The 72,089-nt window shown below is 44.0% G+C and overlaps 1 protein-coding gene across 1 annotated transcript; it reads right to left on the minus strand.

The window, feature by feature from the left end:
* Positions 1-8,721: 8,721 nt before the first annotated feature.
* Positions 8,722-58,808, minus strand: LOC117775788 (contactin-associated protein-like 4). The gene is made up of 24 exons (XM_034609225.1): positions 58,476-58,808; positions 46,361-46,471; positions 40,196-40,389; positions 37,193-37,340; positions 34,365-34,568; positions 29,129-29,304; positions 28,406-28,552; positions 27,469-27,736; positions 26,834-26,980; positions 26,563-26,734; positions 22,389-22,495; positions 21,122-21,241; positions 20,800-21,000; positions 20,245-20,407; positions 19,457-19,584; positions 18,911-19,081; positions 17,288-17,506; positions 15,995-16,234; positions 15,146-15,373; positions 13,919-14,052; positions 13,217-13,304; positions 11,886-12,101; positions 10,416-10,487; positions 8,722-8,927 (listed from the first exon to the last, which is right to left on the minus strand). The coding sequence occupies exons 1-24, from the start codon at positions 58,558-58,560 to the stop codon at positions 8,728-8,730; spliced, it is 3,939 nt and encodes a 1,312-aa protein (XP_034465116.1). The 5' UTR covers positions 58,561-58,808; the 3' UTR covers positions 8,722-8,727.
* Between the last annotated feature and the right edge of the window lie 13,281 nt (positions 58,809-72,089).

Below are 72,089 nucleotides of genomic sequence, written 5' to 3' on the forward strand. Positions count from 1 at the left end.
CACCCACCTGAGGAACATGGCCGAGCTGGAGAGGATGTACATCAGTCAGGGCCGAGAGTGGAGAGGAGAGGAGGAGGAGGGAGGAGGAGGAGGTCCGGCGACTGGGAGGAGAGACGACAGACAGTCCTTCAGGTTAGATAAGATGATACATGAAGACAAAAACTAATTAGTTTGAGAAGATATCTTACATTGAAATGTGGTCCTTGGATTGCTGTGAAATCAAAAAGTCAAGTCATTTAAAAGCAGCGTGACAGTTTTAATATATATATTTAGATGGTTAAAAGTTGTCCCTGGTATCTCACCTGTGAACGTGCAGCAGCTGCCCGGCCAGGACCCTGCAGAGGATCAACTCTCAGGAGGAGCTGGACTTCCATGAGACGTCGAGTGGCTCTGACCAATCAGAGGACAGCACCGGGGAGCTGGACACTCAGAGACGAATGTCCCCCGGCCAGGAGCGAACCTTCAGGAGGTCGGTGAAGAACATCAGCAGACGAGTTCATGAGTTAAAGTTCAATCTGGTTAAAGTTAAGGTCATAGAAAGAGAATCTGTTAGTCCTTTGTTAAAATAGTAAAATAAAAGTCAAACCGTTGAGGAGACAAATGATTTTTAATATCTATTAGATTTGTCCTTCCTGAGGAAAGTGCTCCTCCTTCCTGACGGCAGGATGTTGAGGGTCTGCCAGGACGACCTTTGCCCTCTGAATGGCTCTAACTTGATAAATTCAAGTTACTGCCGACAGTCCTTCGACAAAGACTATTGGCTCTAACTGTTGTTGTGGAAGCACAGAGGAGGAGGCAGAGAGGAAATGCTTCTGTGCCGTCTCATTTAATTCTCCTCTGTTTCCTCCCAGAGACGTCCTGCTGATCCCACAGGAAATGATGAACCAGAAGCACTTTCGGTTCCAGCCCAAGGCCTCGTGTCCTCAGCCGAGGGGACGACTGACCCATCGATCTGGGGTCAGAGCTCGGTCCAACTCGAAGGTCACCGTGCCCAAACCCTTCCAGATGATGCTGAGGGAGGAGGACCGCAAGAGGCACAAGGTGCGGACGCGCTCAGAGGTCGATCTGGAGAACACGCTGCTGAGACGGGAGCTGGAGGAGCTCAGAGAATGCCAGAAACAGTTCCGGGCATCACCTGCTCCAGCGCACATACACCTGCCTCGCTTTGAAATGACCGGCCGTCGCCTCACTCAGCGATCCATCCCACGCAGCAGCAGCAGTGATGACGTTCACCGTGACTCCAAAATCAACCAGGCCTCTGCTGCAGTCTCGCCACAGCCCTTCAATTTCCTGGAGAGGGAGCGGAGGAAGAGGGAGGCGAAGATTGTGGCAGAGCTGGGGAACGTTGGTCAGAGAGAGGAGCGGCAGGGCTTCAAGGCCAGGCCCATGCCCACCTCAGTGTACGGAACCAGACACAGAACCAGCTCCAGGACCTCAACCAGCCAGCCCCCGTCTCCTCGCTCACTGGAGGCCACCGAGGCCCAGAGGGATCCAAACTCCCACCTGGAGCAGGAGGTGCTTCGGTCCAAGTCAGACTCCTGCACTGACTCCTCCGAGCCTCAGAGATGTCCGACCTCCAGACCGGTGAAGAAGCAGATCCAGGTGTCCATCGAGATGGTGAGGGAGGGGGGGGAGTGACCCCCTCAAAGCTGCCGCCTGAAACATCTGCTCACATCTGCAGCCGGCCGAGAGCCGACGCTGCCTGACCAGAGTGACGGCATCAGACAGAAAGGGAGAGAAGCTGTTTAGTGGTAGTTTTATTATTTCATCTCTATCTCTGTCGTTGTAAACTAAACAGTTTTGCTTCATGCTAGAGTCTGACTGTAAAAAACTGCCATTGATCACATTACATTCTCAGACCCCCCCCCCCCCCCCTGTGTATATCAGTACATCATTAAACATCTGTATACGACAGAAAACTGGGTTTTAATGATTTCTTCATCCAAACATTTTATCCTTTGTGGGTCACAGGGATCAGGGGAGAGGCCTGTGTGTGTGTGTGTGTGTGTGTGTGTGTGTGTGTGTGTGTGTGTGTGTGTGTGTGTGTGTGTGTGTGTCGCCAGCGTATCCCAGGGCCACCACACAGACACACAACCATTCACACTCACAGTCACATCTACTGGCAATTTAAAGTCTCCCATTAACACAAGCTGTTTGTGTTTCCAGCCGAAGAAAAACCACGCAGGCTCAGAAAGGCCGGCGTGCACCAAGCCACAGAAATCACCTCCTGCAACTTCACAAGGCGCTGAACACACACACACACACACACACACACACACACACACACACACACACACACACACACACACACACACACAGATAGATTGCACCTGCACAGTAAAGTTGATTCTACTGTTAAGAGCGATTTACCATCTTAATTGAAGTCAATTAAAAAGGGGATCAGCCCAATCAGCCATGTCACATCAACAGGGAATCCAGGATTTATATCAGCTTCTCGTAATTACAAGGCATCGATGTGAATCAGCGTGACTTCCTACATTCACGTGAAGAGGCTCAGCGGGCGAGAGGAGACGAAAGGAGGGAAACTGTGTTCAGCTGTGGGTTCAGATGAGAGGAAACGAGATCATGTGATCTTCATCCAACCTGAGGGACAACTGGTCAAACCCAGGAGACAATAAACCCAGGAGGCAACGATCTGCATCTCGCACAGACACACACAAATGAAACGTGAAAACTGCGGTGTAACAAATGTGTTCGTGTGTGGACGTGAACCATTTAATATGTGTATCACTCGTGTGTGAATCTGAGCTCGTGTTTCCGTGCGAGCTTTACGATGTGTTTGATCGTGGTTCTCTCCGAGCGTAGAGAAGCGCGTGAACAGGATAAATGTGGCGTTTGATGGGCGGCTGCCACATCTATTGATCTGCTGATTGGTTCTGAGGGTGGGATGTGATCCAAACAGGCTTTAACAGCAGCCTGCAGAGGATCCCGCTCAAGCTGCTGCTGCCGTCTTCTTGTAAAACCCGACTAATTGGATTTCACTGGGAAACTTCAAACATATCAAAGCCTCTCCCATGTTTTCTGTGTGTTTTTATATTCAGTGTTGTGAAGTTAATTGCCATTGACTCAGAGAAATGCTCATTTCAGCTTTAATTAGCTGCTAATTGTAACATTCTGTACTGACGACACTCCGCCCAGCGGGCCAGGCTGCTTCGAGCGTCCCGGCTTCTGCAGCGGGCGAAGACGTGCTGGGGAAAATGTAAAGTGGTGATTTGATCCTCACGCTAATTGTGAGAACAGGTTTTCTAATATCTTGCAGAGATTGTTTGGTCAAAAACGACAGAGAGATCCTTACAGCACCATATGCTTTGTGCTTTACCGTCCCAGCCTCTTCTCGGTCGTTTAACTGGGACCATGTGCTTCTTTCCAGCAAAGCACCGATTCACTGGGATTCACTTCCCACATCAACGAAACAGTCTCAAAGAGTTTGGGACGTGGCACCAGTTTATCTGTGTGAAAGTAAAAAGAGCCAGAATGTGTCCCCACAAATAAAATGTTTTTCTCAGAGAAAGGAGAAAAGCACTGTGGAGTGATTAGTGCTGAGTGCAGGCAGATGTGTTTCCTGCAAAAGGAGGAGGAGGCGGACGAGGACCAGGTTTTCCTGATGTCTCCTCTGAGGGGGACACTTCATCTAAAGCTTCACACGCAGGAAAACTGAGGCTGTTTTACCTCCAGGCGTTCTGACGTGTCAATATAGTGCCAGAAACAGACAGAAAAAAAGTTGTTTTCTGGATTTGCTGAAATCCGTCACTGTCCTGCAGAGTTCAAGGCTCTGGAAAACAATCATCCATCACTGCCTCGGCTCGCTGGACGCCTGCCTCTGACCTTGAGCCAAAAACAGCATTACTGATGTATTACAGCAAGTGAGACTGAATAATTACACCGGAGAGGAGAGGACCTTTAGCTCGGGGTCCTGCTCGCTCATCCACGCACATAAATATGGATGGAGAGGTGTGAACTGACCACGGCCGCCACCGCAAAACAGATTAACTGTCAACAACACCGTGCAGGTGCTGATTATGTTTTTCTACGGAGCCATTTATAAAACAACATGAAAAACTGCTAATTGGAGCGTAGATACTTTCATTTGTTTTTATGGATTTAACTATTTATCACGATAATAAAATGTGAAAAGTGGAGAAAGTCATGTGATTGACAGGTTTACAAGATCAATGAAAGAAACACACAATCCCTCAGGAGACGCTGCAGCGCTTTCTTTCAAGCAGCCAATACTCAATTACATGATATAATATGAAACTTAGCTTTAATGCCATCACCCGGGTTCTGTTGTGTCTCAGTCTGTTGGCCTCGTCATGTTGTCTGTCGCCCAACGTCAGCTGGTGTTGGCCTCAGCTTTGATATAAAACAAATATCACATGATAATATAAAAGATGCAACACTTCTGTCCTTCTTTCGTCTTGTGGACAAAATGGACGAGAGCCTAAAGTTGTAAAATAGAAAATGTGGCCCAGATATGAACGTGGGACAGTTTGGACCAAATCTGTGCCAAACAAACGACGCTCTGTGGTCGAGGTGTTTAATTCATGATACAGAAACAGGAATCAAGCATCTTTGATTTAGTTGAATGAGATTTATCTGGTGTGATGTAGAACATAGAGAATCCACGTGCACAGGTCGTCACTACATCTTTTATAAATCTGTGGGGAAACTTTCACACGTCTCTGCTGAGCTGCGACAGGCAGTCGTACATGGAGAAGCTCATCTGGGTTTTATATAGATCCATTTAAAAATGCATTAATCATATTCCCCAGGTAACACCATCTCTTGAAAACGTGGCTCCATCTTTAATTCATAAGTTTTGCTCCCTGGTTTCTAACTTTGTGCTCACGTTGTCCTTTTGCAGAGCAGCAGTAACAAAAGTAATAGTTTTAATGCTTTAATTCACTCTTCAATGTGTTTGAGAGAACGAACAACAGCAAACAACAGATAAAAAGACGTCTTTTAAAATATTGCTGTGACCTCAGACTTATTATTCCAGTTCTGTAATATAGAAAGATAATGTTTGTTTGTAAGAAATTAATATTTTAATGCATCCAAATCCACTTAATGGATGAAAACAGGCTTTTTAAGTGATGGACTCTCCAGAGAGGTTGTGTTTAAAAACCGTCCTCAAGAATTGTTATTATGGCTTTTACAGATTATCTCCGCCTCCTCTGGGTGTGTTCACTCATCCGTTCTCCATCAGGCTGCTCAGTGTGATCTCAGTTAGTAACAGCTCCGTCCAACACTGTCAGTGAAACGGCTCTGACCTCGTGAATATTCCCTGTTGGGGATCATTCAAAAGCACAGGACTTTAAGAAGGGCCAGTTACATTAACCCTGAATAAGAAGACTGTGTAAAAAGGAAGGAAAGTGTGAGGAAGCAAAGTGAAAGAGGACAAACAGAGTCCCAGCAGATATTAATTATGTATTAACGCAGGAGCTGCAGTTTCATTTCACTCTGAAAACAAACAAATGCAGCAGATGTAGAAGTTCAGAAATTCATCAGCAAATCCTGCAGGTTTGCTTCACGTTGATATCTGCATGTGTTCTCTGGAACTATCACAGTGTCGCTCTCCTGCTTTGAATGAAGTCGTATGAAAGGTATAAAACCGTTTCTGTCTTTCCCCCCCGAGCGATATGCGACTGTGTGGGAGTTTGACCGGAGCAGTTGACCCTGTGGCCTGTCGGCGGCTGACCCCTGACCCCTGCTCGCTCGCTGTCAGCCGGGCTGTTTAGCGGCCCCGGGAGCTCCGGGCGAGGCTGCTCAGACTGTGACACGGCAGCAGCACTCGGCTCAGACGTCTCTTAACATCAATAAATATCACATTCATATTCCGGACGCATTTGGCTGCGTGATTATGATGGATGCTCGGGCGATGCAGAGCCAGAGGTCTGAGCTGTTGTTTATGATCCTCCGGTGACTCGTGGAGCTGTTTGTGTTCGTGCCGCTGCGCTCTCATGAGATCTTTAATCAAATAGCAGGCGGCTTGTAATTGTCAGGACCACATAGTGTTTGTAAAGAAAACGCAGCGTCGCAGCAGCACAAAGCACAAAGCTCCACTTGTTCTGAACAGGGTGTGAAACGCAGTCCTGATGTGCTAGAAAGCTGCGAGATGCATACGTCCATGAACGTTAGGAGCAATGCATCTTTCAGGTTTGTGTGGTCAGGAGAAAATCTTTATTCAAACAGAAGTATGTCTGTGCAATAACAACATGGACGAGCGGGACATTACCTGAAGATCACGAGCGGGTTGAGGTGCACAACTGAAGACATGTCCCTCACATCTGCTGGTGGTGGCTAACATCTGCTAACATCTGCTAACATCTGCTCACATGTACTGGTGGTTGGCAACTTGACCAGAAGACCTTCAAACGTACAAGGGATAATCACCATCTTGTTCTATTTCAACCTCAAATCTTCAGTCCTGCAATGTTCTCACATTTCTCTGAGACCAGAGTCTGAAGCTTTTCAAGCCAAACCTGGTCCAGAGTCTTTTATTATGATTCAATCTTTCTTTCGTACCCTGAGAGAGACAGTTCTTGTTTGATAGATACTTTATTCTGTAAAACTGAAAAGGACGAAAATGTACTTTAAACTGGTGATTCCAATTAAAAGTAAATAACCCGACTGGTGCCTGCCCCCCCCCCCCCCCCCCCACAGATCCTGTTTCACAGCCTCATAACGAGTCTCTCATCCCAAATGAAGCCCACGGTTCTGGTGTCTCTTCTCCCATTATGATCTCATTTTAATAAAATCATTTACGATGGCACACTGTCTCGGTCCAGGTTTTGTTAGACCAACATAATACTCATTTAATTGTCTGTGCTTCAGATGAGGGATGAGTGAAAACCACCTCGACTCGTGATCTGAGTCGTTCTCCTCTGTCGCGGCTGCAGCTCGTGTCCTTACAACAAGTCGTCTTGTCGTTTTCCCTGATGAGCTGTGATTTGATGCACGGCTGCGTCTCCCTCTCTGTAAATAACACCTGCAGACAAGCACCCAGCGGCTGTCACCAGGATCATCACGGTCCTGTAGTGTGTGTGTGTGTGTGTGTGTGTGTGTGTGTCTGTTTGAGCCTGGAGAGGCTGTAGCTCGGCCTCCAGCACCCGAACGCATCACGAAGCAGCAGCGGGAGAAGTTATCTCCTCTCTGCAGACAGATGCATATTAATATCCATCAGACATGACACACGGAGAACAAAGGACCGATCCACTGCCAACTTTTCACAGAAGGAACTTTACGCTGATTAGATTTGTTGTTTCAGCCTCATTTAGCAGAGAAATAATTCAATCAGACATCAAGTTCCTCAAATGACGACGTGGGAGTTTTTCTCCAATTAATCAGGATTTCCTCAGGCTGTCAAACAATAACATGAACTCTCTTTATTTTAAATTTATTATAAGTCTATTTAATTTATTGAATACTTGCTGTATCTTAAAGAGCTCCTGGTTATTACTGACGGCTCCCCTAATGTGAAGCCAAATCGTCTGGATCGCCATCTGGTGGCTGGCTGCAGCATTGCTCATAAACCCGGCCTCCTCCATGTTAGCGGATGGAACACGGACCAAACAAAAAAGTCAGAGCACACGTCAGATACATTTTTCTCGAAGATCACACGGATGTTTTGTGTTGGTCTTTCCAGTAAGTTTGGAAAAGCACAATTATAATTCAGGTCCAAGGAAATAAAACCACTCCAGAGAAAAAAAGATTGATCATTTTATTTTTTCACTGAAAAGAAAAGTGTTTGTTACTAAAATATCTGTACAAAATTAAACTGGAACTCATTGACACAACAGAAACGCTGCAGATGGTTGTGATGAAGAAGAGAAACCTCGACGGTGGGAACAACGAAGATGGACGACAGCTAAAGCATCTCAATCGCCCCCTGGTGGCTGGCTTCTGTATAGGTCATAAAACCCGCCTCAGCCATGTTAGTGGATGGGACATGGACAGAAGTAAAAAGTCATTAAAGTCGCATTAAATTATTAAATGGCAACATTCGTGTCCGGGTTATTTTAACTTCATTTCTTGTTAGTGAGAGGAAGTAGAGATGTGTCGTCCATCTTTTTAAATGTTTATTTTGGGAATGACAAGACTGGAATTTTTCATACCTGTCTCACAACCAAAAAAGAAACCAAGAAAAAGATATAAAGGGAAAGAAATATAAGTTTGGCTTCAAGTTGAGAGAAAACTTTCTGAGAAAATGAGAAATGTTCAATGTGAACGGATACATTTGGATTTTTGCCCCAATTCATCCAACAAGTGCAAAGAGTAAAAATAAAAAGACAAACTAAAGATGATAAACTATAAATGAAATCCTGCTTTCAGCTTCCGAACATCTGACAAACACTGAAAATATCAAACATTCATTATCTGTGTCAGAAAATGCTTTTAAAAGATCCCGGACCCACCAGAGCTGTTTCACACCAACGTCATTTAACAGTTTCAACATCTCAGTTACACAGAAAATTGATATAAAGTCATAATTTGTACACGTTTGTATATTTACAATTGTTCAACTCATGATATTCAACACTTTGACTTTTTGTGCGTCTATTTACAGTCTTTACAAAAATACAACCACAGACGCCTCCTGTTTGCTTCCTCACGTCTCGGGCTCAGTTTTTTAGTGCAAAGGACCAAAGCTCGACGAGGCGTCCCCGTCTCCGTCTCCGTCCGTCTCCTCGTCCTCCGACTCCGCAGCTAAATGAAATACTCCCTCTGGTTCTCACTGGGGATGTTGTGCGAGCTGGTCTGGCTGCTGAACGGCAGCTCGGGGCCGTCTTCAGGTTTGACTGTTTTTATTTCCTGGCTCTGACAGGTCCCCCCCTGCCGCCCGTAGAGGAGTCTGGCCGTTACGGCTAACGCAGACACCGCGACAAAGATCACCACCGCTATCACACCTGCACAGAAGAGGAGGGAGACGTTACCGGAGCTCAGCAACGAGGACGTTGGACATCCTTCACAATTTAGATCAGTGTTCGTTTACAAAGCAAGAGAATCAAAACCATGACGGGACTTATTAAAGCCCAACCAACAGAAAGGAATCTCTCCTCAACCCCTCAGTAAACTCTCAGTCAACTACCAACACGGCACAGTTGGTTGCAGTAGAAGTTAAAACGTAGCCGAGGTGGCATTGACAGTAATTAGAGCCTGAAGCAACACAACACAACTTCCTTTTAACCTTAAACCAGCAGCTTCACAGTGAGACACTGAGTTCACTGACTTGGGACGAGGAGAATGTTTCCTCTCTCGTTCCCACTCCTCATCCTGAACGTCTGTTCCATGTAACTGTGAGTGGGTTCGATCTCCGGTGAGAGGAACTGACGGAGAGTCACAGCTTCGAGAGTCAGAATCAGGTCCAAGAGTGAAGCTGAACTGTGGATCAAGTGTGTTATAATCTGTGGAAAGTGTGTAAGTGTGTGTGTGTGTGTGTGTGTGTGTGTGTGTGTGTGTGTGTGTGTGTGTGTGTGTGTGTGTGTGTGTGTTCGTCTCTGTCTCAGACTGACAATCACATTTATTTAGTTATGAATCGATGGTGTTGGGTCATGAGTCCTGATCGTTCCGTTCACTTTAACCCTGACGTCCTGGCTGTGTGCGTCACGTCTCGTGTTGTGTTGTGTGTGTGTGTGGCATTTGAACTGCGTGTGCACAAAATGTTTTCAATGAGTTTAAACACGCGTCTCATGAACTCGAGACCGAATCAAACAAACACAAAGCAAACTACAGCCCTGCTCAGTACAATTGAACGGGTTCTTCCCTGGCGTCTTTCTACCAAACAAACCAAACCCACCGACAAACGGACGGAGGTGAAAACATCGTGTGTCTGTAGCTGTTCCCACTGAAGAAGATTACATCACCGTGGGACTTTGTAAAATGCTTGTTTTCAAACGGTGTAAATCAGAAGCCGAGAAGCCCGATAGGAGGCCGAGCACCTGCTCCACACAACAAACTGGGAAGTGGCCAAACAGGTACAGAAAACAAATTGCTTCTGCTCCATCATTAGTGCTGCGGTCTGTTCACTCTCTGCAGGCTCCCAGGGCAATTCCAGCTATTAGAGGGTCTCTGCACCGACGTTAGCTAATAAAATAAATGGACGGTCTTTGTGCCTGGAGAATAACGTCATTTTTATTCCAATTAGTTGTGTTTGCTTTTGTGCGCTCAGACGCGGTCGTGCTGCGTGAGGGACGGCTCAGGGGCTTTTAAGGCTTTTCATTTACACAGCGTGCGGTTCAGCGTTTAGACGTTACTTCAGTGTGAGAAGTTCTCCTGCTCTCAGACGTAGGGAAAGAAAGAAAAGAAACGTAAGTTCAACTGGGTCTCAAACTTAAACTGAAACGTCCTCACTGCTTTCTCTGCGTGACTGATGATACCGGCGGTGCTGCAGTTACCTCCAATTAAAGCTGAGTCCGTCCTCATGGCGTTGACTAACGGCTGACCTGTCTCCACGGGTCCAGACTGACCTGCAGCACAGAGAGAGACAGACAGAAGACAAGGGAAACGAGGAGGTGAGAAAGGAAAAGACAAGAGGACGGAAACAATCCTGTGAGCTGCTTCTTCAGCTTCCTGAACAGAACCACGGGTCAGTTTGATCTGGACCAAAACCACCTTGAGGAACGTTTCACACCTGATATTTGGTTCAGTCCTTTTGGATCTAAAGAATCTGAGGTTTCTGACAAAATATGACGTTTACTATTCCCTGTCCACTTACTTCTTTATATTCTTTCTGCTACATCAACATCAAAACACCCAAATTTGATAAAACGTAAGATTCAAGCGGCGTTGAGAGAGAAATCTATTGGTTTTCCTGTTGTTTCCCGACTTCCTTGTGTTTCCTGTTTGGCTCCAGTCTCTGTTTCCATGTTGTGTGTGAATGTTCTGGTTCTGCTCTTCCGCCTGAGCCCCTGCAGCTGATCATCTGAATCATTGCTGCGAGCCACTGCAGCGGAAAACCCCGGCTCTGGAACCTCGTTGATTCTCAGCCTCAGGTCCACAACCTGCCACGTCCACGTGTCTGTCTGCTGCTGCCTGTTCAGATTGATGATTCCCAGTCTGCTCTGCGCTGCCAGCTGCAGCCCGGCGTCCCGCTCTGATGCCTGCAACACACTGACGTTCCCATCTCCCTATAAACCAGGTCCTCAACCCTTTCCTGCCAAACCACGACCAACTGGGACTCAGGCTGCAACCAACTGGCCTTTCTGGTCCTGGAGCTTTTGTTCTCCATGTTTGTCTGTCAGTCATTTATTGTGAAAATTAATGTCTGGAAACTTGCTTGAGGAAATTCATCAGTGTTTTTAAATCAAAGTTTTGATTTGAACATGCAGAAGAAAACTGCAGCATTTAGAAAACCAATTAAGTCAATGTGCTAAACACAGAAAACTTCCATCATGGTCCATTTAACAGCAGAGAGTTTTCTATGAGACACACGCTTGGCATTGTAAAAGCCGACGAAAGACAAAAACTAAAAACCTGCCTGAAGGTTCTGACATTGCAGAGCTGAGCCTGAGCGTCGGAGACGTCCTGAACCTTTTACTGTGCAGACAAAACATCCACAAATATCTGTCCTACTGGTTTTAAAGTTGAAGTGAAATTTAAATCCTCTTCACTTGACTGATTATGAAGCTTCACACAACACAGTTCTTAAACCGAGCCTCTGGGAGATCTCTTCCCCTGACGCCAGTGGAGTGACGTTTGAGAGGCACCGTGAATGTGGAGTTTTTTAACAACTTCTTGTTCAATTTACTGTTAGCGTGCAGAATTTACTTTTCTTCTCGTGTTGGCGGCTAAAACCAAACATCTTCGGGTTCATCCTGAACTTTGGGCCGACTGCAGTCAGCAGGAAGAGCTAATTTCCCTCTGACCTGATTGGTGATGTGTGGTTTCTGCTGGATGGGGATTTGTTGAAGTGGAGCCGCAGATGGACGGGACCAGCGGGCCGGTGACCATGACGGGGCTGGTGTCCGGGTGGAGCAGGGCGGCCTTCAGAGGGCTGATGGAGTTGAAGAGGACGGCGGAGAGGCAGCCGGTGAAACCCAGCGAGCCGAGCCGAGCCAGCTCCGGATCCATCTCCCCGGGGTCTGCACAGAAAGACACAGCACATTGTGGATATAATATGCATGAAACATTTTGTACTTGTCTAATTTGACCTAAAAAAAGCCTCGTATCATTGGTTGAATCAAGAAACGCTGATGAGGACAGACTCGACGTTTTGCAGTGGCCGTGCTACACCCGGGTCAGGAAGTCCCAGCGCCTCTCGTCTCATTAACAACCTTTTTCTTAGTCTGTCTCCGAGGACACAATCCATAAAGAAAACACAACTAGGTCATGACAAAATGAATTACGCTGCTGTCATGACTCCGCTACACGTCAGATCTGTGTCACAGGCGCAGCAGACGGTCAGGAAACAGGAGCACAGGTATAGAACTGTCTCACGTGGTTTTAAAAACGATTTCCAGGTTTAATACAGTAAATAATCAGTTTGTAGTTTTTGAATCCTTCACTCAGTCTTTAAATTTTGTATCAGAGCAACCTGAGGTATGTTCTTTACCATATCTGGCCAAACTTTAGAGTTCAAACCCACATGGAAGTACGTGTATTTGTTCTGTAGCTATATCTAGAACAAATATACTTAATGTCACCGGAGCAAACACAACCTCAGCAGCCTCAGAGGTGTTATGACTTTTATATGTATATGAGTAGCTGGTCTGGTAAGTTTGGCAAAGTTGTTGTATACACATTATCTTTAAAGAAAGAGCCTTTTACCAGAGTTACCAGCAATAAACAGGTAAGTAATGGCACTTTAGTCTGATAAAAGCAACAGTACGAGCTGTGTATAATGAGCCGTGTCCTTAACGTCGCCTCAGTGTTTAAACCAAGTGGTGCACGTGTTGCATAGACCTGGATATCAAGACGCGTTGTGGTCATATGCCAGGAACGTCCAGTAAAACACCTTCTGTAAGAAATCCTGTGTTTTCTGTCAAATAGAAGCTTTGTATCTGTATTTGTGAAATATTGTTTCAAGGTCACGCAGAGCCCTGACAACATGGCCCCAGTGAAAAGCTGTGTCTCGTAATCTCATCCCGTTGTTTCCGTCAAAACAAATGTGTCGTGATTTGATGAATGAAAATCCAGATGGGTTCAGATCCCACTGCAGCTTGCAAAGTCCCCGGGCGTTCGATACCCTCTCACTCACGGTGCACTCTGCCAAGAGTCAGCAACCTGATGCCGTTGAATTCCACGTCAGACGTCAGGTTGAAGTCGTCTTCGGTGTCCTGGTCAATCTGAAGGACAAAGAACCCACATCACAGTTAGAAGCTCAGAACATAAAACTACACGATTGAAAACGATAATAATTTGATTTTACAAAGTCCCACAGTGATATTTTAAGAGGTAAAATATACTTTAGTGTTTGTAATTTTTCTCCCCATGATTTTTAAACCACTGATTTAACCACAAGTAAACATAAACAAAGATGGATAGAATCTCATGGTCTGGTGAGTGGACCTCAGATGAGAATAATCTGGATTAACAGTGTCCTGCTCCCTGATATTAGATGTTCAGAGGTCTTGAATGAGCTGCTGAGATCAGTTGTGTATCATCAGCGTACAACTGGAGCTTAAATGCAGATCATCTGTGAATCAGGTGCCTCGAGGTTACACTCTTACTCAGCCCAGCAGGGGAAGGAGCATGTGGAAAGTTTGGAGGAAAAATCTCCCTGAGAGTTGTGACTGCAGCTCAGGCTTCATCATGTCTGAATGTTTCCTGCAGCTCGTCGCTGCCGTCTCCTCGTTGCTTCTCCTTCTGGTCGCTGGAGTTGACAGAAGCTGCTGAGAACATCAGGCTGACTCATCTGAGCAGAACAGTGCAGCCTCTCGTGTGTACGTGTGTTTGTTACCTGCACAGAAACAGCATCTGCCCGTCTGCTGATAGTAACCGTGTGGAGATGCCCGTTGGCGAGGTTCCTCGCTTTGCTCCTCAGGATTTCTGCGTCTCTGCTGCTGTCGAGTCTGTAACGAACCTCCAGCTTCTCTGAACACACAACAATCAACAAAACATCACACTGGCTTTCTGATTAACAAATTAACCAAACATTTGTGTTGTTCACTGATTAAATGCTGCAATTATCCACAATTTTAACTTTTAGAATAAACTTTTTAGTTTTCTGTAAAAAAAACCACACCTGATTACATTTAGTAAAAGCAGAACTATTGAAATTGTCTTTCTTTGCTAAATTTGTCATCTATTGCCATCTATGTCAATAGAAATGTATATTAGTAAGTATTAATATGTATTAGGCGAAGTCTGGATGTTCCAGGTCAACAGCGGCTGAATAATAAACTGAAAAGAATTCAATATTTAGAAAATTAGGGCCAAATGCTGCCAATAACTCCGCAGAGAATCAAGTTAATTCATTCGATTTTCACGGGTGGGTTTCTGATGACTAATTCAAACGAGCAGATCTTGAATAACAGCCGTGAATGTGTGTGTTCTTCATGAGGCCACAGAGTAATCTGAACAGTACGGAGGAGATTGTTTGTATTGTTTGCATAATTCATCGTTTTTCATCCGTGCTAATTCTTTTTTTTTTTACCACTTAGCATTTGCAAGAGGAGGAGAGACAAAGCAGAGTGACACAGAACCGACAGATTCCACCGAGTGTCAGCGAACATGAAAGATGGAGAAAGACGGTGACGGCTGAAATTTCCACTTCTAAAAACACGTCTCTGTTTTCTAACTGAAGTCTTTATAGTTTCTAGAACAAGATTTGAACGGAGGACAACTTGTTTATAGCTGATTCGATCACAGCAGTCCTCCAGCTCTGAGATGAATTCATATTCATGTGAACCATAACCTTAAAAACTCACCACGGCAATAAAACTCCCTTAAGTCAAACTGAATATTTGTTCAACTTAAATGAACGAGGAAACAGTATAGTGGGCGTTTAACAGATGGAAAAAAGATTTGCACAGTTACACGTCAATGGAATTCATAGATTGTGATTCTGTTTTGATTTGCTTTTGAATTTGCACTGGTTAAGAATATGCAGCTGTCATAATACTGACCTCTGCACAGAGACAAATAAGTGATTATTAAAATCACGACAGAGGTAAGTGGAGCTCACCGTGCTTGTCGAGCAGCAGAGCCAGGTACTCGCTGTGGGAGGAGCTGACGTAGAGCAGCAGCGACGGACTCTGGCTGGTCCTGAAGCTCAGGGAGATGTTCTCTGCTCTCAGGGTCACGTCGGAGTAGATGGAGGACGGCACGCCGCTGCTCCTGCTCGGCCCGGTCGCCGCCTGCTCCTTGAACGTGTAGCTGATGGAGGTGCCCGCCTTGAAGCTGGCTGAGACCTCTGCAAGGGGGGGGGGGAGGTGATATCACAACAGGTGCGTTTAAAGGGACTTGAACCGAACCCGAGAAACACGTGATACCAGACCACAAGTTTTCTATTATAAGTGAAAGTTTGATTCACATTGTGTATTTTCTTGACTATTTTATCTGTATTTTCAAAAAAATAAATGTATATGTTTCTTATCATATACTGTATATGTTTAAAATCTAGATTTTACAATAGGGGGACTTTAATGGAGCACAAGTCTGATCATATGGTTTAAAAAGCCTAAAGTACAATTGAAGAAAACCTCTGTTGTTATATGGATATTAACTCCAGTGTTTTCCTTCAGTTTAGCACAACACAAGTATTTCGTAACTCTGGTATGAATGAGAAAGTTGATGATTGATGCTTAAAGCAAACACTTCAAATCAGCCAATCACAAACTTTATAATTGAAGATAAACGTCTTATATCACAATTCCCCCCCGATCAGGACGATTAGCAGCTGTGTAGAATAAGGATTTGATGTGTCGAGTGCACGGAGGTGTGTCGAGCAGCTGTACAGCGACAGGGCTGCTGATTGTTTCTGCACGTCCTCTCTCCACACTGGTGTATTTCCAGAGCCCCTTCAGACACGCACCTCGGTCGCAGAAGGCTCCGGTGTAGGCCGACGGGCCACAGCTGCAGGAGAAGCTGCTGGTTCTCTCCACGCAGCGGCCCTGGTTCTGGCACAGGGAGCCGTAGCTGCTGCAGTGGCCCGGACATCCCGCCTGAACCCCGGGGGTGATCCTGGCTCTCTGCTCCAGGTCCAGGGTGACGCCGTTCAGCTGCAGAGCACGGATACATCCCCGGAAGCCCTTCTGCCTGGACGCTGTGCCCCCTGAGGGACACACAGGAAACAGCCTCGCTCTACAGTTTGGTCTGACAGGATCGATTCTGAATTGATTTGAGAAGTTAGAGCTATGGGATGTTTTTGTTGATAAATGACTTGAAGCAATGATTCTATTAACACGATTCTTGCAGATGAATTTTCACTGCAGGTGTCAAATTCTATATTATATCCACCAGAGCTTCTATTCATTTTCTGGACGGTATGAAAACCAACCTTGACATTTTCATTACGTTGTGTATCCATCACAGTTATATACGAACATCAACTCTGTTTTATTTCTCTTTCTGAGCTCCATTACTTTTGCATGGTAATGCAGTAACTTTATCAAAAATACACGATGTTCTCTGTGGCTGCTTATGCAACTTAAGCATGTTTGAAGACTCTCTTCACTCCGTACATCACATCTGTAATCAAACTGCACAGAGACACAGGCGGTATCTGATTTTAATATTTGCTCAACAACTTCCAGACACAACATCTGTCACCAGCCTCCTGCTGAATTATTCAAATGACCAGGTGATGAAATGCAGTGAAACATAAACTGGCCGGTGAGAAAGTTAAGGAGCCGTCTCTGCACCGTCTGCCTGGCGGCCGAGCACCATGCTGACTGTCCACATCTGGGAAGTTGACGGACTGTCAGTCTCTCTGACAGGTGGCTTGTCCTGCCCGTCCTGACTGGGACACTTATTTTCCCTCGTCTCCGGCAGAATTTAAACTCCTGAGATTATTGTTTTGTGACTTCTCGCATTACAACCTCCAACTCGGAGTCTCAGACTCGCCCGAGTAACAAGAACTGCTCTCGACTGATTGATTGAGTTTGAATATTGTGACAAGTTGTTCTGGAATTTGGAAATGTGAAGAAAAGTAATAACTGTGTGGACAAAGACCTTGTCTGAATATTGCAAAGATATTCTTTCTATAATGATGTTGTAAAGGGCAGTTTTGAATTGCCTTTCATTTCTGAAACACAGACAGACACACACACAGACACACACACAGACACACAGACACACACACATACACACACAGACACACACACACCTATGAATAGCTGGCTGTTCAGCTGCAGGTGAATGTGTCCGTCAGCAGGAGCCTCCTGAGCGGCAGCGGGGAGCTCGTCAAGGCGAAGCGTCGCCTCCTTGACGTTGCGCTCGGCTCGGATGCGATGCCACCTGTTGTCATCGAGGGGGAAGGCGGCCTTCACGCCGACCTCCAGCGGACCGTTACCCACGTCGAAGGAGAAGAGGACCTCAGTGGAGGCTGCAGCAGGAAGGAGGGAAGATCACGACTGAGTGGAAATAGTCGTCAACATCAACATCATATTATCAACTCATCATTTCTCTCTGCAGCCGTGTTCCCCCCATAGACTGATTATAAAGATGGACGCAGTGAAGCCAAAGGGTGCAGTGTAGGTCACAAACCCTGCCTCCTCCATGTTAGCAGATGGGACATGGATGAAACTAAAATGATACCTAAAAGTCATAAATACAGTACGAACAAGCTCCTGTTGAATTTCTGAAAGCACACGATCCAGTTGTTGTAGCTGTTGTTCGTATCATCGTTTAAAACAAAACCTGCAGTATTTATTTACCAAACAAGGAAAGAAAAGCATTGAATGTTGCATTTCATATCCAATTAAAATCTCCTAATGATATCATTCTATCTGTACTTCAGAGATTGTTTCCTGCAAAGTGCCGCGTGCTCATTCTGCACCTGTTTGGTTTTCTCATTTGCTGCTCGACTATAAACGACCCTTTATGTTTCTGTTTTCACCGAGGACTCTTATTCCCTGTAAGAGCTCCAGGAGACGATGAAGTGAGGAGCCGGTCGACACTGATGAGAAAACAATATATATATATATATATATATGTATATTCAGACTCAAGTAATTAATCATTAGAGCGAAGCAAACAAACATCAAACACCGACCAGCTCAGGAGGACGTCACACCAGAGAGCGGTTGTCATGGCAACGAGTTACAACGACGACTGGACAGCTGTAGATTTGACAACCAGCAAAGATAAATATCTTCTTTAAGTCGTTTAACAGAAATCAGCAAAGCTCTGACATGTAGTGACCGTGAGTGACATTGACTCAACACAATAAATCACTAACAAACGTCACCAGTTGAAGGTTGGAGACCAGACGGCTGCCCGGAGTTTAAACCCTGATTTTAAACCTTTGTATCTTGCGAAAGAAAATATATTGTCCGTCATAAAAACGTCCCGTTTCTATCAAGTTCAGCTCCAGTGTCACGCTGCATTACCTTTAGCAAGTCACATTAAATGATACAACACTTTCCTGTGGAGAGCTACAACAGCTCACGCCACGTGAACGGCGATGAGCGGTGACGGTGCGACGATATCTCAATGGCAGAGAACTGTGGTAGTTATAAAGGAAATGTACTGCGGCAGGCGGGAACAATGACACTGCAGTGATTTCCCAGAGGAGGAAAATTAAACGGTGGAGTTGCTGGAAAAGGTATATTTCTTCTCTGGGTTTAAAGGATCTGAGGCGGAGCTTGAGGCAGGAGCGTCGCCCCCCCCCAGCTGAGTTCAGTCCAGATGAAACTGCAGCCACCACCATGATCCTTCCTGCTCAGGTCGTGCTCCACATCTCAGCGCCGTCCGGATTACACGTCTAACCTGAAAGCTTCTCACTTACAGCTGAGTTCGATCCGGATGAAGTCCTTGATGCCCAAGTTTTCCAGGAAGACGCCGGAGGATGAAGTGGTCTTAAAGAGGAAGGAGATGTCGGCGCTCAGCTCTCCGTGGAAGGTGGGGAAGTGGAGGTACGATGTCTCCTTGTCGAAGAAGGCAGCGTTCCAGACATTTTCTGAAAAAACAAATTAAATATATTTACAAAGAGTTGAGGAGAGGAAATGAGATCGAAATGCATCATTAAAATGTTGCAGAAGTTTTGACGTCACACTACTGAGACATGACCATTGACTTTAAGTAAAGATGGACGAGATTAAGCCGAGATATCCGAACAAAATATCACATATTGTGCCGATTACGTCATTTGGAGCCGTGTCCCATCCACTAACATGGAGGAGGCACCGCAGCCAGCCACCAGGGGGCAATTGAGACACGGTGAGCCGTCATGTCGTCCATCTTTATATAGTCTAGGAACATGACATACAACATGTGTCATTTAAAAACACACGCAGCCTACAGGGTGACAATGGCGGCTCTGGACTGGACTTACTGTCTCCATGGCAACGGAGTGGTCCTACCCTGTAGGCGCCTTCCGAGCCGGGCCGGTGCACGTCGCCCAGAACCAGGGATCTGACGGGCAGGTTCTCCTTATGGGTCAACAGGCCCGAGTCATTAGCCCTGGAAGGAAGAGGAAGGTCGAAGGAGGAGGAAACAGAAACATCAGGAGGAGAAACAGGAAGATCTTTAGCATGAGAAGGACGAGTGAGAGAGAGAGAGAGAGAGAGAGAGAAAGAGAGAGAGAGAGAGAGAGAGAGAGCGAGAGAGAGAGAGAGAGAGAGAGAGAGAGCGAGAGAGAGAGAGAAAGAGAGAGAGAGAGAGAGAGAGAGCGAGAGAGAGAGAGCGAGAGAGAGAGAGAGAGAGAGAGAGAGAGAGAGAGCGAGAGAGAGAGAGAGAGAGAGAGAGAGAGAGAGAGAGAGAGAGAGAGAGAGAGAGAGAGAGAGAGAGAGAGAGAGAGAATAATAAATAGTCTGATTATCGTTATCTTTGGTGACATGAGGAGGAAAAACAGGAAGAAGTAGAGAAATGGAAACAGAGCAAAAAGGGAAATTCATCAACACAAATAAAAGCAAACACAGAGGATGAATTATTAAAAACGTATTAAATATTGTTTACAGATTACAGCGCGTCTCGTAAACAGGATCATTAGTAAACTCTACCTGCCCGTTAGGACGTTTAGTCATCTACGACCTTATGAGTTAAACCAGGCAGGGCCAATGTGTCACATCATCATATTTCCAAATCACGTCGTCTTCGTTGACATTAATAAATGAGCAGTACCAGTCAGAGCGGTCAGCGTCACAGTTGCAGTGGTGTTTGGGGTCGACACAGGTCTGACGCAGGCTGCAGGAGCAGCGCTGGCTGCCCGGGGGGGCTCCGGCCCAGTGGGTTTGTCTCTGACCTTCACCTGGACCCCCCACCCACCAGCTGAGAGGGGAGCCGTCTGGAACACACACACACACACACACACACACACACACACACACACACACACACACACACACACACACACACACACACACACACACACACACAGATTCATAAATCACAATCTGCCTCACAGGGCTTGACAATCTGTGCAAGGTTCGACATCCTCGGTCATTAATCCTCGAAAAATGCAGAAACCACAGGGAGTGGAGGGAACCCGCTTCCAGGACGGACAGAAGTCATTTTTTGTGATAATGTTTTTCGGACATTTTCACTCACTTTCCAGAAAGTAATTAATGGATATTGATGAAAAGAATCTGTCATATTTAGAGGACTAATATCTGAGTGTGTGCAATTTGGTGCAGAAATGAACATCAGGATCTTCCACGCGGTGTCACCGCTCCCGACCTGGTGCGTGGAGAAGACGTGACCTCCTGCAGTGGTAGGTCAGCTCCTGCTCGCAGTGCTCCGATTGGCCCACGACGGCGGCCAGCTGCTCGTCTTTGGCGGCGTACTCAAAGTGAGCCGAGTGCCGAGTCTTTCCCGGTGACGGTCGAACTCTGGTCAGCTCGGTGTTGTTGTGCTGAATCACCGTCCACGTCACGTCCTCTGGTGGAGAGACAGAGAAACACAAAGCACTGATGAGAGAGAGAGAGAGAGAGAGAGAGAGAGAGAGAGAGAGGGGGGGGGGAGCTGGACACCAGTGTGTGTTGATGTGTGTGTCAGCCACCTGTCACATTGCAGTATATGAGCTGAGGTCCGATGGGGCCGCTGCCGTCCACATCGATGTAATAAGACCCCGACGTGTTGCCTTTGTGTTTGTACGCCTCACAGGACGGCTCGTGTATCGCTGAGGAGACACAGACAGACAGCGTCAGATTCTACTCTCTCTTTCCCGGAGAGACGGAGACATCTTGGGGACCGGCTGTTTGAATCATTCTAATCAAAACCAGGTCGTCTGACTGAGTAAAGGAGGAATCACAAGAGGAGGAGGTTATGTTTTCACCACTGTCCCAATGTCTGTTAGTTGGTTTGTCTGGAGAATTACACAAAAGCAGATTTCCACAGAACTTGATGGAACATGGGTTGAGAAAGAAGTTCGGCATGGATCTGGAAATAGGGACAGATCTATTCTTTGACATTTTTGATGATTTCACCAATTTCCCTCATCCAAGTCTTGGATGGATGAAACAATCAAGCAGATTCAGGGGCCTGAGCCTCGACTCGACTCTAGTTTTGTGTCTGTATTTGAAGTGTTGTCCCCAGCAGCACTTTGCATGTTAAGCATCACTGCAAAGTGCTGCTATTTTCTGAGGGAATTGCAGTCGAACTACAACAGATCAACACTGACCCTCGTCTCCACATTATCACACAACATGAATACAGAACACCGCACAAATCATTTTTGGGAAACAAAAAACAAAATCAAATCTTTAATCAGTGAAAGTGTGAAAACTTCATAAAAGTGGTTTACTGCTCAACCACAGATTCTGGACCAGACAAGTTTCAAGTGAATAAGTGACTCTAACAACTGTTGTGAAGCAACGAGCAACATATTGATCTTTCTTGAGCTTTTTAAAAATTCCCTCGTCCCATGTGCAGCGTCGACTGCAGAGTAAAACACTTCAGTTCCATCACCTCTGAATACTGAAGCTTGTGTAAGTCATCGTTTTGGCTGAAGACTGCAAGTAGAGCACTTTATAAAACTATATTTACTTTTCCAGTACAAAACAATATAACTCATGAAATCACTTTAATAACAGAGACTCCTTCTTCACCTTCTCCTCTTCCTCTCTTCCTCCTGCTCCTCCTCTAAATCCCTCTCTCTTGTGTTTCCTCAGCAGCAGCAGCCACACACTGACGACTGCAGCAAAGAGCTTTGACCCTCAGCTCCACCAGCGTCCACAGGGACCTGACACTAATGCCTCATTAGAGGAAACACCTACACACCGTGCTTCTGATCTGTGAAGAAGAAGAAGAAGAAGAAGTGCTCTTACAGCTGTGACAGGTTGCTCCACTGTAGCTGGTGCCGGAGCAGTTGCAGTGGAAGGTGCTCCACGACTGACTGCAGGAGCCACCGTGTTCACAGTGATTCGGGGAACACCTGAGAGAAGGAGACAGAAAAGAGAGGACAAGCTTCGACTCCGCTCCAATAATTTGCTGGAGTGGAAACTCACACTTTTTTTACAAACCCGAGGGAAAGTCTAGAATTACTGTCCCGCGAGTGTCTGCCTCCGGCAACCAGAACAGATTCAGTCTACATGAAGCCGGGGATCGAATGGCTGCACTTCTGGTCGGTGTATGACCCGCTCTACCTCCTGAGACACAGCTGCCAAAATGTGTGTTTTCAGAAGAGCCGTGGGCGCAGTGAACACAAGGAGCCAGAGATCAAGACGCTCATCTCACAGATGTTTGTGAAAAGAGCAGGAAATCCAAACCAGAGAGTGCAAGTTACAGACATAACATAAAATATTACACAAAAATGACAAATTATAAGGTTCAGGTTGAGGTATAATTATTGTGTCGTTACTGTAAAATAACAGAAACTTCCTCTCAAAGTTTCCTGCTTTATCTTGGACTTCACCTCTGATCACTGTAGAGAAACGTACTCAATGTTAATCCACTGCCCTCAACTATAAACCTGACTTGTCACTGCCCTCTGTATTAACTATGGTCTGTTTATGGCTTTTATCACCTTAATAAAATGTCACCCATCGAGACTCTGTGGCTCTTTGTGTGTTTTTCTAATAGTTAAACGGCACAAAGGCATTTCAGACTTTGTCCACGGAGACATCTCTGCCTTTTCCTTTCAAGGACTTTGTTAATAATGATAATGAAAAGATAAAATAGCATCAACTCTTGTGCTTAATGGAGTTGAGTTATCAAAAACTGCAATTTGCATGGTGATCTACAGGGTTTTCTCTGCTCAGAAATAGAAAGGGTTGATTTCATAAGAAGAGTTCTTCATTTCTTTGTCTTTCCCTCAGTCTACTCAGTCTTTATTGAAGCAAGTGCATGTGTGTGAGTGAAGAGAGAACTTAAAAATGTTCCCCTTGTCTGAAACATCCGTTCAACACGACTGAAGAACGAAACTCTTACACATAGAAAAGATTTATCCGATTTTCCCAGATTTCTCTGGTGTTATTCTTTTGTATCCGAAACACCACACACACAAAACACGTTTGAGAAAACTCTGCTCCCGTTAACTCATATTTCTTTTCCTTCAGCCTTGTGTCAGGATGGAGCTGGAGGGGCAAGCAACACAAGAAAGAGGAGGAGGAGGAGGAGGAGGAGGAGGAGGAGGAGGAGGGGAAGACAAAAATGATGGAGATACCATAGAGGAGAGGGAAATACAGGAAGGGGAACTGAGGGTGAGAAAGGGAGTGGGTAACCACATTAGTGAGGCTAAACGAGGTCGGTGATATGTGCAGAGAGACGGAAAGAGAGAAAAGAGAGAAAGAGAGAAAGAGAGAAAGAGAGAAAGAGAGAGAGCAGCGCAGCTTGTATGTTTAATCTTGTAGTCGGGGGGGAAATTCACTGCAGGAAAAGGCCTGACTCAGCAGACTTGTCAGACGGGAAACTTTGGTTTTTATCACCAATTTCCTTTTTGTATTCTCTTTGTTTTTCCTGAATATAAGTTAGAAATGGAGGCAGCTGCAGCTTTTCCATTAACTCCACTGCTTTTAATATATATTCAATGTAAATTCTGATGGTCCATTGTGGCCGTGTTTACCCGGAATTATTCATTTCGAGCAAAAGGGCAATGGGTTCATGGATGAATTCATATGAACGGTCATGCAGCACAGATTTCAGTTTGCAGGAGGTTGGAGGTGAGCGGCTGGAGAAGTGAAAAAATCCAATTTTCCAACTCGATATTTCACTGAAAGAAAACCCACTTGGTGGATTATATGTTTACCATTTAGCAACGGGCTTTAATCATTCGGAACAAAGGTCTAAGATCAAGTTGCGAGAACGATGTGTTACAGTGGAGCTTGAATTCTCTGCATCACAGAGTCAGAGACTCATCACAGGTCATGGTTCCTTTATGATATTTGATGAAATGTCTGGAATATTGATTCTGTGCAATGGTGGAAATGTATTTTTCGATTGAGCGATAACTGTGGAGGGTCAGAAGAGTTGTAGTCTCATGCATGTATGTATCCACCATGGACTTTATATATAGATGAACTGCTAACTTCCTCCCACTGTGGAGAACTGAAACAAAAATATCCCGAATACGAACGGAACCATTTTATGGATTTGGAACCAGAGTAGTGATCGTGGTCAGTCTCAGCTGTCAATCACGACTTTTCATCACATCAACTCTTGACTTTGACTTTTGGGTATAATCGCCATATCCATCTTTATGCCTATGTCTATGGACGTGAAATATAGTCTGCATAAAACTACAGACTGACAAACAGCTGCTGGCAGACAATGTGGTGATGATGGACAAGGAGCAGAAGAGGGCAGTAATCACAGATGCAGAAATCAAGAAGAAGGAGTGAGAACGTGGGGCTGCAAGAAAAACTGGAACAGATGTGAAAGGTGAGGTCCAAAGTGCTCCCAGTGGTAATGGGAGCATTCAGGGCCAAACTGGGAGACTTCTGTTCTGTTGAACTGGAGCAAATAGACACAATGCAAAGATGGAAGTGATGATGACGATGACGATGATCATCTGGCAACAACTATTTGAAGCAGAAGCAGAAAGCGAAACCGGTCCAAATCTGAGATCTTTTTCTGCAAACATGCCAAATATCGTTCCGTCCACCGGCGGTAACTTTGAAACAACATCCTCTAATTTCTCCGAACTCACAAACTGAGACAGAGCAGCAGTCAGAGCCAAGCAGAGGAAACACTGGAGGCAGAACCACGATTTGGCAGCAATCAGCAGAAGAGAGAAATTATGTTTTTCTCTGCGCTCATTTCACTCTGGTCCCTGCTGAACAATAACGCTAACTGTATGTTTGTGTTAGTGTGCATGTGTGTGTGTGTGTGTGTGTGTGTGTGTGTGTGTGTGTGTGTGTGTGTGTGTGTGTGTGTGTGTGTGTGTGTGTGTGTGGCTCCTGGATAGTGAGTCCTCTCTCTAACCGTCCATACAAGAATCCCAGCTTCACACAAGTAAATCACATTTCCAAGAAACAAAGAGAACTAAAGCACATTACAGCCCAGGGAGAGAAGCTCCACCTCATGTGATGCTAAATGATGGAAAAACAATAATACTAATAATACCAGGACTGTTTTCCTGGTGAGAAAAAACATTTGGGGAAAACACTGGAAACTGTTGCAGTAATTCCCTCTGTGTCTAATAATCCATACGTAACCCAATTTCACAGGAAACCAGTCACGGAGCCTCCGGGGGAGATTAACAGGATTTACAACGAACAAGTGACAATGAAATTAAACATTTGAACAACATTGCTTCCTTCTTCTCTGTCAATGCCCTCTAACAAATAGTTAACCACATTGAATAATCTGCACCAAACGTTTCCTGGATAAATTCCTCGGTTGCCCCAATAGAATATGTTACTGCCAGGTCCTCCACTGGCGAGTGCATGAATCTGCGTACCGAGCCGATACCACATCTATAAAGTATATTAGCTTCACTCAGAAATCACTTTCTAGAGCGGCGAGGAAGAAGTCATTTCCAGTAGAGCAGCATTAGCCAGAGTTAACCACAATGTCAGCAGTTACTCAACACTTCACACTGGAAAGTCCCACAGGTGAAACGATGACATGTACCGAATCCAAGACTTCAGTTTGGAGGGAAATACAACATAAAGCTCTTAAAGCATTTGAGGAAATGCAGAGGCAAACCTTGGATATTCACATTTAAACGACGCAATAAATTCAACAAAGACAGCCCCAAAGAAAGAAATATTGTGTATATCTAGATTCAACTATTATTCTTTCGTTATGACTGTCAAACTGAATAATAAAAGAAATTCTATGTCATTCGTTCTCTGTATGTAATTGTTTTTCAAAGCATTTAACCTGAGCAGGGCCATAGTAAAATGAAATCAATCATTACTTCCATATTGGGTCAGTAGCCTCCAGCTGTTAGAATACATCATATATGTTTTTTAAATGCACTGGTCTCGGATTTGTTTCTGCCGAAAAGCAAAGCATCAGATTCTGTAGAAATAAACAAATGGTGTTCTGAGGTCGGACCTGTCAATGATGCCACACATGTCGACCTGCAGGTGACTGTAGTTTCCCAGCAGCCTCTGCTGCACCTTGATCAGATCCAGATGTTGGTTGTCCACAGTCAGCCGACGCATGCATCCCTGGAAAACCTTGAAGGGGTTCATGCACTCCTGGCTGCTGCCTTCAGAGGGACAACCTGCGCACGAGAGGAAAAGACACGACGCGAAGGACACGTGACACGAAGTTTAAAACACTCCAACTCTGCATGTGTTCATCTCTTCATCCCTCTTCTCACCCCCGAAGAAGAGTTGAGCTGTGGTAACGACAAACGAGGGACTGGCCTGAGCAGCGGCTCCTTCGTCTCCGTCCACTGCGAGGGTCAGATGTCCTCGTCTGGAGGTCAGGACCACGGAGTGCCACTGACCGTCGTTCAGAGCTGAACCTGGAGACGCACACAGACACACACACCTTTCACCATCTGGGGCTGGATTCAATCATTTGACTCTGTGTCAGCTGCTAAACATCCTTCGTCTGAATCTGTCCACAAAAAACACAGAATCATAACAAGACCAAAGATATTCATTCCTCAAGCACAAGTCAGTTCCTGCATCTGAACCTTTAATTTATGACAAGGATGAGATTTAACTTTATAAAAGCTGGAGACAGTCGGTGTGGGTAAACTCAAGGATTCTTATTCGTCACATGCAAACAGACTCATGGGATAAAACATGCAGTGAATTATAGTAATTTATGATAAACAGTATATAAACAATAAAGATGATATTTAGAGTTTAAAGTGACCTGGAGTGAAAGTGACAGAAACAGCAGCGTGAGCAGAGACGCAAGAAAGTTCAGACAGAATTTAATCAAATAAGAAATAAGCATTAAAGAAAGTTCCCCTTTAAGTTGGAGGTCAGTGGTCGGACTGACCTGCGTCGAGCTCCAGCGGCGCCCTGCCGGGCTTGTGGGTCTGGAGGTGGAGCGCGGCTCTGCTCAGGTACAGCCAGACTGCACCCCCGTGGTTTGGGAGTTCAAAGGTCAGCAGCAGCCCGGCCTTGTTCCACGTCCGAAACTGAAGCCCCACCGTCAGCCCCGTCGATGACGCTGCGGCCGCCCTCGGTAACCAGAGGAAGCTCCGGGGGCCGGTGAACGTCACGGCGACGAAAATGGGTTCAGCACAGGAAAAGGTCACGTTGCCCTGAGATAGATGGAGAGGAGGAGGAGGAGGGGGGGGGGAGAGAGAGAAAATATTCTAGCATAAGAGGGAAAACACGATAAAGCATGAATATAAATTAATTTCCGAAGGGTGCGTGGCAGCGGGCTCACGCTCAGAGATCCAATCGGCAAGTCTCCTTAAAGAGCACGAGAGAATTACCATAGCGATAATAGCCGGGCTTAGAATAAGCACCAACAGTCAAACTGAAGGCCCCAATGTCACCCAACAGCTTTCTAAGGTCACGGAGGGAGGGTGACGAGTCGAGAGGCGGAGGAAGAGAGAGAGCGAGAAAATAAGGCGCCAATTAAATGACTGGGAGCAGTTGGCCGTCTCTGCGAGGGCTCATAGTTTGGAGAAGAGGTAATTACAGTAAATCCAGAGCCGGGGCAGCGACAGTGATATGTTACATCCCCGGTTCCCTCCGGGCGACGGTGAGTTTCTATTTCCAGTGGAGTGTGCAGCGCACAGACACATGATCAAATCTAAAAGCTCTTTGTGGAGTCGTTAAAGCGACGCAGGCTGAGGAAGGGAGATGCAGAGGTGTTGTGCATTAGCTTGACACAACACACAACACACAACACACACACACACACACACTGTTTGCACTACAGTGTACACGTGGTGATATACGAACCCATACAAGCAGTTTACCTTCACAGCGACCCGCTGGTCCCTCTGTTGAGCGAGCTCCACCAGGTTCACGCCGTTGTAGATGAGGTTTTCCAAACAGCCGCAGAAATTTCGGTCCGACCCGAACGACCCGCGAGAGCCGAGGTCGTGGTCGGCGCCCACGCTCATCTGCACGGGAGAGACATGAGCACACGGGAAAAGATATGAGATAACTTTCTATAACATGGTGAAAAAGAAGGAACTATAATTTAACCACACTTTGGTTTGATTAATTTATAGAAATCAATTTATCTATTTATACTCAATGCATAGTGCTGTGGATAAATATGCTGTCATGTTCCAAAAGTTGTCCTACAAGGTGTTTATTGATTATTTTGTCTTTAAGCTTGAAAAGTGCAATATACATAAAGTTTATTATTATTTTTATTATCATTAAAGGGGAACAGGTTTGACGTCTTAGTGCCTTTCTAGGTCTAATTCATTCCAATTGAATCATAGGTGCCCAAACTATTTATAATATTTCAAATGAACTATGAAATATGCAATGCTACTTTTAAGTATTCCAACTTCCCTGGACCTCATGTGCCCGTGCACCTCATTACACTCATCAATAGTCACACACACACACACACACACACACACACACACACACACACACACACACACACACACACACACACACACACACACACACACACACACACACACACACACACACACACACACACACACACACACACACACCTGGTCATGGTCCCAGTGGGTGAGTCCTGGAGGGAGCTGCAGCCGCTCTGTGCTCTTGTCCACGGTGAAGTTGAGGTGATTGCTGTGATGCTCCACGGTGACCTGGTGCCAGTGCCGATCGTCTAACAGGCTGCCCAGAGACACGAGCTGCCGACCGGCTGCAGACGAGCTCCTGCCTGGAACAGAAGAGGAGGACGAGGAGGTGACGGCAGATAGAAGACGGGATGAGGAGAATCTGAAGGAGGAAGTTGACTCCTGTTTCAGCTCCAGACCTCTAATTGTGTAGCTAATCCTATTTGTTGTAACGGTTACCAGCCGAGTAAACAAGGAGGAGACGCAGTAACTCACTGAACTCTGCCATCTTTTCAATAACGTCATTTTACAATGGCTTTTACTTTGAAATTCTCCATCAGATTGTGCTGATATTGTCTGGGTGAGACTCTGAGCTGGTGAACTATCGATATCAAGTGTTTTCTTTCTTCTGGTTGTCTTGGCTGGACGACTAAAGAAATGTCTTTAGGTTTCCTGAATTCTGCTCTGACATCTTTAAATTTCAGAAATGCAGCATTTTCCTCCGTCTCCTTCGCTCAGTGGGAACAAAGTTAGCATCACATCCCAGTTTTCTCTTCATGAACTGGCATGAACCTCAAAAATCACATCTCAGAACCAAATCAACACTCGCCGACCGAGACACAAGCAATAAGTGTCGAGCTCAGGTTTTCAGTTGAGGCGAAAATGGAGCTAAACGTCCTGAGTCATTAAATATGAATCAGAATCAGTTTAAAAGGAGACAACGTTGACTGCATGGGAAAAGAAAGAATGAGAGAGAGAGAGAGAGAGAGAGAGAGAGAGAGAGAGAGAGAGAGAGAGAGGGAGAGAGGGAGAGAGAGAGGGAGAGAGAGAGGGAGAGAGAGAGAGGGAGAGAGAGAGGGAGAGGGAGAGAGAGAGAGAGAGAGGGAGAGAGACAGAGAGAGAGAGAGAGAGAGAGAGAGGGAGAGAGAGAGAGAGAGAGAGAGAGAGAGAGAGGGAGAGAGAGAGAGAGAGAGGGAGAGAGAGAGAGAGAGAGAGAGAGAGAGAGAGAGGGAGAGAGAGAGAGAGAGAGGGAGAGAGAGAGAGGGAGAGAGAGAGAGAGAGAGAGAGAGAGAGAGGGAGAGAGAGAGAGGTGGAGAGAGAGAGAGAGAGAGAGAGAGAGAGAGAGAGAGAGAGAGAGAGAGAGAGAGACGAGCAGAGGCCGAGTCACACGTGTTCGGTCATCAATCATCATTGATCTATCAGACAGACACTTGGCATCGCAGAGGGAGAAACCAGAGACAGACGGACAGAGAGGAGGACGGAGCGAAGCGTGGTCAATCATCATTGATCAGCACAATGATGGAGGACAGAGAGACAGAGACAAAGACAAAGACAAAGTCAAGTGTGTTCAGTCATAAGACTGACGCTTCGTCCTAACTCTGTTTCCTAGAAATTACGTTGAGGTTCCACCGATGTTCAGCTGCAAATACGTTTAGAAAGAAACACAATTCAGTGCTTTGGTCCCAGGTTGTTTATCAATATGACAAAACACTGCAAGGTCACACAACTCTTATTATTGATAAGTTCTGATAAAGTTAAAAGTCCATCCTGCCTCCAGCTGCAGATGCACCAGATTAAAACTGCAGCCTGAGGGTTCGGACACGTCATCATTTAAAAATGCAAAATCTTCAATTCTTTTTTACCTTTATTACTCATATATTTCTTGCCCTGATTGTTATTATTCAAAATGAACAGTAGCCACAGCAACATCTTATTCTGCCATGAATACTATATTTTAGCTGTTTCAGTTTCTGGTGCACAAACAAGTCCACAAGTCAAGTGAAGAGAAAAATGTCTGATACGACATTATTCTAATATTATTTTGTGTAATCTATATTTGTATAACTTGGGTAAGTGATGTCATGACCTCTAGGAGAGCGATGGAGCATCAATATGTGCTAAAAAAAAAGGCGAGAGAAGAAGAACGGTAAATCTGAAAGAGCCGTTAAGAGTAAGTTTGAGAAATTAACTTTTCACAAAATGCTGCATTGATATCCGACATGTTCTGTCTTCATTTCTGGACATTGAGAGAAAGTTAAGATGCGTCTCCCATCTTTATATATCTATAAAATATATCTATTCTATATACAGTTAATGTAGGGAAACATTCAACGTGTTTCTGAGTGTAAACAGAGGTTTTGCTGGTTTTACCTGAAGACTCCACAACTTTTAAATGGAAAGTTATAAAAACCAGTTGGTTGTAATAAGGTACAGATTACTTCTCACATTACAGATATGCAGAACGCTGAACCTCTTAAGGTGCATGTTTGTTCCCATTACATTAACTGGCTCAGTAGATCCATTACCCACAAGGATAATGTTTGTTCCGTAAATGCTCTTCACGTCTTTAGTTGTTCCAAAAACTCTTTTTCTCTCTGTGATCTTCACGATCACCGAATGTTTCACTGATTCTCTCCAGGAACTTTTCCAAACCTTCCGGTGTTTTCTGACTCGAGAAGCCGCTGCAAGTTCCTCAAACCCTTTTAGCTTCGTACAGTTTGAGCTCCTGTGTCAGATCATTCCAGAAAGCCCCCCCGAGGCAATATCACCTAATCATCATCTGTCTGCTGCATTACAGCTCCTCACTGCGACTCTGGATCTCATTTAGTTGGAAGACGTTGACGGCTCTTATCAGATGACAGACTGCCATATTGTTTCAGCGTTTTCATTACATTCTGCTCGGCTCGGATAATTGAAGCGGCCGCACGGCGTCAGTCAACACGAGTGTGACCTCTGACCCGGCTCACAACAAGTGCTCACTTTTCTGAGAGACTTTTGAAATGTCTAGTTCCCTCATTTGTCAGTTTATCAGCAGGATTACACAAAAAACTACTGAACTGATTTGCTTTAAACTTGGCAGAAGGGTGAGTCGCGGCCCGAGGAAGAATCCAGTCACTTTTGGAGCTGGTTCCAGTCAGGTGGCAGACAGAGGAATTCCTTCAACATATTTATCAGGAAATTAGAAGAGATTAGATTGCAGAAAATGTTTGTTTACATGTATCTGATCACAATATGTGTAAATGCAATGTGGTGGTCAGCATTAGCGCAAGTATGTCGTCTCCAGGTGTCCCTCTAGTTTAGTTTTTTATTGTGGAATCAGTAGATAGATGTAAACTCTCACAGCCGCACACAGGACGCATGTTAACGGGTCTGTGCGTCCGCAGTGATTCAGCTGAGGGCTGTAAAAATTAAGCTCAGCTCGCTCTGCATGGCACAAGTGTGCAGCCGCCGGGATGAAGGCTAAGCTGTTTATTTACAACGCTGTCAGACGGAGCACTACCCAGAGACCTTCCTATAAATCACTGTGGATAGAGTAGAATAACAGGGTAAGTCAATACTGCAGCGCTGAACACAGCAGGGAGCCCGGCGTTCACCGTGACACCTGAGCCGAGCGACTGAATCCAGAATGAGTCATCGTCCACGTCCACACAGAATCTGTTTCCCACGCGGAACACGACTCCGACACGGGAAGTATTCAAGTATCTTTCATGAGGAACATTTCATTATGTAGGAGTGTTAAAAACAAGAAATCAGTTATTTCAGTATTACGCAAAACTCTGCATTTTCTATTGAGAAAAACACCAACAAATAAAAGACAAAAACCAGTGTTTTTCTCGGTTCTGATGCTCTGTCTCACAGTCCAATGACGATGATGAAGGCTCCTGCCGGAATTGAACCTTTAGCCTGAGAACTTTTAATACGACCACAAATCAATCGTCTCCATTTCACCGGCTTCTACACGGAACCCTGAGCTTCACGGGCAGCAGCTCCCCGGCTCCCTGTGGGATAAACGTGAGACCTTGTCCTCAGGCCACGAGTTCAGCTCGAGGAGAAACTCAGGAGATCACATTCGCTCTGCATGCGAGGAAGAGGAGACCTCAACACGAGTTCACAGCCCTGGTTCATGTGCACACAGATTCCTGCTCGGTGCAAAGATACTTTTTACGTCTTTAATCCTGAAATGAGCTCAAACAGAAAGTAACATGGACGTTAGCAAGGTAACGCTACACTTCAGGACTTCGCCTGATGAAGTTATATCTGGACTTATTGAGGGAAAAACCCTGAAGCTCTTTGCCGTCTGCCTTTCTAACACATTCATTATGTTTCCCCTCCAGAAGGAACAGGACTCGTGAACACTGATCCGAGCTGCGTCCATTTCACATGGAATAATCCAGCCCTGCACTCACATTGTGACGAGTGTGTGGCGACGACAACGTTTTAATGAGCCCGAGGATTCACTCCAGTGGTTTGAATGACTCCTGAAGAACAGCGTGGGACTGTTTGGTGCCTAATTCTGCTGAACCTGGTCAATGCAACAAAGAAACCAGTCATTAGTGTGGGTTGTTTGTTGTACGTTTGTTTTCAGGTGCACAACAGTATTACCTCTTTAGTGCCATAGAGCAAGGCACTGGAGTAATAAACTGCTAATGGGATTCTACACTGTGGTTTATTAATTATATGTAATAATATGTGCAGATGAAGTTAATTTTGTTCTTTTCTTCACATTACCAGTGAAATCCATGTTGGCCAATATGGGATTCTTTAATTTTCTTGCAGGCATGAATCGTTATTTTTCATTAAATTCAAGTTTCAATTTGTAAAACACACATTGTAGTTAATGAGGTTCTTTACAAAATCTAAAAACTTCATAGTAGTGAATGTCCTTTATTACTTGCTGACAATGTGATTTTTAGTTTTAGTTTTTACTCAATAGAAGTGTTGTGTTGTGCTGCAGAAAACCTCACACCTTCTGCATGTAGCACTGACTCTGTGTGGGATATTCTGATCTGGGATAAGCCTGAAGGCGACGCCCTATCAGGGTCCTGTTTCCAGACTTTGGAAAGTTCCCCTCAGCGTGAACTGAATGTGTAAAAGTGGTTTAACCCTTCAGCACCAACACAGGACAGACAGGAAGTAGATGGCACCGACATAAGAACAGAAACTAGTGGTCAGCGTTGTTTCCCTGTAAAATGCTGAGAGCAGTAAAACAGCCTCACAGCTTATTGAATGATGTTGTAAAGCAAACGACCACATAATGAAATGCACGTTATCACAAACACTAAACGTTTGGCTCGGTGACAAAATCTCCTCCATCTCCGAAGAGACTAAAACATTAAAGAGTCCGTCTGCAGAAACAGGCGTTTCGAGTATTTCAGACTTTCACCTTTCCGCAGGACGAGCAGCAGCTTTCCCTCCTCCAGCTCCAGCGTGAGGCTGCGCTCGCTCCGACCCGCCGCACGAAGCAGCGTCCCAGAATTCCTCAGGGTTTTGAACTTCAGAGAGATGCTCTCCCTGGTTGTCGGCCTCGGCCTGGGACTCAGCTTGTAGAGGAGGCTGCTGTGGCCGTCGAAGCTCACCACGTCAGAGTCTGGAAAACAACAAGTACACACTTCACTCACACACTCAAAACAATAAACTCCTATTAGGCACAGTCAAAATAATCCTTAACTATTTGTAGACTTTCTTATTTATGATATCAGGACCTCATATTGCTATGGACAAAGATGAATGGCTGCTTCAGTGACCTCAGGGCAGGTTATACTTTACAATATTTAAGATTGTTGTCACTTTGGTTTGATGCACAAAGGAAAGACACCTAAAAGTGAATATATGCAGATAAAACAAATCACAGACTGACAAATAAGATCATCTTAAATAGTTTTTGGGAAGACGATGAGGAAGGTGTGAGTTTTAATTGGTAGATGTAAGAAGACAAGTTAAAATCAAACCCACGATTCACAGTTTCTCACATTGTGCAGATACGTATGTCGCCTGCATCTGTGCTCAGAGTTTCTTTACCACCACAGAAATACGTCCAGCCCAGTTTAAACCACGTGAGGTTAATGTCACGCAGGTTGTTGAAAAGGTAATTCGCCAAAAAAAGTTTCGATTCTCCCGCGTCCTTGAAGATCTGCAAAGTTATTCTCTCTCACAATTTATGCTTCTTCTGGAAACACATCTATTTAAATCTCTTCTCTAATCCGTCTCCCCCCCAGAGGAGCTGTCAGAGAACTGAGATCCAACGCTCCCACTGATTTCATCATAAATCATTTCTCTGCACCTTCAACTTAACAAACAAATGAATTCTGAAAACATTCTGGATTCTTCTGCAAAAAAGAATAAAGTGAATAAAATGCAGGATTCTTCTTCCCGAGTTTGACTGATTTATAAACAAACTCCTTTTTCACTGAACCTTTATCTGCACCAGGAAACATGAACAACTCTTCTGATCATGAATTGTACATTTAATAAAGAATGAACAACTTTTTTAATGATCTAAAAACCTTTTTAACTTTACTAAAAAACAATGCAATCTACTGAACAGTACACCTCCATTATCTTCCTCTGTTATTCTGCTCATCAAGACTCATAAAACACCGTTTGATCAGATTTTTGTTCAGACACATGAACCACACACAGATGAAATTAGATGAGTCCTGAGCTAAACGCAGATGTTCTGTAGAGAAGCTGGCGTCTGAACACGAGACGTTAACTGCGTCTTTCTTGTCACTCCTAAGAAAATTACACTTTACTGTAATGGTGAGTGTGTCTGTGCCGACGCTACAAATCTTCCACCTACGCTGTCGCCGTTGAAGCATCAAATGAGAAATGTCATCCGGAGCGTTCGGTGCGTGTGCCGCCGCTGACAGTGACGCTGGGAAACCACGCAAACCCAACATTTTAATTATACAAAAGTCAAAGCTTTGGAAGTTTCTCTCTGCTTCTTCACCTTTCGGATGCAACGCCGAAGTGTTGCCGGCGTCCTCGGAGTCTAATTAAATCCCATTTTCTTTGAGCTGTTAAATCAAACCGAACCAACATAGACGCTCAGACATTTGTTCCCGAGCTCACTCTTTCAAACGATAATAGATTCTCTCACAACAGTTTCCTTTTATACACAAGATATTTTAAAATTTATTTTTTAAAATTTCACTTCATTTGCTCGACAACTCTGTGGAAACACTGTCTGGGGGCAAGGAACTGATTAACTTTTTTTTTACTTCTTAATTCATGTGATGAAACCGTCTCTGCCAAGCGGCGAGCTTTCTGTTTCGGTCATGGCCACAGCTGGTGCGTCCTCTCCTGCCTCCTGCCTCCTCATTCACGTCTCCTCTCCTCAGCCCTGATCTGCTGCCTCCATCTAACCTGCTCTCATCTCCTATTTGTTTGGATATAATGTGTTTCCATCAGGGCTGGAAAGAAAGTTGGACTCAGGTGGACACACTGCAAATTTCCCCGTTGTGGGACGAATAAAGGATTATCTTATCTTATCTTATCTTAAAATTACTGCATTGCATTTTAAAAGAGGGGAGGGATGAGCTAAATATTGTTATATGCTGAGAATAATGATATATATTAAAACATCTTAAAAGGCACCATCGGTATTTCATGTCATATATATATATATACACCTTTATCTATTATTTTGCCGCCTGTGCTTCAGCTGATAATTGTTAATTCATAAAGTAATATTAAGCTAAATAAATCAAACATTTTTATAGATTCAACAGAGTAATAAAGCAGCGGAAAGGTAAAGATGTATAAACAACATTAACTCCGCAGCAGCTGCAGCCACAAATCACAGACTAAATGCTACGTGGCTAAGTGAGGCAGCAGCTGTCCACGTTTCTCATCCTTAACAAGAAGCTATTAGTTAAGTGCACATGTCTGAAAGTCACTCTGTGAGTCTCAGGAAAAGTTGTGTGCACGTGCAACTAGTTATTTGATGCTAAAACGGGGGGGAAACGTCGTGATTGACAGCCGACCTGGGACCTCAATACCACAGCTGCACACCAGAATCACCTGTGATGGGATATTTCAGCCAATGTAGCAGGAGGAAGTGGAGAGGCCGTCTTTACACACAGTCTAGAGTTTGTCCTCACGTGTAAATTAACACAACCAGTCCACTCAGGTTCATATCATTAATTAAGAAACATGTGTAGAGTCATGTTTTCAGTTTATGCCTTTAAATGAGAGAACTGAAGAACTGACTGTAGGGACATCCGTACGTCTCCAGCCGGAGTCCGATCCGTCCGTTAGGGTTCCAGTCCAGAGGGACGAGGCGGACGTAGCGAGCGATGACCGGATGCTGGAGCTTGTGCTGAACCACACTGTCTGCGTTACTGTTTCCTGGAAAGGCCTGAGAAATAAAAACACACGAGCAGCAGGTTACCTGGAGAACACACCTGTCCATTGTGAGACATGTGAGACACCAACACAAAGAGGACAACACACACACGCCCTGTGGATCCTCACTGGAGTCGAGCTCGGTCCTAAACCAGAGAACATGTTCCTGCGTCTGTTCATCGGAGCTGAACTGAAATCCCCTCGGCGCCGGTGAGAAGTGATACGTCTGATTTTCCCCTTAATGAAGGAATATTGTGGAGATAGGTTCACGTTCCCGGTGAACGGTTTCTCAATCAGGTAGAAAATTAGATTTGTGAAGCACTAGGTTTAGTTTTATAGGTTTGAGACGTTCTGGTAAACACTCGGTCCACAGAGAATAACATTTATTAACCTCTGTGATCCAGGAACAATCTATCTGGAATTTTCTTATTTATTTTACCTTTAAGTTGGATTTGCTCTGAAGCCTGTTTATCAGATCTCTTTATAAATCACATACTTTCTGGTTTTCAGGTTGTTCTGCTTCTTTTCAACTTTTGTCTTTGCTCCTCAAACTGTATTCTACTGTTTCATCATTTAGTTTTAAATATATATTAAAATACATTCAACCTTATATTCAATTTGCAGGATTTCAGGACAGTTGAGGCCGATGCACATCAACAGTGACGCACAAAAAACGGCGAATAATTCAGAGGTGAATTTGACGTTTGACTATTCAGATTAACAGCGACGCAACATCGTCAATAAATTATATCAAAATTAATCGTGCCTCAGGAGGAGAACATTGGCATCGACATCAAACGACGATCATCTGGTCCTTGATAAAAAGAAACCAGATGAAATAAAAGGCTGATATTGAAGTTGGTGAGTTTCACTGGTTGGTTTTCGGAGCTTGAACGGATCCACGGCCGCTTCAGTGGATGAAGAACAGATGGAACCAACATCCCACTTCTCTCCTGAGGGTTTCCTTTGACGAAGGTCCCGTTGTGTCGCCTGTTGCTTGATCGTAATGAGTTTAAAAGTCAGAACATGAGCTCAGATAAGAGGACGTTGGTGCTGCTGCACAGAAGAGCGGCACTTCTCAAGCTCATCTGCATATTTGCCTGTGACACCTTCCTCTGAGCTGTAATTTGACTTATTTAAGTAAAACATCCTCATCTGAAGCGTAGAATTCTGTGTTACACTAATCTGACGCCTTTGAAACGCTGAGCCTGTCAGAGTAACTCCACATAGGACCTGAGTCGACGTATTAAATCCTTCAAAGAGAGAGCATCGTCGAGGAAGAGTCGAATCATATTTAATCATATTTTAATCATATTTTTTGTCAGACTTTCTAAAAGACCTGGACACACCAACATTTTTACAGCAAGATCGAGTAGTGAAGATAATCTTTGCTCGACATTAGCGGATGAAGAGCAAGCGGTCTTGAGTGATGACCTTTGAGGAGACGCAGGGGCAGAGAGTCCAAACAGAGGAAGCTGCCGTGGTTTATTAGCTCTGTTGCACCGATCGCTTTTATTGAGCCCCTCTGTCGGAGAATAAACGACCTCACGAAGGAGGAGCAGCGCTCTGCAGACAGTTATGAGACAGGAATCAATGATACAAATACATCTTACAACGGAGAGAGGGAAATTGAGATGTGGTGTGACGGCTGCATTAAGCAACAACGACTTCATCCGTCTATTTATTGGTTCTGGTACAATTGAAATTACTGATAACCCAAGAAAACGGCTGCTAAACCCTAAACTTGGGTTAATGCACAGAAATATGCAGCATCAAGTCTGAAGCTGCTGTTCTAAGGTTAAAAAGTTGCATAGTGTTGTTTTAAACTAGTTTTAAAAAAGCACAGACAAAGTCATCTCTCCTGAAATTATGAAAACTTATTTTTACTTGAAGTTGTTGTGGTCTTCCAGGCCTCATTGCTCAGATTAAGAAGCTGATTGAGAAAACCTATAAAACTAATTACTTGTTTTAAAACACTCTCACTAAAGGTCCATGAGAGTGAATCCCACGTGTGTCAGCTCAGACTTCACAGCTTCAGTTTCTAGCTGTCGTATTTGCATTTCAGGATGACACTCAGCAGAATGTGCTCCTTTGCTATAGGGAATCCTGTGATGTAGTTCCAATCCCTTTACCTCCATTAACACTTAGGCAGATATTCCCCGGTCGGAGGAGTGTACGCTCCCCCCCCCATCTGCCCATTCACATCCTTTGTAGCAGATGTGAGGAGAGGAGATGGAAACTGGGCGAAGGAGAGGAAGCATTACTCAGTAACTCTGGCCTGTGAGCTTGAAGGAAGGAGAGCGGTCTGGGAGGGATTGTGACTGATGGAGCCGCTCGGCAGTCAACTCCGTTCCCCCGAAAGCCGTAATAAACCAGGCTGACTAATATGTGGAGCTTCACAGGGACTTTTGAGACATGCTGCGGGTTCATCCCGATTTATGCTGAATGTGTGAAATCAACAAGCTTTTAAGCCGCAAGAAGCTGGTTCCTGTTCTGTGTCGGAGGAAGTGTCGGGCTGACATTAGATTAACCCTCACGGTGAGAGTCTTACCTCCCGGTTTGTCACAGCTTCACTGGAACAGGGAGAACTTTCTGTCTTCAGCAGTGAGTGCGAGGAAACGCTGGACTGACTCCAGCACGATGGGTGAGAGAGCCACCCAGGTAAAACAATAAAACATGTAAAAAGAATCGCATGAGTGAATGAGACGCTAGTTCCTTTAAATGTTCAATTCCAGCTCAAACTGTTCAGGTGATTTGTCTGCGATGAAAAGACAGTTTGAGGAATCGAGGCGCGACTTTGCTTCGACTTCCTTCAAATGAACATTATTGCTTAACAGTGGCTTCAACATAAACTCAGTATGAACTCACCCATATATTGTCCTCCTGTCGATACTGCTTCCAGTTGTGTCCCGTGTCACTGAACATCAGCAGGTAGGCTGTCAGCCAATCGGAGCTTCCATAGCGACCTTGCGTGGCAACGGCGGTGATTTCTGTGCGTCCCCCGAGGTCGACCTCCAACCACTGATACCGGTCGGAACTCAGAGGAGACCAACCTCCAGCGCCTGGAAGAGAGAAACACACGTATGAACTGTAGGAAGAATTAAGTCTTCAGTTTTCTTAATAAAGGAGGAAATAGAATAAGTTCAAACATCTCACCAAACTCTGAACTCTATGAAAAGCCACCACTGCATGAGCAGGGACAAAAAGAGCTTTGAGACAAATCCACACAGAGTTTTTCGTTTGTCTCTTACAAGAAGACAAATCTCACTATCTGACGTCTTTCATCAGACACAGAACCTCTACATGGTTCCTCGGCCCCCGAGCGAGGAGGCTTCATCAACGTCTTCCTCTGATGTTTAATTCGCAGCAGTCAAAAGGGTTTAATCTGTAGCTCAGGGACCGTTCTGCACATAATACTGAGCCGAGCCGAGCCGAGCCGAGCCGCAGCTGCGGCCGAGGAGTCGCTGGTGGACACCGCGAGCCTTATGCAATATTAAAAGTAGCCGGTTCATTGCAGACCTTCATATAATCTGAGTAGCAGGGCAGAGGACCATAAAATGAAGACTCTTTAAATAATTAAAACACCACAAGGTGTGTGTATTTGTGTGCTTGTGAAAGTGCTGAGTCAGACCAAAGGGACATTTTGCTGCCAGAACGTCGGCTTATACGCATGCGTGTGCACTTCTATGCTTCATGTGCTTTCCCTGGACCCTGAGACCAGTGGTTTGACTCTTATTTTACCTTCTTTTCCTGTAAAGTGAATTAAATCCTTTCATTTCCCACAACGTAGAGTAAAGGTGTAGAGTGTAGCACGATGGAGGATGTGCATGAGCACGAGGGCCGCACGACTCACATGTCTTGGTTTGATGGAAACCTGACGAAGGCGATAACCTTGTTTGGACGTATCAAACATAGAATTTGAGAAGAAGAAGAAGAAGAAGAAGAAGAAGAAGAAGAAGAAGAGAGCACGTTCGTTAAACCTCGAGGAAACAAGTGAACTTTGGTTTGTTTACAAGACAACTCAATGGGGCATCCGTCCTCCTCCATGTCAGCATACGGAACTGGGGCCATGCTAAAGAGTTGGTTTTCATTTGTCATTTGATGCTATGAAAACAGGGGGAAATGTCCTGAATGGTCGAGAGTCTGAACCAGTGGGACCTTGGTTCTGAGGCTCCACCCCAATGGGAGATTGTAGAAACATGTCGTCCGTCTTTATTTACAGTCCATGGTTTGAATGATGATCTCCAACCATTTCCCCCATGGTGCACCTCTTCACCACCACCACCACCGTCTCCTCCTGGACGCGTATCAGTGCCGCTGTTATCTTGAGTCCTGGGCACTGGGAGAAACAAGCTGGGAACACGCCTGCTGCAGAAGGATGTAATTGGTCATCACACAGATAGGAGTATCGTTATGATAGCAATGAGTTATAACAGCCCATAATTCACACTGATAACACAGCAGCTGAGATGTGTGTTTAATTTTAGACGATTGCTCACTTCTGACTCCGAGGACATATCTAATTAATAAGTACAACCACAGACTGTAATCAGTGTCACCATTTTGTCGCAGCAATTTCTTTTTTTGCTGACAACCAGAGATTAGAAATTCAAAATATACGTCTCCCTTTTTAAAAAAAAACGAACTTTTAAATCCGGGCTCGCTGCCAGTTTGAGTCACTCGGTATCAGCGGAGGCTGAGAAACGACCCTCAGGAAAAAAGAAAAAAGTTATATGAAAATCACTTTGGTGGTTTTTTGCCTCAGTTTCTTCTCAACAGGAGCGAGAAGTTTCAACGTTTCCACCGAGAAGAACAACGCAGAAAATCACTCTTGTTACTACAGCACATGTAGAGATGAGCTTTCTGAACCCAATCTCACCCAAATCTGCCCCCCCCCCGCAGGAAAATGTGATGCAATGTCTTCTGCACATTTTCAGAAGTTAGAAGCAGGTAAATCGAGAGGTCTCTGATATCAACTGGAGACGCAGCTCTAAGCCTGTAAACACACGAGGTGGCCACGAGCAGCAGGTCACTAACAAAGTGTCCGTCAGGAACACGCCGCTATTCTGACCGGAAGGAAGACGAGAGACAGACGGACACGTTCTGTCGGCATCACCACGTTAAAACGGACAAATTGATATAGATATTCCCCCGCGCGCTGCATTTAAAACTCCATTATAGAACAGAAACATGTTCATTAAGCACCAGGAGAATATGACGCTGTGTAGGGATTTCATTCATCAAGGAAATTGCCAACAGGCGGGAAATGTGCACAAGAGTGAGTGTGACAGTATCTGCACTTAATTACTGCTTTGGCTTTGCGGTCGATGGTTTATTTCTGCTTGATAAGCGTTTTATAGTGGGGAGCAGTTTTTATTTATTCACGGCTCGACTTTCAGCGGCCTCCTCCATTCAGATAATTAACAGCGTTTGTTTGTCAGTTTAATTAATGTATTATAATATAATGATTAATGTAGAAACTGCTGTACAGATTAAAAAAGGTTGTGATACGGGTCAGGGAGGAATCTATAACATTTTGGTGCCAATCTGGATCAGGGGGCGAAGCCAGGATCATACTTTCTCACTTTCCTAAACATTGTGAGAGGTTTTTCAACATTTTCATTGATTTACCGGAGAATAATTAAAGGATCTTGATAAAAAATATCTTTGAGTGTGCAGATCCAGATCAAAAATCCAGATCTAGTGAATCTAAATGTGGTTTCATGAGGTGTAACTATAAGTATTTGCTCCACTGAGCGCCATCGCTGTTAAAAGCACATAAATTGTTTAAACGCAGCTTTGACAGAGGAAGAGAAACATGCATCTTGTGTTTGATAAGCTCTTAATGAGTAATGCATTTTTAATGGAGTACGTCCCCGACCTCCACTCTATGAATTTGCATTCTTCACAAAGCTCCTGTACATTGACGCACAGGCTAATGGAGCACGGGCTGAAGACTTTACTGCAGAGTGCGCGTGTGGAGGAAGAAATAACCTCTCGATGCGTCTCTCAAACACAGCGGCGTGTTGTGCTGCGCCCGTCTCTGCTCATTTTGTTTGCAAATTAACTCTGAATGAAGAGGCTCCTCTGAGAACGAGCGCAGAGGATGAGGAGCATTAGCAGCAGCTGGAAGAGGCATAAATGAGCGGGGGTTTGATTTCTACAAAGAACAGCTGGGACTCAGTAATTAAAGCAGTTTCTTTCCATCAATGAAGCGTTTCGTTATATTGTGGTTTCCTCCTGAACTGTGTGTGTGTGTGTGTGTGTGTGTGTGTGTGTGTGTGTGTGTGTGTGCGGTTGCTTTTCAAATTGGATTTATTGAGCAGTCTACTTCAAATCTAATTCAGTTCCAATCTCAGGCAGAGGATTAATAAGGCAGTTGTAACCTGTGAGGGTTTTATTGTTAACAAGGAATTATTGACAAGGCTCCTGATGAGTTCAAGACCTGAAGCTTCACGGATATGAAGCAGAGTCAGGTTGTGTTTCAGGGAGCATTCACGTTTCATCTCAGAGGGGGGGGGGACACTCTGCATGCAAATCAGCTGCATGTTTGTATACATATTAATAGTAATGAACTTTATTTATACAGCACTTTTCATATGAAACGCAGCTCGAAGTGCGTCACAACAATGAATTTCTATAAAAGATAAACCCAGTAAGTTACATGTGAGCTAAATGAATGAATAGTTTTCTGGCAGAGGAATAATTTGTTTTAATTTACAATCACCTTTTCTTTGTTTGTGAGCCAGAACAACATCAGAATCACATCTTGTTTCATCTCTTTATCTCATTTCTCTGCTTTAGCTGTACAAGAGAAACTTTTTATCATTCACATGCATCTGATCTTTCTTCAGAAGCCTCTGATTCCTCTTTTACGCCGATCAAACTGCGATCGGTAAACACACGCGGGGAGCTGACTGCAGTGAGGGAGCACAGCGGGTGAGCCTGCTCACAGCTTTCGCCATCAAACGCACCGAGGAAACATCAACTTGTGGGCTGCGCTTCCCGCCGCCTCCCAGGTGGAGAGAATCACTCACATCCTCAGTTCTGTCGCAGACAAGGACGCCGCAGTGCTTCTCTGCCTCAGGTGGGATGTCGTCTCCTCACACCACAACTCTTTTCTCACACCGTCACTGTACCAGCACACAAGTTTATATACTTTCTAAACTTACTTGTGACTTATTTTTGTGATTATTTAGCTAAATGGGTAATTTGTTCCCAGCACATCAACCCCTTCGCGTCAGTGCCAATCAGCAAAAGTTCTGGAATCTCGTTGTCTGTCCGAGTTGACGTCTTCTTTGACGTCTTTGTGTCGTCGTTTTTAATCCTGAGCGTTTTAGACATTTAGACTCTCACGTTCAGCCCCTCCTGATGATTCCAGGAGATTATCTGCAGTTCAGTGCATGTTTAAAAGCAGCTAACTCACTTAAACCCAAAGCAAAACGAAAACAAAAGGTTCTCTCCTCTTGCTTTGTTTGCTAATTTAATCATTTCCCCTATGAGACGTGTACGAGTTGGTCTGAATCAAACCGCCATTCGTGTTTGAGGTTGTGTGCCATGTGTCCTGCATGGAAGCGAATCACGGGTCCATCGGACCAGAAGCAGCATCCTTTCTCTGCACAACCGGTGAAAACATCCGAGATATGAGAACAAAAAAGCAGCCACAAGAACAGAGGACATGAACGCTGCGATTATTTATTGATGAGAAGCTGCTAAATTTTATATGTGGATACTGGGGAGTAGTGCTGAGGGAGACAGGGAGGAGCTGAGAGATCACACCGAGGCTCCGCTGACATGTAACAGGCCGGAGGGATTGTTTCTTACCAGCAGAAACACCCAGCTGCTTGATGATCCGTCAAACACTATGATGTCGCGCTAATCCTTTTGCTTTCCTTGCCTTTATCTATTTTCTGACAGCGACAGTGGAAAGAAACAGGGAAAGCGGGGGGGAGATGACATGAAGCAACGGGCGCAGGCTGGATTCAAACCTGCGCAGTTTTAGGAAAGAAGAATGGCAACAACACAAACCTCCAACAAGGCCGAACAGTCGCCTTAGTTTTAAACCACCTGCACAAACAGTCATAGATACCAGTTCCCTAATGTGCCAGATTCTTTTCATTAAGATCCATGAATTATTACCTGGGAAATAGGTGAAAAATTTAAACAAAAATCAATAAAACGCTTCAATAAAGAAAGTCAACTAAAGCTCCTGGATCGAACCCAGGATTTAATGGCTCCTTCCTTGGCGTCCGTTGAGTAGTTTTAGCGTAATTCTGCTAACAACCAAACAAACAAACAAACCAATAAGCCACTGGTCAGGGTTGAAAACATCCAGTTGAGCTACTGGTGCATCGCAATCTCATTTTTTAATTTCCAATTTCCCAAAAATGCTAAACCTGACTGTCAGTATGAACTCTTCAAACAAAGTATTGCACTTCAGCATCCTGAGGTTCACAGGAGACACATGTGCAGAACTCTACACTCCATAGTGAAGCATCTGCGGTGCCCTGGTTGGTTTGTGAAGCTCAGATTGTGTGAACATGAACTTCTATATCTATAAATATGGAGAGTACAGCTGGTAAAGGTCGTCTCCAAGTAAAGCAAAAGAATAATATCCACCTGACTTTAAAAAAATGATTCCAAAAACAAACACACAGAAACTCATCCCTATAGCAACCTGTTGGCAAGTAGCCTCCTTATTCCTGTCAACTGTTCCCTGTCATTTCACCGTGTTCATATAAAAAGCATCGTGCGTTTAATTGCTCTTCGCAGCAGTAAGAAGTTCAACACTGTCCAGAGCTGTTGGCAATATATTCCACCAATGTATTTATAAATTTAATGAGCAAAATGACGTTGTGTGAAATGTGTTGCCTTTATAATATCAACACAATTTGCCATTGCCAGCTGAAAAGCAGACTAATCACATGTCCTGGTAGAACAGTTGAGGCAGAGCCCCCCCTGCTGTGATACATGTATAAGCTGGTTTGTGTTGAGCATCATTAATGAGAGTGTGTGACGGTCGTTGACACTCACCCTCTCTCCGGTTCAGCTTCGCGAAGCCTGGTCCGTGGCTGGCAGACAGAAGCGAGGAGCTCCTGAAGGACGATGGGAGCAGATTGGACACCAGCGAACTGTGACACACATCTGTCAATCACAGACAAACAGATGTTGGTTGTTGTTGTTGTTGTTCAGTTGTCTCACAATCACAATGCTCTCTTCGATTTCAATGTTAAAATCATCAATATCTAAGGCAAACTGCACATTTCCTTTGCTTTTGTAAATGTATTATGAAAACATTTGAACTTTGCATTGGTGCGTGTGGTTTGTTGAAAAGAGGAAGACGAGGTTTGGCTCGTGTTTCTCTCAGAGCCTCGTGTACTCCAGAGATAAGACACTCTGTGAAATGAAATTAATATCTTTGCTTTGTTTGGTTGAGATTTCATCAGACGTGGACCCCGAGTGCTTTGATATTGGATTTCTAAACATTAAAGGAACTTACACAGAGAATTTTTCATGGGAATTTGATCTGACTGTTCATTGTCGTCTCTACAAAAATCTTGAATACTATCAATGTATAAATAATCATAGATGGACTAAGAAATATGTGTCGCTTCTTTTAAAGTTTACATAGCAGGGTCAGCCTTAAATAGTCAATTTCAGGCTATAAAAAGGAAAACATGAATTATTATTAAAGATTACGTAAAGAAGAAGTGAAGATTATGTTAAATATTAGATTAAGTTAGTTTAGTAATTTTCTAATCTGGTTTTAAATAAATTTGATGCTTTGAAAACAGGGGTGATTGACAGCTAAGTCTGCGATTGGCAGAGCGTCAGCATCACTACTACACAGCGTCACATGACATCACCAGTGCAAGATGGCGGCGCCTGAATCCTGAATATTTTCCTATTCAACATTCTGCAGAAGCCTTTCAGAGGCACACACAGGACTCAGTGTTACGGCTGCTTATGGGATGTCAGCCCATTCGCCTTCGGCCCAAACAGAGATATTCTCTTTCCCACCCGCTCTCACATTCAAAGCTCTGCAGGTTTTCTCAGTGCACATCCATGCAACATCATCCATCCAGCACAGCAAGCTTCTCTTGTGCACTCTCATTCGTCTGTCACTCAATCAACAGGAGCCACTTGATTATGTCGCTGAAATTGTGGCGTCTCCGCGGAATTCACGATGGAATGAAGCGGAGGCTGAGCACGATGTGGACGCCGAGGTCTGTTTGTGCCCTCGAACATGAACCTTCATCCTCAAACAGCAAACCTCACTTTACATTTTATAACAAGAAGAACCAAAACCTCACGTTGTATATTTGTTCTGCTAATGTGACGGGCGGTTTCATGTGTGTGTATGTTATGAATTATTCCCTTTTCCCTGCTGGATTCAGCCATGAAAGTTTAAATATATACGGATAAAAGAGAAGGAGAGCGAGGGAGCAGCATAAATAGTGCATGTGCTGTACATTTACATTCTTGGTATTTGGACGACGTCCAGAGTCGCCTCAGAGGAAAAGACCAGAGCACTTCCAGGAGCTGCATGAAGAAATGAAAGCAAATAATAAAAATAATAATACCACGATCTGTAATTAAGATCATGAAAGCAGCGGAAGCGCCGCCATGGGTGGAAAAACAATAATTAAGCCGTGAATGTTGCCTCCCCCCTCCTCGAGGTCTCTGCACTCTCAGGAGAATATGAGCAGCACACATCTCGCACTGAAGTTCACTTCCTCACATTGTTGTAAAGCACATGGACAAAGTAACTCGCTTAGCCTGAGATGTCGGTGCTAATTACCACCGCCGAGGAGATTCTGTTTTCATTACGGCCGCTTGGTCGGTCTCTCAGCACGATTACAAATACTCCACCGGTTTCTAGAGTTGGGGTATGACCCAAGGGATGGATCCAGGATTTGTTGTTTTCCACTTTCGTTAACTTTCCAAATGCCCTTTACGTAATTGATTCGGAGAAAAACAGAAAGACAACTGATGCTTTGATTGATGGTTTTTGGAGACATCGGTCGTCTGACATTAACGTGTCGCTCATTTGACGTGGTGTCGTTTATTAAACCTCATTGCATCAGACTGGTCTGTGCTTTGGGCTGTGACCTGTCTCCCTCCCTCCCAGCGAGCCTCCCTCTCCGGAGAAAGAAGCAGTCGTCTGTCTCAGGTTCAGGAAATGGAAGCTGGAAAACAATGTTTTCAACCCATCACCTGTCAGTCATCAACGTACCTGACATTTATGTTTTTTCTGACTCTAGTCTGGAACTTCGGAAACTTGTCTAGTCAGAAATTGGCAGCTCGATGTACAGTTTGTGCAAAATGTACAGTATGTATATGTTCACAAGGGATTCAGTGTATATTTAGTTTTTATGTTGGTTTCAAGTAATTTGAAATGACAGTTGCAACATTTTATTTTACAAAAGCTAAGAACTATTCACCTGTCAAGTCAAAGAATGAGAAATATGAAGTATTTCATGCATCTAGGAGGTAATTCATTCATTTTAAAATATCACATGAAAATAGATTTTTCATGATCAGGATTATCTCTAAATTAAAGCTTTAGGAATATTAATATACATAATGAAGTTCCAAATCTCACCAGATTCAACACTGCACTTCCTTGGGCCCTTCACTATACTGATAAGACGAATGGTTCTCCAGATAAACGAGCCACATACAGACGATAAACCTGAAGTTATGGCTGCTTGTGAAAGATGAACAGTGGGGACATCATATTTTGACACAAATGAATAAAAGTACACATAGAATAAATGAATCAAAATGGATATAATCTGAAATGCATATGGGAAGATCACAGACTAAACACTGGATCACAGAGAAACAGAAACAAAGACAGAGACAAGCTCAAGGTCCTGATCACGTCCCTGTGAGGTGCACAGATTATAAATCCACAGAGCTCTGTGGTGTCCTCTCCTGGTCGGAGGCCCTGACCCGGTGGACGCTGGAGAATCTTAACTTCCTAAGTGTCCACGCACCGTGTAGGAAGTCACCAGGGGGAAGTAGAGACTCCACGGAGCTGCTCTCGTGTTCACTGATGCACGTCCCACTGAGAGCGAACTCACCACCTCACCCATGTTTAATGTAGGACAAGGGCATTGAAACATCAGCAGCAGCTCGGAGAGAGCACAAGCTGTGAGACGTTTCTGTTTCCGACTCCTCCACTAGATTATGGATTCACGTTTAAGTATCGGGCAGGAGGTCAAGAGTGCTCCATTCCCCACAACTGTTTTCACAACTATTTGACCCTTTAGAAACGCCTCGTCAAGCTGTTTACTGCCATCAACACTGAACCGTTTGTTTTATTATAGAAATAGCCAGAATACAGGAGAGAGTAGTGAGTAGTGGGAAAACTCAGCTAATTGACCCTTTTCACCGCAGCCATCTTCACCTGAAACAGGTAAACACGTCTCTGTCCTGTCTTGACCTGCGTACGCGCCCGTTGAGCGTCTGTGGATCGACGTGTCAGGGAGCGAGAACCACAGACAGAACACATCTGACACTCAAGCCCTTATGGAGGAGTGGAACAAGCTTCCAGGTCAGTGTTGACACGGCTGTGAACTCTGTGAGACTTCAGCTGCTTCCCGTCAACTCTATATACAAACCACGTGTTTATCATCGTACAGAAAACAATTAGGAATCATATGTCTATACCGTTAGTTATCAAACACTAAAATTTGAAACGCTGCTTGTGTATTTCTGCTCAGATCGCTCAGCTCTGTTCCACATTCTGCTCTGTCACGATGTGCCAGGTCCAACTTTCATCCCTTTCTGCACAGGCAGAAGAGTGAAGCCCCCGTGGCTGCAGAGCTGGAAAGGTTAGAGGATCTGGCTCATGAAGAGAAAGTCACAGACTTTTTTTTAATCACCGACCTGGCAGGAGAAACACAATTAACACTGTGCCCTTGAATGTGACATTTTCCATGTTGGAATAAACAGAACAAAATGAGTGAGAATGAGTTGGTGCTTTAGTGGAAGAACTTTCTGGACATTCATAAATATTCATCATCTGAAAGACATTTAAATCATTCAAACGTCGAGTCCGCTGCATTATTTGTTAGGACGTCTTCAAAACAGCTGGTTGCTGCTGGTTAATGACCAAACATATGATGATTCGTCGCAGCAGTGGACTCGAACAAAGACGTGAAAAAGGCTCCGGGCTCTTTCATTCACTCGAATCAAACAGTGTCCAGCAAGAACAAGGAAAATCATATTTCAAAACTGAGTTTAACAACAGGTGGCAAATGATTTCATGCTCACACTGCAGCAGCAGCAGCAGCAGAAGAAGAAATCAACAACACGGAGACGACTGCACCTCTGTTCTCGTGCTGCTTCCATCCTGACGCCATCTGGTCTTTGTACAAACCAGGTTTTTGTTCACTTATTCACCATTCGCTGTTACTACAGTGACTGAATTATACATAAACATCAGTGTGTGTGTGTGTGTGTGTGTGTGTGTGTGTGTGTGTGTGTGTAGGTCAGTGACATGTGAGCGTTTCAGCTGCAGTCACACTTCAGGATGACTTCGCTTCACAGGAAACCTTAACACACAATCGCCTGTTGAGAAGTTCCTGCGCAGACGAGCAGCTTCTCCCTCTGCTTTCTTATTCTATTGATTTACCAAACAGTTATTCTAATAGATCAGCGTGAAGCTACTGATCAGCACTTCCAGCGCTGGCAGACTTTCAGTATCCCACACAAACACGTTTCAGAAGTGGCCTGCTGACAAAGAGCAAACTGAACCTGCTCTTTCTTTATCAAGGACAGACGATTAGAGCTTAACCTGCTGATTTCTTTAAAGTACAGGTCTTTCTCAAAGTCCAGTGTTCCCTACAACCTGGGAGCACGTTCTCCACTAGAATGGTTCCCAGTAGAGTGGATGCCTCCGCCAGGGAAACTAGATCCGGACTTTTATTTGGATCTGCACCAAATGATTCACATTCAGAAATATCAGTCCCCTTAAAAGATCCATGAATTATTCCCCGAGGAATCAACTAAAATGTGGAAATCTTGCAATTGTTAAAGACAGTGAAAGTGAATGGGATCTTCCTTCTGTCATGCACCCCCCCCCCCCCCCCTGCAAAATGGAAATCGGTTGAGTAGTTTTTGTTTAATCCTGCCGATGAAAACACAAACATTTAAATTTGCTTCCATGTTGTGAAACGAGAGCAACTCATGTGACGATGTTCATTAGAAATCACGACACTGCTCCAAACCTGATATCTTTACCACCGTGTCAGCTGTTGTGTTAGATTCTGGTCGTGGTTTGCGTTGCAGTTTGTTTTATGCTCAGCTCAACACTTTGATAAATATGCAAAGCTCTGCTGATGCATATTTCACAACATTAGCTTCTGTTGAGCAACAAGAAATTCACACAGATGTGACGACGATGACGCAGACGTTTCACTTCAAATAGTCATGAAGGACGGTTCAGTCCGTGCGAGACGTTTCATAACACAACTCAAAGTTTTATTCATATTTAACTTGAACTTCAACTGCACCCCCTCGACCACAAAGATCTGTGTGTCATCACTGTTGTCATGGGGATTCTTATATTCATCATATGAAGAATTATTTAGTATTTTTCTTAATATTGCAGGATGCAAGGGGAGTTTTGATTCTAAATTATCTCAGTGGATGGATTTGTAGCTCTGACAGATTTTTTTTATATTGTAATGTTTGCACTCAGTGTGAACGAAACAGGAAAAAATGAAGCCAAAATATCTCGGATACGGGGGCGGCCATCTTGTGCTGTGGACGTCATTTGAAACCAGAGTCTGTTTTCCTATCGCGAGTCAGTCTCCGCTGTCAATCACGAACTTATCAGAAACATTTGAACCCCTAACCCTAACCCAACACTTGAACAAACATCAGTGTGATAAGAACGACCTATTTGCTATACCAGCCCGCTAACATGGAGGAGGCAGGGTTTATTACCCATACTGCAGCCAGCCAGCAGGGGGCGATCAGGTATCTACAGTAGGTCATTTCCCCCCTAAAATCGAGTTTTAACGAATTTGACTTGACGTGCATTCACGCACACAATCAGACGAAGTTGAACACCGGACCTTCATTGCTTCTTCTCGTCTCTGCCGCCGCCTCCACTGAGCCCAAAACACTTCCTTGCACCGGCTCTCAGATGCTTTGCTGTCATTGGTCGCATTGACTTCTTCGCGTCCTCCATCTTTCACGCAAAACAACATAACATTACTGACTTACGTTACTGGTAGCTGATAGTGAGCGCCCTCTGCTGGATGAAGAGTCAAACTACGGTCCGATGCACTTCTAGCTGTAAGCCTTCATCTGCAGTTTTTACACCAATATTATTAGTATATTCACGATGTGGGGCGACGTGAGGTTTCTCAACTGTGACCCGTGGATTTGTCTGAATCCCCGACAGCTTCACGGCCGCTGGTCCATAACTGACCCGGATTTATGTTCCAGAAAAACCAGGTCCAGTGGGAGAAGGTTTCAGGAACACGAGAGGAAATGCAGGTTTTCTCTTCCACCTCATTACCTGAGTCATTACGCTGCTCGTCAGACACCGTGTCTCTGTTGCATCTTAAAGTTTTGCCATCGACTTTATCTTCCTCCTGCGTTTGTTCAATGCCGGCTACGGTCTTTAATACCAATCACTCTTCTCACCGGTTGCATTTACCTACGAGACGTCGCATCGGATCTAATTATCCCTGGTGGCGGTTTATGGTGAGAGAAGGAGCAGCTGGTGGTTTTACAGTTTAAAGAAATGCAGAGACAGCTCCAGTTTGTAGAGGTCTTGTTGAGTTATGCTCCTCCAGACGCCTCAGAAGTCCCACAACTGCAGAATATCATATAATATATAATAGAGTCGCCTGCTGGATTGTGAAAAGCACCATCCGGGCTCTGTTCTTCTAAACGTTGAGATTTATCGACTTCAGCTGCATTGAGTGAACGTGTTACACCCGAGACAGAGGCAATAAATAACAAGTCATTTAAATGTGGTGTTGAAAAGAATAAACACTGAGCACAGAAGGAACATGTTCATTAATCAGAAGAGAAAACACACAGATAGAAGTCAGTCAGGGACTAATCTGAGAGCCAATCAGCAATTGATCTTCATCCTCATCATCATCATCACGACCTTCCTTCTCTTGTTCATATCTTCATCACGTTTATCATTAACATCTTCATCTGAGACAAACTTCTTTATCATCTCTTTTTCTTTATAATTTAGTTTTATTTTTGTCACCGTCTTCTTCTTCACCATCATCTTACTCATCATCATCACCGCCTTCTTTCTCTTGCTCATATCTTCATCTCATTCTTCGTCACCAACTTCAAGTCTGCTCATCTTTTTAATCGACATCTTCTTCTTCATCCTCATTATTTTCAGTGGGAGAGTTGTTGCTCTTCATCATCACTGACATCTTCATATGAGTGTACTCTGTCTTTGTCATCATCTTCACCTTCATCTTCCTAATCATCATCATCATATTCATCCTGTTGTCCTTCATCATCTCCTCAGTCTACTTCTTACTCTTCATCATCATCATTCTCTCATCTTCTTTTCATTATCCTCTTCATAATCATAATCATTAACATCATCATATTCTTTTTCAATCTTCTCCCGCATCGTTATCGTAATCTTCTTCACCATTAACACCATTAACACCATCATCTCCTTCATCTGTCCTCTGGCTCGAATCCATTAGGAGGAGCATGAATTTAAAGTAATAACAATTTCGTCCTTTCAGTCTCACTTTGAAGCCGGTGGTTTCTCCTCCCTCCTCCTTCAGGCAGTGGGACCTGACTGAGATTCTCCCTCCGTGCTCAGGAACACCCGTGTTTTATTCAGTCCAGCGTAGGAACCTCCGTGTGTGACAGAGCGCGCTGACCTCTGCAGAATCTGACAGATTTCTGAACAAACTACAAGTCATCTGAGGTGATGACAGGTCCATGTGATGTATGGGTGTGTGTTTAGTGAGCCGGGGCTCCAGCGGGGCGCGGCCTTGAGCAAATATCAATGCGTCACAAACGCAGATGGATGGACTTCAGGCTTCTGTCAGTTTTATCACTTAACTACTTGTCCCAGGGTTAATAAATCTGGATTCCTGACTGACGGCTCTGCGTTTCCCCCGGCGGCCGCTGCTGCTGCCGTGACGCAGCCCTGACTTCATCAGGTCGCGTTCAGGGCTTCTTCTTCTCCTCCGTGAGCACACATTTTCATAAATGACACTAAAGAAGAAATATGAGAGGGGCTTTCCCCTCAGCCTCCTTTCACTTCTCTCATCTCCGCTGTCACAAACTCCAGTTCCTCATGAATCATACACCACAGTGGAATTTTGCAGGGAAATGCATAATTCATCCAGACTAATGAGATTACAGGCACATGTTTGTTTCTCTCTAAACATCCAGCTCGTTGGAAATTACCAAAATTATACTTTGGAGGAAATTGTCATCACAGACAAAACTGCAGCTCCATTGCCAGAATTATTCATGTTTTATGCTTTTATAAAAATGGGTTTTCACCATTGGTGGTTTTTGATTGTTGATGATTCTTCTCAGTGGAGAAGGTTGAAATTCAAAACACAAGATTAACTTAAAGATCTAAAGAAGGCAACAAACATGTCATAATAAAGAATCCTGTGCAGTTTGATTGACAGGAAGCAGATCTAAACCAAACTATCTTAAAACCTTATGATGATGGAACCGATTCATCCTTTGAGTTTCATTTTCACTCCAAATGAGCATGAACGGCATCGAATATAATCTTCTGAAGGGAGAACAACAAGTGAAGCTTTGTGTGTGTGTGTGTGTGTGTGTGTGTGTGTGTGTGTGTGTGTGTGTGTGTGTGCGTGTGCGCTGACACCAGCAGATGAAAACGGTCCAGCACAAACTTCTAAGTTCTTTTATGACCCATTAATAATCCTGCCGCCAATATTTCATCATAGTCTCCTCCGTCTTATTTCTGCAGGACTGCATGATCATGTTAAAAGTAATGGAACAATGATAATTCATTGATTCATTCTTTTCTCACGAGGAGCTGAGACCACACACACACACACACACACACACACACACACACACACACACACACACACACACACACACACGGAACTTATGCAACTATACTGGAGACACACGGAGAACATTCACTGTAATCTAATGCATCTTCCACTGTGTGTGTGTGTGTGTGTGCGTGTGCGTGTGCGTGTGTGTGTGTGTGTGTGTGTGTGCGTGTGTGTGAGCAGATGTAAACAGCAGCATGTATTTCACAGAAAGCAGGAGGAACCAGAAGGAAACCACCAGGAACTAGAATAAACAATGCTTCCGGCTGCATTAACCTCAGCAGCTTAATGAGACGTGAACCATCTCCTCCCTGCACCTGCTCCACTCTCCCACGACCGTAACGTCACCACACAACATGTCTGCACTGGTTAAGTTAACGCTCGTTGGGAGTTTGTCAGCTCCCTAACGAGCTCTCACAAGACCACATTCTGACAGCGACAACGTTACAGAGGCCAAGCGGTGGCGAGTGAGCACTTTGCACCGGTGCCACACGGCCGGCTTGTTGAATAATTCAGCCACGGTGCCACCGAAAGGTGAATGGATAACATGCCAAGTCGTCGTTTTTTTTGTTGCTGTTTGTGCGTTTAACACTAAACTCCGAACAGTCCCCTGCACCCCCACCCACAGCTGCATGAACAACACATGCATTGAAAGACACGCAAAAAGCTTAAAATGCATGGACATGACAGGCGTCTAATCTATACACAATCAGATGATATGTTTTGTATTTTTATACTTTCTCTGCAGAATCTAATTGCAGGAATAAGCAGGTGTACACAAGTGCTCCTGAAATACTTCATACATTTCTCTGAGGATGAATATTTCCTAAGAGGATTTCTGGATTCGCCCCAAAAAACTCTGTTGCCACCCACCGAGCAGCATTATTGTCTGTTCCCATATTTTTTATGTTTGTCCTGATCCAGCATTTTCTTTTATTAAATTGTCTGAGTGCTTCTATGCTCTCATCCAGCTCCACCTCCACATGATCTAATGTGCAGTGACATCTCTTTGTCTTTCGTGAGGACAGAGACGACCGACCTGCCACAGAACCACCTCTCCAGCCACCACACAGTGCGCTGCTGCTGCTTCAGAGCTGAGCACACTGTGCCCTCGCCCAACGTTTTTATGTCCTCTGCTCATTTTGACTAATAGCTGGTGAGAGCCCTTCTACCTGTGGCATCGGCACTAAAAGAAAGTCAAACAACATGTGGAGAGAGGCCCGGGCATCTGAGTGGATGACGTACTGTTAGTTTGCTCTCAGAGGCACAGAAAAGGGTTTCAACCACCACTTATTGATTTGAGAGAGACAGCAGCATTGTCTTTTCTTTCCGTTTCGGTCTCTGGCTTTCTGCTGAGTCCAAAACCATTTCCTTCAGGCTCAACAAATCTTTATCTCTCTTATTCTATTCTTTCAGAGCCTATAGTGCTGGTGCGTGTCTCCAGCAGCTGTTGCCTGTGCAGGGAAATATAGACCCGCTGTGGTAATGTACCATTTCTCAGTTCCCTCTGTGCTCACACCGAATCCCTCAGTGGGGTTTGATTCTCTGAAATGGTAAATAAATGTGCCCACAGATGGTGATTCAATGACTCCTGCAGCCCCGAAGGAAGAACCGTATAGATAATGGATGGACGTTGATCCAAAATACAATTTAATGCAGCATCAGTCTCATGCTACATAAACATTTATCCTCAATCACCCACTTTATTGAGCCGTGTTAGCTGCGTTTCCACTGGCACGTGTAAACAGCTCCTACATGCACGTCAGAGTCTGATCGACACGTCGGTGAGTTGCTTGTAATGATGGGACCTGTGCTAATCGACTTCATTGACGAGTGCATCTCAATTTCAAGACATGTGACTCCTGAAATTAACCGTGATTCACTGGAATATTTGCGGGGAAAGGCAAACTGCATCATGGGAAAGGTTCGTTTTGTTAGCGCTCTTCGGCTGCAGAAAGTTTTTAAAGTAGCGTTTCAGACGACGGCTGACGATCTCAGCGACGGGAGCAAGACGGAAGCAGGTTAGAGCAAAGTTTCATCGACGAAAACAACGATGAGGAAGATTTAGACCCAGACAGGGTTCTGTTGGACCAAGACTCGGTCGGTAAGAAGACATGATTGAGGAGGAAGAAGAAGTGGGAATCTTGAGTTTGCCGGCTTTGTTGAAATTTAAAAAAACGACAATGATTAGCAATGAAAGCCAAATGATTAAACCAATATTATTTGTCTGAGAAATTAAAGTTTTTGTAAACGTTGGCAGTTCTGACAGCTCCTCAGGAAACCCTCAGGGTCATTTACAAACAATGCTTGGGTTTCATATGTTTTTATTCAAGCTCGGGATGACTAGCTGCACCTGAGAGGAGCTTATGGTGAAGCCGTATCTGACTCGTTCGGCAAAGTCCAACATGGACACATGTTATCACCGTCTGCACAGCCCTGCAATATGTATAATATATACATTTGAAATCCAGACCACGGACTGAATCTCCTTTTGTTCGTCCTCCTCTGACCACGGCACCAGAAAAGAAGACAAAACAAGACGCAGCAAAATCACACCAATCATCAGAGAAACTGAATTCAAACGGGAAAGATGAAGAAGTTAACATGAAACACAAAAGAATAAAGAAAAATCAAGTCAACAAAGAAAAACCTGCTCTGTTATTTGACTGGAGAAAGGACGTGCACAGTTTTTCTCCTCCTGTGAACTTTAATTTGCAACCTGACTTCTGCAGCTTGCTGAGCCTCTGAGTGCCTTGCTCAAAGGCAACTGCCTAATAAGCCTTTAATTCAGTTTCTCCAGCAACATGCTTCCTACACTGGCTCCAACAGACTCTTTAACGTGTGGTTTAAAGGAAATCTGTGCATATAAAGTACAGAAAAGAAATCCATATAAATATATTTCTGCATAAATCTTGCTTTTCAAACATGCTGCTCATGAACTTCAGACTTGCACCTTGCAGAAGACAAGTGAGCCAGACTTTTTCAAAACATTTGACATGAATGAAAACTGAACAGCAGCAGTTCCACTTCTCAGATCGCTGCTGTCTCCCAGAACAAAAACACCTCCCAGCACTCACCTCCTCCTGTCGCCCCGCAGGAGCAGAGAAGAACCAGGGCGAGCCGGGGGATAATTCCTCGCACTTTTTTACTCCAGAGATCCATGATGAAGTTGAAGGGATGCTGCAGAAGAGCCCGTCAAGTGATGGAGGGAGACCGGCTGCCTCTCCTCTCCTCTCCTCGCTGATCCCACTCCTCCTCCTCCTCTTCCTCTTCCTCTTCTTTCTCCTCCACACGCTCACACTTCCCAGGTTCCTGATGAATCTTCTCACTTCTGGGTGCACAGCGCTCAGCAGCGTCCGCCCGGCTCCAACGGCGAAGACAGCAGAGGCACGAGGCTGCTTTCTGTGTGGCTGCTCTCTGCAGAGTGGAGGGATGGAAGAGGGAGAGGGAGACAGAGAGAGAGAGAGGGAGAGAGGGAGAGAGAGGGAGAGAGAGAGAGAGAGAGAGAGAGGGAGGGGAGCTTTCACTACTGCCTCTGCTCCAGTGAAAGGTACTTTAGTCATTAAAAGCACTTGATCCTTCAGCTGAAAACCCACTGCAGGCGACACTGCTCCGTCCCGACTCCTCTCAGGTCCCATTAGACTCCAGGCTCGGTGTCTTTGTCATCGTTCAGGTCCGCTGCTCACGGCTCAGAGTCACACAGCAAATCCATTGAACGCAGCCTCACTGAGAGAGAATACAGGAATTAAAGTGTCTATTCAAAATTTAATTATAGATTCTTTTACTCTGTTCTGTTGTCGGATTTCATTTTTAGAGATTATTTTACTGATTTAGAACAGAAATAAAAAAAGAGTTCCATCCATTCCCTGGGACGGAAATGTGGTGAAACTGTCAATGTTCAATAAGTGAAAATGAAATTAGCATCTATTATTCAAGACGTGAGCAGGAAGCGGAAAATAAAACATTGTAGTGGAAATGAATACTGAGCAGATACAGATGACAAAAACAGGCTCAACAAGAGGAACATCACCTTTTTTAAATTCCTAAATAAACCTAGAACAAACTCTGCCAAGGAGGTTTGATCTGCACCGAGAAGCAAACCCAGGAATTATTAATTATTAATCTTGATTCAATTCACAGAGTAAAAACCTCTAACAATTTTAACTTCTTTATCCTGATCCATCAATAAAGTGAACTGCATTTGATAGATTCTTAATTAACGTCATCCCCACGTCAGGGAGCTGAAGTCTGAGTCATCACAGGGACATATACGAGTTGTGGTTTGAAAACAAAACTGAAAAATACTTTCATGAAATATTAAATATAACAATTATAAATAATGTGTGAGCTCTTTAATTTGTTCTGAAGCTGCATTTGAAATACATTTGTGCACCTGTTCGACCGACCAGCCTCTGCAACAAAGTGGAGTGTTTCCTGGATGTGTTGGATGGGATCGTCTCTACCCCCCCCCCCCCCCCCATCTGAGACTGTCCGCAGCCCAGTGCGATCTATCGTCCTCCCACAGTGAAACCTCCATCACAGCAGTGGGCGAGCTGCTCCCCAGTAGAGGGCTGCACCATTTGTCTGTCTGCCCTGTTTGAATTCAGGCAAGTTTACTGGTGCACGAGACAGAGAAAAACAAAACACACACTGTTCTTACAATGAAATCGTTTTTTATGATCTGTATTTTATACTCCTGTGTGATTCCTTGCCATCCGAGTGAATGTCTTTAAATCATTTTATTTAAGGAGTTATTTGCTTTATTTAGTTTCTCTCTAGAATATCATAAATCCATCTATTCATTGTCTGCTGTTTATCAGAGCTCGGGTTGCACAGGTATCCAGGACGTCCCTTCATGTCCAGCTCTTCCTGGGGGAAACCCAGTGTCCCCCGGACAGATGAGATATGTTCTCCCTGGATTCTCCTCCCAGTTCAACTCCAAGTTCTCTGCAGACGTCTGAACTTCTCACCCCGTCTCTAAGGATGAGCCCGGCCACCCGACGGAGAAATAGTAATCAGGACCTTGTTGTTTCAGACTCTCCCCAGAGCTCCAGGGTTGGAACGTAGATCCACTGGTCAATCTGACGCTGCACCGACCCACCGGAAATATCATTAAACTAAATGTTTGAATGTCTCGGTCAGAGGTGACACTGTCAACTGGGTTTAATGTTTTTATCCAACTCACAAAACCCTAAGATTTTCTGTTTACTATCAGATTCCAGTCGGAAAATCAAGCTCTAATTTCACTTCCAGTTCCGGCTGAAGTCTTTCAGCTGAAACACGTGTTAGTCTGGAGATCTCGAGGCTTTTCTTCATACTTCAGACTCAATGTGTGGATTATTTTCTTTCTTGTCTGCACTTGCTTTGGGCCTCGACTCCAAAATGCACTTTTGTTCAAAAACTTGTTTTCATTTGCTCAAAGGCTTTTTTGTTTCTTGATTTGGATTTAGCATACGACCTTGTCTCTTTTCCAATTAATATTGACAAACTTACAGCAAACACAGAAATCTGCTCAACGTATTTAAGCCCCTTTGGTATCAAACCTCTGCTTTGGTTGAGCCTGTTTACTTGTTTCTTAACCAAAAGCCGATATAAAGAGATATAAAATGATTTGTTTAATAATGTGTTGGATAAAAAAAAATGGTGAGACAACCAGAGGAAATTAAAAGACAAGTTAAAAGCCAGGAAATATTGTGAAAATGTTTAAACTCAATACATCTATTTAAAGGAAAGTAACTTAAAGGATAAGAAATACACGTACAACATGAAAACGACAAAAAGAACAGATATTCTGTTATATATTTGTGTGTGTGTGTGTGTGTGTGTGTGTGTGTTCGATATATAACTTATGTTGTGGGGACCCTACATCTGTTAACTCACCCACATTACAGTGACTTGTCTTCCTTGTGGGGGCCAGAGGGAAGTCCTCATTACATTTTAAGGTGAAGACATATTTTAAGGTTAAGTGTTAGATTATTAAATGGTTAAGTTTATAATATGTCTCAAATAGATGGTTGTAAATGAATGTAATGTCCTCTGAAGTCATTGAGACACATTTGAAAACCACCACACAACGTGACAGAAGTCATTTCTGTCAGGTTGTTTTCCTTCGTCTTATTTAAACGCTGCGTAAATATCTCTTGTTCTTTTAACCAAAGCAGGAGAACATGCTGAGGAGTTCATCAGTTTAATCACAGCTGATGTTACGACTCCGGGATCTCGTCCTGCTTGTTTTATCTGCTGAGACGACTTTACCGAGCAGCTACACGGCGATGTTGGACACATAGAGAGGCCGGACGAGGACGGCCTGCGAATGAGGGAGGTTTGTGTGTGGAGAGGGAGCAGCTGACGTCCAGACAGACGATGTCCAGACTGAGGGACGCTGCCGTGTTGTACTGGAGTTTTTGTTGGAAACACTGAATAACTGTTTTTTGCATCTGAGCGTCTGGAAGGTGGAGACAAAAAGATAAACGTAAAAACAACCTTTTGTTGTTTGGGCCAACCTCTTGAGGGATTGTTACCGTTTCATTCTTCTCCTTCTATCTCCGATTAGACGATTGTCGATGCGGCTGTAGATTCAAACTGACAGTGAATATTTGCACGGGCAACATTTACTCAGCGTTTGCAAACAGGTCTGTGTCAACTGATTCGCTTGCATCCAGATTTAAATATCTCAACTACAACTGACTGGATTGTCGGGGAAGTTAGAACCAACATTCAATTATCTCCAGATAATCCCTTGTATCAATTTATGGGGATCTCCTGCTTTTCATCTAGCGCCATCATGAGGTCAAACTATCAAATCATCCTGTCGGGCCGTACATCACCATTTTTTAAAATTTGATATATTTTTCTTTTAAATGTCATTTTAACATGTTCTTAAAATCAGTTGTCATATATGAATTAGATCTTAACATGTTTTTATTTGTATCTATATTGTATTTAAAGTAATGTTAGGAGTTTGTTACAGTTTTAAGGAGGATCACACTTAAAAAAACAGACTTACATGCAAATAGGTTGGAAAACCTGAGGGACCGACAGGAAGTCGAGCAAAACTCAGGAAGTCCTTCCAGACTCAGGTAATTCCAAAGTAAGACGCGAGAAGTTAACCAAACAGAAACATGGGGAAACTTCAGGGAACAGAACAAACTGAGACGCATCAGGGTTCGAACAGGTGATCACAGAGGCAGGAAGTAACCTGAGGGCAGGAAGTAAAACTACTGACACCTGGGGGAAGTAGCTACAAAATAAAACAGGAAGTAATGCAGGAAGTCCAGGAAGTGACACGGGGAACTGATCAGGACACGATTTGCAGAAAAGGCTGCAGGAAAATCTCCTGCTGTGACCGTGGCTGTTGATCCTGAGTCTACTTTAAAGATGCATACATACACCTGGAGTTCTGAGTTTTACTTTCAAACAATTACAACCCACTCAACACCAGACGTATTTCTGATATGTTGCAAGTTTCAAAAAAAGTTTTCCTCCAGTTTTTCCACTAAAAAGTGTCAAAATAGAAAAACAAATACGCAGGAACATCCATCTCTCGCTAAATCTTCCTGACGGCCAAAAACTTTACTGAAGTAGTTTTATTTATTGTTATGAATTTAAGTTCTTCAAACAAAAGTCACTGCTAATTCAGTCATGACGCTTTACAACGACAAGAAAGTCAAATCTCCGAGTCCAGCTGTTGTGCAGAGGTTTACTTTGTTCAGTTTTATTTAATCTGTTGGTGATGAACTCATTTTCCTTGTTTTTAAATGAAATACAAGTTGTTGTTTTTTTGCTCTCACATTGTGTGTTTATTCTAATTTGTCACTTTGCTGTGCAGCTGTATTCGAGCCCCTCTGCCGCCTCCTGCCAGGCCTCGTTTTGTGTAACTCATTTTTATTTTGCATACTGAACGAAGCAGCCAATGACTGATGCACCCCCACTTTACATTCACAACACCTGCTGCTGCCGGCTGTGTCGGAGCTTTTGGCTCTAAGACCCTGAGTCTAACGACAAATAAATATGGAAAAACTGAATGTGTAAACAATTTGGCTTTAATAAAAATCCTAATCGGTTTTCTGTTGTGAGGGAAAGGGTTTGGGTCGAGAGAGACGTGCACAATGTGTCACTGTCTCTCTCTGAACATCAGATTTTACAGTTTTTATACTTTTCTTGACCCTACTCAGATCTGAACAGTGACGTCTTTTAAACCTGGGCGTCATCCGACCTGAAGTTACAACCGTTAAAACCCTCTGAACCCTCTGAACGAGCTTATTGACATTAACGAACATTGGTCTTGTCCTCCCTCTATTCTTAACTAAATCATCAACAATTTGAAATACAACTCTACTCTTTTTATTTGTATTTTTAGAGGTGATACACACTTTCCAACATTTCCATCTCCAGCCTCCTAAAGCAAAGTGAGATGCTCGTGCTCGGTGCTTCATCCCCTTGAATATGAATGAAAGATCCTGGTGCAACCTGCAGACGGACTTGTTTACCAGAGGTCTCTGCACAGCGCAGACATGCTTTGTTTACTCGGCCGCCCGAGGCATTAACCTTCCACAGATCGACCTCCTCTTGCAGTGTAGAAGCTGGACTGTGTGTTTTTTAACCAGATGCACAGCAACATGACAACCAGCAGAGCTCCTCTACATAAAGACTTCCACTTTATGCGCAGCACAGAACTGGCTTTGTTTCATTATTGACTCCATCTCTTTTACTTATTGGCCACAAGATGAATAGTTATGATGTTATTGATGAAAAGGAGACGTTCACAGTCCTGCTCTCTACCTTTTTAAAACAGCCCCTCCACCAGATCACTGTGGGTATCATCAGATTCTGAACTTGGTGCATCAGAGGAGTGAGTGTGTGATGAAGTGCTGCACTTACATCTGTCTTGAAAAGTGGGCGAACCAGGGGAAGCACTGGAGCGGTTGAGGTTAGTGGAACAGACGGCAGCAGCAGCGTGCTGGGTTCGGGTGAAGTTGATGAAAACTCTGTGAAACCACTGAAGCAGTGGACGGCAACATGAGCTCCCTGGAGATTAAAAAGATTTGAACAGGCAAAAACACTTTGTAATGATTCAAATACTAGTAGAGATAATATTTTTATGCAATAAAACACAAATCTTTTTTCGTAAAACTTGTGAACTTATATAAATATAAAATACAATGTACCACCTTCATAATCTCCTGAAAAGTTTTGTCTCAATTAAGTTGCATTTCTTTTTGTTCTGGCTTTTTGAAAGTAAGTTGATTAATGTTCGAGTTTAGAACCAGAAGCAGCGAATCACAACGAACCAAAGATGTAAACAACATTTGTCTGTCACACGGATGTAACACTTGATTCTCGCGGCTCTGACTCTTTGACTAACTCATTGCATGACTAACTAACTTCCTCTCATCGTGACCGAACGTGTGACGGCTTTGCTCTGCTCTTACATTTCCCTCCAGACAGATGACAGCTGATTTCTCCTCCGTGGTTCTGACCTGGGCGAGCAGCGGGGGGGAGTGAGTGTTGTGTCCATTGCCGTTCTGTGGGCCCTTAGGCAGAGCTCGTCTTTTTGTTTTTTGGGCTCGGTGCTGTGGGGGTATTGACGGGGTTGTGAAGCGTGATATTGGGTTGCAGGTCTTCGCTCCAGGACGCCTCAGAGCCCTCACGATCTCGAAGCATCGCTGACCCGACTGCAGAGACTGACAGGAGCTGCTCAGCTGGAAGAAAAGGCCGCTGTGGGCTGTGACTCTCACCAGTTAGACACTGGGAGGACGGTAAACATGCTGTCACAACACAGATTAACAAAAATGGGGCACAAGTACTTACCCAACCACACACACAGAACTCTAAATCATGAAATAAGTCAACTTGCCAAAAGAAGTTTTAGATTTAGTGTCAAATTATAATTAAAATACTTCATGCAAACCAATTCATAACTAGAACATTACTTCAAAATGTAAAAACATGATTGAATTTACCTGTCAGGTCCCAAAAGGCTTGGTTCGGGTCTTCAGTCGTCTTCAGTCGTCCAGGTATCAGTTCATTATTCCTTTCTAATATGTTGAGTTGTATTTTATATTTAAATTTTGAATCTTTATAAACAACAGAATACATTGTAAACTGATAATATGCTGCATAGATATTCTATCATTGGAGTTCAAACAACGACAACATTACAAAGACTGATTTGAACTTTTCAAATCAGTTTTCTCCCTGATGTGTGTTTGCACAAATCAAAACCGAGAGAAAAATGTGCAGAAAAAAAATATCTTTTGATAAACATGAGATCGATTTTTCTGTTTTCTCGCCGCAGCGACTGACTCACTTTGCATTTTAAAGCCATTTTGAATCAGATTTTTCAAACAGTGGAACAAACTTTGAGACGTCTCTTCAGTTTTCATGTGTTTATTCCAGCTGCATCTCAAACACTCTGCTGTGGTGTTTCAGTGCCGCAGGTCGGTTCCATATTCTGAATATGAATCACTCTCTCTGTTACCAACATTTCAGTTGATGTGTAAATCAGTCGGAGCCGTGACCTCTGACCTCTGCAGCCGCTTTATTCTGCGTGTAATCATTCTATGAATTTGACCCCTCACAGATTTCTCTCTTTCTTCCCTCGTCGTCAGGTGCAGCCGTCGCATAAATATCCCCCCCCGTCGCTGACTGTGTTTCCATTTCTCTGTGCGCGCTGCACTTTATTTACGAAGGCTGTAAAAATCCCTCTGTGCGGTTGCTCTGCAGTTTTCTCCAAACATCGTGTATCTCCGGACGCTGCGATCAGGAACAGGGGGGATTTATGAACGGAGGCAGCGATAACCTCTCACCATCCATATCCCGGCTAACGACTGTCTCCCTCCGTCTGTCTCCCTCCGTCCTCGTCACGTTCTCCGTCTCTTGGTTGTTTCCCCGTCGTCCTGCTTGTCTGTCACTGCCAACTTCTGTTTCCCCCCCCCCCGCCCGTCTCCCGCTGACAAGAGAAGCGCTGACCTCGGCAAACTGATTTCCTTCTTTCCTGAGGTTTAAATTAGAGCTGAGCTTTTTTCTTAAACCGAATAAATTGGGTTTTGTAGCAAACAAACATAATTCTCATTCAGTTTTATAGTTAGTTATGTTGTAAAGGCAAATATGACTTAAATGAATGAAAATAAATGATCTAATATTCATTTTTTTGTTCATGTTCACATTGCTTTTATATATTTTTGAAAGTAATCAATAAGGGGAAGCGGGGAATCGGGCCATTGATCCAATCAGAGCAGAGAGGTATCATTAGACCCCGCCTCCTGCAGCGGCTGCACCTGAAATGGATTCAGAACATGAGACACATGTTTTCAGTGAATATAAATATATACAAGGGATTCAGGGATAATTTGACACGTGAAACTTGAAGAACACAATCATTTCCAAATACAGAGTTTCAAAAAGTCCCAACTGCAGAAATTCAGACTTCTCTCGCAGAAAATCTGAGAAGAGATGAAAACTGAAAACAAGTCGTCAAATATATATCATCATAATATGGTTTGTATTCAAATCCTCTGGCAGGAGGACGACATGTCTTTCCGTCTCTTTGTCTCATTTCCTAAAGAATACATTTAAATCCCATGTAAGACAGTTACACTGACGCTGTCCTCCTCCAAACCCTCACAGGCTCTGGATCCGTCCTCTGCAACGAGATCCATCTCAATCACCGTGGCTGTGCACGTTTAATCACCAGGCTGCTTCACATACCTGCTGCTGGCAGTTTATTGTGGTAAACCAGCCGAGTGTGGAGGTGACAAATTAATGCAGAGCCTAACAACTGTAGAGGACGGTAATGGAGCTCTTTGTGCATCAGCGGCTCCGGGTTCACGGGGTTAATGGCGTATTACTCGTGCTGGCTGCGGAGGGCTGAGAGCAGCGCAGACAGGAGGGGAGGAAGTAATGAAGAGCTGGAGAGAACGGAGGAGAAGTTTGAAGAGCAGAAGAGAAGAAATTATTCTACTTTTTTGTGCAACTTTATTTTAAAACCTTAAACAGAAGCTTCAGAAGGAGTTTGATGGTTGTTGGTTGAAACGTCTGCTCCTGCTCAGTGTAGCGTTGGTGAGCGAGAACCTTCTCCGATATGAGAAGTGTGGAACTGACTGATAGACGCTGAACATGATTGAGCAAGTTGAAGAGTGAAGCTGTAGATCAGTTAAAAAGACTTAGACGCCATTAAAAATCTGTGTTTATCTCCAAATCTCAGCCTAAAAAACTTTTAAATTAAGAAGAATTCAACAAAGCATTCACTCGTCTCACATGATGGATGGAAAGCGACAGATCAAACAAATCACTCACTTTGTTTTTCCTCCCTCTGTGTTATTCAGACATTAATAGTCTATAAATGAGAAGTCCCTGCACGATGCAGCTAAGTGAATACATTAGTATTTGAATGACAATGACGTTAATTAGCTTTCCAGTTTTTGGAGGAACTTGGGAGAAGCCGCCCGCAGCCTCACGCTGCAGCGCACCGACTCCTCGTTATTCACATTCATCATATTATCACTTAACCACATCGAGGGAAACAGTTTGCGTTTCGTCACAATCAGCGAGTATCGGCAGAGCTGTTAGCGGCATCGATGCTAACGCTGCTGATCCTCCGCTGCTGCACCTGAAGGCCGGGACACGTCTTTGTGTTGGTCAGGTTAGGAAAACACTTAAATACAAGATACAGCGAAGAGAGATGGACAAACTGTGTCTCTCACACACATGAACACACACATCATATTCAGTGTTACATGCTTTACATATGAGAAATGAGCGAGGGACGCAGCCATCAGCAGCCGCCATAATTAGATTCTGTTCGGATTCTCCAAAGGATAAGGAAAGGAGCTTCGATGCTTCCTCACTTATCTCCTTTAGCATAGGAACCATCGGACCATCCTTTATGAAAGGAAAGGAGGTGAAACATCCAAAGCGACGCAATCATAGTTGCACCTGTAAAATATATAAAAAACCGAACAGCTGTTTTATTCTCCCGACAGGATCCAGAACTGATGTGCGTCAGTGATCGACTGATTTCTTCTCTGTCACATCTGTTCACTTTAAAACAAGCTGATTGAATTTCTTCCTGTTTGATTTATTGAAATTTCCAATTAAATCTGTTCTGTAACCGATTATAACGTTTTGCCTTCGTATGAAGTGAAAACACATTTTCTCAAAATATGTTTCAGACTGGAAAACCCAGAGTGTAATTGGAGTCAGATTTCTCCTTTCCTAACTCCTTATGGCTTCTCCTTCACATCCTTCCTTGACCTTATGATGTATCAGGGTCGAGGAAATGTGGTTAGGAAAGGAGATTGTTTGAACTTCGTCAGTTTCGCTCCTGCGTGTATGAACGTTATCTTCCGATGGGTTTTTCCTCGTTTAATGTCATGAATCTACTGAAACTAAACAATGAGGGAACTAAGATTAGTTGGATTAAACTGTTAACGTCATCTGTGACAGTAAAACTGATAATCCTGGATTAAAATGTAGCGACAGATTAATACGTCTCACAGGGCGACTACACAAAGATTAATTTCACAGTTTCAGTTTGTTTCCTTTCTCCAGAAGAAAGAATAAAAAATAAGAAACCCAGTAATCCACAGGCAGAGAAGCGATTTAAACACCACCGCACTCAATTAGTGTGACTGTGTGCGACTGTGCGCCAGCGCTTCACTTGACATTGTCTTTCCGAAGCGTCGCTGTTGCACTGAAGGTCGCCGTGCACGCGCACAATTTCTTTCCTCTGTGCTGAAATTAATTTCAGCCGCCCGACTCTATCTGTGTCTCCCTGTGTCTGTTCGGAGGAGGAAGAGGATAAATCAGATAACTTAACTCTTCCCTCTGTCTGCCGGGGCTCAGAGGTCTGCACAAGACGAGCCGGAATAAAAAAACTTTATTTTTGCTGAAGTGAGAAAATGACACGTTTTATTGCCGTGCCATTTTCTGTGACCTGTAAACTAAAGTGCTGCGCCACAGTCTGAGTGGTGGGAGTGTTTTGTTAATTAGTTTTCGGTGTTAGGATCCAGCTTGTGGTCCGAAAACTGAGATAGACTTAGAAAGTACAGGCAAAGGACATTTTCTGTCCATAAACTTAACGAATAATAATAAAAATAATAATAGCTTGAATTTATAGAGCGCCTTTCAAGAAACCCAAGGACCCTTTACATACGTCTGTGGGGACAGAATAAGATCTGAGTCATAGCTGCGGGAAATACTTGAAATCATTTCTTTACATATATATAATGTGATGTTTTTAATCATTTTGATTTTAATGTATTAGAATTTAAGGAGACTGTTGCACCATCATGTTGATTCAATAAATTGTGTGTTTGATGTGTATATTTATGTTTAAGTTTAGTTTTATTTAAGGATTTTTCATTGATTAACAACCTTTTCTCAGACTTTTAACTCAAGTTCTTGGCAGAAGCGGCAAAGACGTTTTAACAACCGGCTCGGGGTGTTGGATGTGTCCTTGAAAGTTATATTTTGGAAGCTTTGAGGTGGTGGATTCGGACCTTGAAGTTTGAGGTTCAACTCTGGAAGACTCCGCTCTTTGGTGTCTGACCAAAGGGCCCGAGAGCGGTGGAGAACGGTTCCGAAGCCGGAAACCGTGGGTTCGATCCTCGGTGAAAAGTCCAGCCCAGTGTCAAAGTGTGTTCGCCACAGAAAGTTCCTTTCGGGTTCCATCTTTACCAGAAAAGAGACCTTATGAAGAAACAACCTGTATTTCCTTCTATGATTCCTTCACATCTTTTAACTTTTCTTCCAAAAACCAACATGTACTGGAAACGTTAAAGAAGAGGAAAGTGTTAAATCATCAACAGACTAAAAATAGGTCCTTCTTGTCCAGTTAATGATGATGAAGGAGTGTCGACTCGGTCCAGGCCGGGCAGCGAGCAGCCAGTCAGATGTCGCCCTGTCCCTTTGTCAATGTGTCATTCGGTGTATTTCAGTTTGACGCCTGTAAGCTCTGATAAGGGGAAATGGAAAAAGGGACAGTTGGATCTGCTCCAGGCTTTTAAAAATGATTTTTTTCCCCCTCGTCGTCCTTCACATTGGAAGGTCTCACACACTCTCAGAACATTTCTGGCTCTTCAATACTTCACACTGGTGTTTTGGATGTTTACACCGATTATCTACGAATCACGAATACTGTGCACAACAGTTTTTGTTGATATCATCCGTCCGTTATCGATACTGGTTGTCTTACGTAAAATATCTCTTTAACTGGACTGATCCTGGATTATGCAGAAGGCTTGAACAAATCCAACGCACTAAATAACAAAAATATTCTTTAATAACTCTTGTGATAGAATAGCTTCACATATAAAAATGATGGATGCATGTAAATTAGGTTTCTTGGATTTCCTCTGACTTGCGATCAGAAAAAAGTACATTTTCCTCAAAGCCTTATTTTTCTGTTGTTGCTTTCGAAGTTGATCTGCTCCTCGCTGCCACTTGGCTCCTTTGATGACTGACGAAACACAAACCGTGTCATTTTGGCTGCGCTGCACAATCAGAGCCGATCCAACAGCTTTGATTACATTTTTAAAAAAACGAAAATTACAGTTTGTGTCAGACGGACCGAGGAGTTTGGCCTCGTTGTGAATCAGCTTCTTTTGTTTGCTCAAAGGAATCTGTGATTAAGTTTACCTGTCATCACACACACACACGCACACACACACACACACACACACACACACACACACACACACACACACACACACACGGTTGACCAATCAGTAGTCAGAGCAGCAAGCTGTGCTGCTCCGTTAGTGGACGATGAAATGGAAGGTAACTGATTCATATCATGAAATATGGCAAAGCAAGAGAGAACTAAAAACTACAGCTTTTATTTTTTTTGTCATGAATAACAATTGCTAGGTCTCTGCAGTAGAATCTGTTCTCGATGAGCGACTCCTGGTTGAATCTGCATCTGTTTGAGAAAGTTCTGCTAACTTGTGTTTGTCGGATTCAAGTTTCCACCCTTCACGGGGAGTTGATTTAGAGCAGGCAGTGAAATTAGGGCACAACAGTAAAAAGAGGACTCTAATAAAATGTGTTTTTATTCCTTCGTTCAGACCAAAGAGCAGCAAATGTAATCACTAATCTTTAAACATTTATAAACTGAAAATTCCAACTGGACGCGGCTTCATATTTGCCTCAATTTAACTTTGAGAAACAAAGTAATAAAGTTGGAAGGATGGAAAACAACATTTTACTCACACTCATAAAAAGTTACTCTTGGTAAAAGTTTGCTAAACCCGAAAATTTAAGAGATTTAAAGTTTATTATACTAATTCAAAAATCTGTGTTGCTCAAAGGCACTTCAGCAGCGTGTGTGTTTCCCAACGAGGCTGGAGACAAACCTCCCCCCGCCCCGCCTCGCCCCGCCTGTCCTCTGCAGGACTACAGCTGAATCTGGTCGACTTTCACGTTTGATTTTCCTGCTGCTGAATAAATCACTGGCTCTCCCCCGTGCACGCTGCAGGACTTTCATCATCCCTCAGATCTGCAGGAGATTCAAAGCTCTTTCACACAGATCAAGTCCAGAATAAAGATAAAAGGTGATAAAGGTTTTCGAGGAAGCCCTGCCTCACTGTCATCTCTTCGGGCCATGTGTTCTCTTTATTACCGCATTCTTACGAGGGGTAGAAATCACAAACATTAAAGATATAAAACGTAAAACAATTCTTTATTAAAAT

Source organism: Hippoglossus hippoglossus, chromosome 15, assembly GCF_009819705.1.
Source record: "Hippoglossus hippoglossus isolate fHipHip1 chromosome 15, fHipHip1.pri, whole genome shotgun sequence".
Classification (NCBI taxonomy): domain Eukaryota; kingdom Metazoa; phylum Chordata; class Actinopteri; order Pleuronectiformes; family Pleuronectidae; genus Hippoglossus; species Hippoglossus hippoglossus.

Coding starts and splice junctions, on each gene's coding strand:
- LOC117775788 (XM_034609225.1), bottom strand. CDS start 58,560: ATGGATCTCTGGAGTAAAAAAGTGCGAGGAATTATCCCCCGGCTCGCC. Junction 26,735..26,833: donor AGCTCAACTCTTCTTCGGGG/GTGAGAAGAGGG, acceptor TCTCGTGCGCAG/GTTGTCCCTCTGAAGGCAGC. Junction 14,053..15,145: donor TCTGCTGCTCGACAAGCACG/GTGAGCTCCACT, acceptor TTGTGTGTTCAG/AGAAGCTGGAGGTTCGTTAC.